Genomic DNA, 72,089 nt, shown 5'->3' on the forward strand with positions numbered 1-72,089 from the left:
GCATGAGGAGACTTTTTAAAAGCTTGATTTGTCAATGTAGCTTGAAAACAATATTCTTTAACCCTCTGTTGACAAGAGACACTGTTCTGGTAGGAAAGCAAGTCTTGGCTTTTCTTTAAATGAAGAAAATAATAAGGAATTTGCAACGTCGTTTTCATACTTTAAACTGAGTCCAAGTGAATGCAGTAGAAAAACATTGTAAAAGATGTTTTTCAGGTACTAGAAATTGATAGCAAAAGCTCATTCTGGATGAATTTCCATTGATATAGTAAAGTCTAAGTACTTCTAAACCCAGAAAATCATGGAATTGAGAAAGACCTGTGTACAGCACTTGGGTAAGTACAGTGTTTTAGTTTAAGTGAGAAAGTCAAGATATTACTGACTAGTCTCAATTTTGTTTTATTAAAGGCTACACTGGTTTGCCCACTATACACTTTGCTTTCTATGCTTTCATGCAGAGAAGGACGGTATCTAAATATTTACTACTTTTTCTATTTACATAAAGCAATGAATAAATTAAAAAATGTCATAATGTACCATCAGTAGATACCCAGGTTAACTGTTACGTACTCAGTAGGTGCTTTTTTGTTTGGCGAGACTGTGACATCCATCACAATATCCAGGTGCCTTACAGCTGCTCAGAGAAACATTTGGTAAAAACTGGTGAGTTCAAACAAATTGTTTCAGAGTAGAGAACATTCCTGGCAATGCCATAATCCTCCCTTGAAAATTAGCCCATGTGGACATACTCGTGAATTAAACATAAGCAAAAAGGAATATATATGAGGAGATAAAAATATTAAAACTAAAATTGATCTAGTTGGATGCTATTACACAACAAAAACTAGCAAACCCCAGACAAAAAGGCCTCTCTTAAGAAGAGCACATTCCTTGCTGGAATCCAGCTTTTCTGACCAGCAGTGAAGCTGCAGTGAAAGAAGGAATGAAGCAGTGCTGGAGAACACCAGGAACTGAGCCAGCCATGTCTTTTAACTTACAGCCAATACCTTGATTTTCATCCAAGGTACACTGAGAGCCAGTACAGAGATGTGTGTTCAAAGAGTCGTGTGTTCATATTGGCTTAGCCCACCTAAGCTCCTCTTTCTGCCAGTATTCCACGCTTATCTTTTCTTCACTGGCTTGACTAAAAGGGACCATCCACATCTCCCTCTTCAGCTGCTCCAGCAAGAGCTTTTTTTTTTCATCTCTTCTATCTTCTGGTCCTGACCACCTGGGAATTGGAGTCAGGCCATAATCTAGCTTTATTTTTATTTTTTTTTTTCAAAACAGCTTTAACTGCAAAGTTATTTCCAAAGGCAGAATTTAAATGATGCTGAAGTGTGTCATCTCATTCTGCAGTTTTCTCCACCTAGCCCAAAATAGATGACCCTTGACAGAGCCACACGACCACATTGCTTCTGACATAAGAATGAACTCAGCTACATTTTTTTGGCATTCACTTATGATTGCTCCCACCTGTCTCTATTATTTATACAATGGTGTTTTGGAGACCAGGTCAACATGAGGAAAAGTTTACCAATATAACTGTCCTGGCAAGCCCTCCTTGTGTGGGTGCAGAAGGAGAGGAGAGGAGAGGAGAGGAGAGGAGAGGAGAGGAGAGGGGAGGAGAGGGGAGGGGAGGGGAGGGGAGGGGAGGGGAGGGGAGGGGAGGGGAGGGGAGGGGAGGGGAGGGGAGGGGAGGGGAGGGGAGGGGAGGGGAGGGGAGGAGAGGAGAGGAGAGGGGAGGGGAGGGGAGGGGAGGGGAGGGGAGGGGAGGGGAGGGGAGGGGAGGGATACAATAGAAATAACTTTACTTGGTATTGTTGTGCTGGAAAATGTGCCAGCTGTAAACCTGAACAAATTCTATAAAATAAAAGCCATTTATATGGACAAACGAAATACTATCTTCTCTAGAGAGAAGAGGGTGGAGAGGGAAGGGACCAACAATGAATTTGTAAATATGAAACATTCATTATTTTTGACAGTATTGTTTGCTGTGAAAAAATTATAAATAGGGTAGAGCAATGAATCTAATTATCTCAGTCTTTTATTGGGCAGTTAGAGCAGTAGAAGGGAAAGCACAGTAAAAAAATATTTCAGTTTTACCATGGGAAACGGGTTAGAAGTGGGACTTTCCAAGGAGGGTTCTATTTTGTAAAAGTGCATTCTGAGTTATCCAAATAGAATCATTTAGGCTAAGGGGAAACTGGAAAGTAGATGGAAAGTAGATGCTTCTCCACCTTCTCCTGTTTCCTTCTTTCTTAGGATTAAAACCTGTCTTTAATGGGGGGGGGGGGGGGGAACGGAAAAAAAAAAAAAAAGAAAAAAAAAGAAAAAGAAAACATAATTGATAACTGTGGAACTTACAGGTTGTTTTGTTTGTTTGTTTGTTTGTTTATTTGTTTTGTTTTCTTTCCCTCCAGAGTCTTCCAAAGAAGAGCTGTTTTAGTTTTTCTTGCTGACTCAAAGGGTTCTGGCATTGCAGAAAATGCTTAAGATTTTTTAATTGTTATTATTGCACAAAGCAATTTCTGTGTTGTTATTCCCATTATAACTACTATTAGCACTGTTGAGCAATCTGTTTTCAAAGGAGGTCTGGCAGGATGAACATTGCCATTTCTGACTTGCTGCTGCTGAGAGCAGTGGGTGACGGTAACATCTTTTGTTGTTCTGGCTTCCAAAAGGTAGGACTCATGCTTTCAAAGCATGAGAAAAAACTCATTTTGTCTTTGTTTTATTGTACAAGTGTCATGATGTCAATGGGAGTTGTTCATCTGCAGTACTTCACAGCTCTAATTGCAAAACTACTCTGTCCCCTGGCAAGGAAAGACCATGTATATGACTGGCAGGCACAAAAACTTTCTAAAAGCATGAAGGTAGCGGCTAAACTGAACTTTTTACATCACTAGGAATACCCCTGGCTTCACATGAAGTGATTTGTACTGAGCACAGGCCACCGAGGAAAGTGTTTTTTATACACTAAAGCTTAAGAGGTGATATTATGGGTGTGAATATGGTCTTGCTGCAAGCGGACACCCAAGGAGGAGGCCATGTAGACTGGGGATTGCTTTCGTACAAGGCTGAAAACAATAAGAAACACAGAACAATAAAGGAATGCTAGATTTGAGTTTCAGGCTTGTTCTGGGGTGGTTGTAGAAGGATTTGTTTTAATTTAATTTCATTGGAAATACAAGGAACTTCTCTAACACTGGGTAAAGACACCTAAAACATTTTATTTCTGAAAATAAAAAGTTGATTTACTAGACCTGAGTTCCATGCCACACTATGCCAATGACTCACTGGGCACATCGCTATGATTTGCAGCAGGACAGTTAATGTCTGTACAGGGTCTTCCAGCTTTATGACGGAAAGGGTATTCAATTACACAGGAGTAGTCCCATTCAGGTCAATGAATCTCCTCAAGGGAGCCAAGTTTCATCAGTGTCTGCATGTTTGTAGGAAAATGGATTTAGGATTTAAAGATAATATTTAAAGAACTTAAGGTACAGAGTAGTCATTGCTTTGACTACGTTACAGGGAGGAAGAACTTGCCAATAGCTCGTTACAAAACCTTGCTTCATCTCCCGATCGTAAAGCTTCATTTTCACATTTCAGGGCTGGTTGCTGCTGCATCACTGCCATTACTTGCACACACTCCTAATTATACTCAAGTCAGACTTTGACTAATTTTATGCCATGGTATTTTATAACAGTGAATGTAAGACTAGCAGGCAGAAGACTGCTAATCAATCATGGAACCACAGAAATTAGACAAGGGAAAAGACATGTTATTAAGTCATTTACTCCATCCCAGTGCCAAATGATTATTTTCTAGAGTACATAGCTGAGCTCTTTGTCCAGTTACTTTACAAATGGCATTAGCCACACAACGACTTGCAAAATACAGCTGTTTCATATTCTCATGGACCTCACTACAACTTTTTCCAAAAGTCCATTCTAAAATTATTTTGTCTTGTATCAGCCATTCTGACTCTTCTCTTCAAATCTAATGAAAATAATTCCCTTTCTCCACTTCCAGAACTTCCAGTCTTCTGACATTTCTACTGTATAATGATTATCAGAATAGGCCACTCCTGCTGTAGCTTTTCTCTTGTGTAAAACTATAGCTCCGGAGGGACAGAACACACATGCAGAGAGGTATTTGTTTCCTTCCTGCCTATCAGCTACCAGTAATGGCCAGTTGTGACAGGAGGAAGGCAGACACCAAGTTACAAAAGAAAAAAAAAATGTTCCAGTGTTAGCACTTCAATCTCTAAAACATTTGATCAGCGCTAGCGTGCCACAATTTTTATGATAGTAGCTACAGTAATGCATATTTCCTTTTCTTTACAAGACCAGACAGGAGAGTAGTTATTCACAAAAGATGTCTAAAAGAACATCTATATGCACATATATATGTAAATACTTATACAAAATAACATCACTGAAGACAAGTGAGTTTAGGATGGCTAAATGCTGAGCGATGGAGTACTACATAGTGAAGATCTAACTGTGAAACTTTCGGGGAAAGAAGCATTTATTCCTTCAGAGCTGAAACTTGCTGCTCCAAAACAAAGAATGGCCTGGGGATATCTGTCCTTTGCAATATTCTGGAAGTTCTGGTCTTTTTCAATTTTTCTATGTCTGTCACTAGCAGTTGACAACTTTTCTTCCGACTGTGCAGATCCGCACCATGCTAAGCAGTCACCTGTCAGACACTGCTTTAAAAAGTGTAACTCCATACAGCAGAAGACTTTAAAGCAGCATGTGTGACCAGTTTCATACATTAAGATGTGTGATAAATTCTCTGTGAGGAAAGAAGAGGAACAACAAAAGAAAGGAGAGAAGATCACTAAAAATGTGGTGGACAAAGAGCAGAGGGCTCCTGGAGAATAAAGCACTAAATCTTAAACCATTTTCTCCTTTTCTTTGTATAGTAGCCAAGGGATGGCTGGTATTTTACTGCAACAGCAGCTGATGCCTAAACTAAGTGTTGGAAAGGGCACTTAGACCTCCTCTTGAAAAATAATTTCAGATATCATTATGTGGACACATTTGTTCCTGATGTTCACAAGGAAATAAGGGTGGCAGCCAATGAGTCCCCAGACCTTCTCTCAAAATATCAGACCTGCCTTTTCTCTTTGTTAATTCCCAATAGGTTTTTTTATAAAAACAGACAAGCATCTTTCTATGAGTTTGTGCTTTCCCCATCCACTGACTCATACTCTGTCTTTCCTCACCTCGCCTGCACAGAAGCCTTGTGCTCCTGTCAACATCACAGCAATTCCCATCCTGCTCACTCCCAGGAAACTCCTTCAAACTTATTTCTCAAAATCTTTTTTTTTTTTTTTTTTTTTTTTGTCCCAGTTCCTGTAAGTAATGTCCCAACACCCATGGGAGGAAAAGCAGTGTGTCAATTGTGTGATGTGAAAATTGTGTCTGGATTGGATCATAAATGGAAGATTTCCTGTCTGCATGGTACCAAGAGCAGCCTGTGGGTGGATTTCATGGGGTGCACGGCAGAGCTAGCACACAGAAGCCACTGGAGAGCCAAAACACACTGTAGCACCTCTGAGAGAAAACAGTTTCCAGATCCTTCATCCCACAGCACCTGAGCATGGGTGCTGAACCTCACATAGAGGTGGGATCCTGGAAGGATCATCGGCATCCTTTCACCTCCTGGTTTTGAGATTCCTGGGACCTGAAACTCTCACTGCCTCCCACAGTGGCAGCCTTTCCTGGCTTACACTATGGCTCTGACAACACCATTTTTCTTTTGTTTAAGAAAGAAAAATGCAGTCTGGCTAACCACAGTAGAAAAATTGCTAACCTCAGGGTTCAGTGCAAGCTCACATATTCTGTCCACCTTCTCCACTGAAGGCAGCTATGGCTGCACTCTCTACTTCTGATTTCTTTCTTTTTTTAATATTACCAATCAGTTGGATTCTGATCCCGCAGTCTGTGCTTACTCATAGCTAGTCCACTGGCTAGAAAGTATTGACTTCCTGGAGAATTCTGAGTGCATGGAGAATACAGCATCACCCGTGCCATCTTTCATGCTAAAAGCGAACAAAATACATATAGGACGAAACATTTTGTGAAGGTATCTAAATAACAAAATAGGTGAGATAATAAGAAAAATAGCAACTACATCATTGCTTTTAGTCAAAATAAATATTTTACATTGAAAGAGCAGAGGCTGTCAGACTGTAAAGTATGAAAATTGCCTGCGAGCTGTGGTACAGGATACAGACTTTTTTTTCCAGAACACATAAACTGACTAAAAGTATTGATGTAAATTCTTTTCATCTCCACATTTTGTCCATGATGTAATTATCTTGGCAGTTTATAAGACTTTCAGGGTCATACCTCCATTTTTCTTAGCTTGATACAGCTAACAGATAACACAATCTACCCCAACAACTCAAGCCCTAGCTATGAGTCACTGTCTCTGATGAAGATGTGTCACTCTATGTTATCTTGAGCACAAGAAGTTTTTTTGTTTTGAAACTTTTGCACTGGGAATTAGGATTTCCTGGTGTGTTAATTCAACTTGCTTATATTAAGCACTAAACCAAAGAGTTGCTGACCTGTCTGTTCTCAGGCACTAAACTCTTTGGAGACACAATTTCATGGCAGATAAATGGGAAGAGATTGGATTAGTGGAGTTAAGGAGGAATCAAAGACAAAACAATAAGACTATTTGTCTTTCTCTCTCAGACACCTACTTACAAACACTTAATTCCTTTCCCTTATTTTCACAGCAGTCTGAAGAATTTCTCTAAAGAAGGGCAGAAGATGCCTTCAAAATCCTAACTCTTCCCATGGCAATAAACCCATTTCCTTAAGTTCAAGGCGTATTGACTAAAACTCTGTAAATTAAATTTTCATGTAAATATTTTGCAGTGGTTTGTTATATTATTTTTCATTTATTTCATGTACAAGTATTATGTTCCCCGAATGACTACAAAAAGAACCAGTTTTATGGACTTAACAAGTTGATTCCCAGGCAACAGCAAGACACAAGGATCAGAGAGACCTATATCTGTAATACTGTCTCTGACTTCTTCTAGCTAAGAAACGAATGACGAATGGTTATTTAATGTAATGTTGATGTGCAATCAGACAGGGTGGAGGAAAAAGTTGTCTGGGGATCTTCCCAAACTGTTTTTGTTAGTTACTAAGAGCATATCTCATGTTGTCTCAAGAATGGGAACTAGCAGCTTAAAAACATTCTAAAAAAGGGACTTAAAAAATAGAAGGAGATTATTTGGAAGCATAGTTAATTAATACAAGTCAGAATGTCTCATTATTGGTCTCTTCTATTATCTCTTTCTACTAGAAAGTTGAAATACCTTTTCTGCTTTCTGGAGGGGACATTTTAATACAAGACTCTCAGGAACTCCATTTCTAGCCTTTTGTAAATGACACCAAATATCTGCCCCCCCCATACCATAAAAGTACTGTAAGCCTCAGAGATTTCCTCAATGATCACAGAGGGTATGTTTGAATTAACAATGTCAGGAAATCATCCTGAGCAAGAAAACTCAAATGTTTATATACTATTAATTGCTAAAATTGCTACTGCTGTCTTTTTATCCCCAATAACCAATGCCTATTGAACAAAACATTTTACTCTGGGCACCTCACCCACTCTGCAAACCCTCAAAATAACTACCTATGGTTCTGTTTAACCTGGTTTAAACTAATTCATTTCCACAGTGCACAGTCTTGCTACTCATTGAACCCCCATACCTAAAGTGCCTTGCCTTCTGTCATGTAGCCTCACAGGTTGCAGACCCTTCAGGCCTTAGTCTTGTAACTGCCACTTGCAGGGCTCAGGAAGAGAGAAATAAGTACCTAGATTCTGTATTCAGAACCACACAGGGAAAGAAACACTTTCAGCAGTGATTCACTGCAGGGCATATGGTTCTTCTGAACAGTTGGGATGTCCTGATTAGTGCTTGAAATGTAGATCCAAACTGCTGAAAATTGTTCAAGTCACCATCGTGGTTCTGAACAGTATCTGCAAGGACAATGTTATTACCTTGCACATGTAAGCTATAGGGGGTCCTTACATCAAGCCTTCACAGCCTTGGGTGAAGAGTCAATATTCGTTCTGAAGAAGTAGTGCAGCTGTATCCAGGACTTCAGTTAAGCAAGAAACTACCATGCTCTCAAAGATGCCACGACAGATTCCTTTTGATTTGTATCTGTGCTGCTTAACACTGATGAGTTCAATTCAGCCCATGATCATGGAGGTTTCTGAGGTTAACTGCTATGTTCAGTTGGCAGCAGGGAGAAAACCATGAGACCATTTCACAGTTACTGTATGGAGAAAGCATGAGATGAGCTTGTTCCTCCTAGTTGCAGTGATCCATGTTGTCTGTCTGAGTGAAGGATACAGCAGGCTGCTGGGCTAGACGTATTTGCCTATGTATTCTAATCTATGTGCATATGTTGTAAATTCTATGAACTGAAGGATATATCCTTAAAGTTGGAGACTGGAAGTTGCTCCTCTTTTCCTTGACTATAGCTCAAAGTTGTCAACCTCAGCCATGAAGAATCATATTTTTTCCTCGTGGTAATGATGTTTCTTATTTAGTTAGTTATTTTCCTTTTTCTATTTTGTCCTCTTTTTATTTAACATGTACTTAGTAGTCATCATACTGGTGCCACATCAAAACTGAGATGCCATGTATGCTCTAATGATATGGCCAGAAGTGGTTGGGTCTCCTCCTGGAAAGAGGCTGTGCAGCTCTGAGGACTCATACCAACTATGGGCAACTTTGGTTGTGTGTGCAGCCTATGTGATTATATCCAAAAGGCTATGTACATGATAGAGCCATGGGGGCCCACATGCCATTTTTGAATCTGTATTGGAAAACACAGGCTTCTTTAGGCCGGAGCAATCATAAATGTAGGGTTAATACAACCACAAATGGAAGTGACTTAGACCATCCTGTAAGGCTGGGACAGTGTGGATGGTCATGGTTTCTGAGGACTGCAAAGGCCATTGTGAATACAGCAGGGGAGCAGTTGTTACGAATTCTGTGAGCCAGGCATATCTTCACTCTCGTGTTCTGGGATGCAGAAACCTGCAGGTCCTTTGAAGATTGCTGCAAATTCTACATAACTCCATGCACATCTGTTGCTGGCTATACCTGTGGAACAAGAGGAGCAGGAATGCTACTCACTTCATGCCATCTGTATGTCTTGAATAATGGTGTGTTTGAAATGCATAGTATCTCCAGGCACCACCCAAGTTATATACCCTTAACCTCCTTCCTTTCTCCTTGAACACTGAGTGCTCTTAAAGGCTTTCATCTTGCAAACAGTGATTTTTAGGATGACTATCCTGACACAGGTAGCAAGTAGACTTTTGAATTAATCAGATCCCGTAAAAACAATACTCTGACTTTGTCTTACAGTAGCATTGGTTTAAAGGGCCTTTAGTGGCATCACTGAAACTACCATAAAAGTACAAAATGGCACAGAAAGAGTGAAGAGAAAAGTGCAGTCTCTATTTCTCACCATACCAGAAGGGGCACCCAGTGAAATGATCGGGCAGCTGGCTGAACACAAGAGCTTTTTCACTTAAGATGTATTGAAGTTATAGAGTTCACTGCACTGGGACGTAGTGGGGCCCAAAAACACGCATAGATTTAAGAAGGGATTAGATCATGGAGCAGAGGTCTATTTGTGGCTATTAAACTCTATCATCAACTACAGTCTCTGGCTCTGTTAAATCAGCCTTCAGTTCAGAGGCTACAGCAGAAGAAAATCCCTTTATCTGCCTTATTCTTGTCCTAGATTTCTGCTTCTGTACACTGTTAAAGCCAGGACTGAGCTAAAAGGACTTTCACGTTCACCCAGGACGGCAGGTTTTATGTTCTTATTCTGGATTTACAACTCTGTCACTGAGGCTGGAACCTGGCCCATTATATGCGGTCATTTTTCACTCTGTTCATTTAGCTCTTGTACTACACTTAAGGCTGTGGGGGCAGGAAAAGACAAACAGCACAACGAACTCTGTCTGCTTGTTTGTCTGTTGAACTCATTTACACTAATTGCTTCAATGTACTGACTGATTTCTTTTTAATTTATAAAATATGCTTGTCCCTGGCTCCAAATGCTTGCACAACAGTGGGTGGGGGGGAAATGAACCTCACTGAAATTTGTACCATGCTGAGATAGGTACACCATGAAAACCTCCGCAGAGAACAGAAACAGCTCCATGGAGGCTTTAAAATTTTGCCCTTTCTCTGCAGCATGAAAAAAAAATAATAAAATAATAAAATAAAGACACACACACACACACACAAACCACCACCACCAACAACAAAAACACTAGATTATGTTAGTGCCAAGGAGAAGGCAAGTTACAGATACAAGAAATTCAAAAATAAGGTGCTGTGCTTGTGGGCTAAGGCGTTAAAAGTATATTCTAAAATTACATATGTTAATATATATGTGAATATAGAGAGAGACAAAAGGAACAAACATGAAACAAAGAGGAACTGTTACTGTTAGGTGGGTCAAGCAACTGGTGAAAAGGAATGGCAGCTCAGGCACCAGAGTAAAGTTTGGGGGAGGCAGCTCTGGGACAGCTGAAGCTTAGGCTATAATTGGACAGAACAGATAGACACAGAGCCAAACCAAAAGCTGGCAGTCTGAGGAGTAAAGATATAACCGGCAAAGCTTGAGGGAAGCCGAGCCAACAGACAGGTGCCTTCTTAATGTAATGTAATCCCATTGCTCAGAGCAGCAATACTATCTATGTGCACATTAATAAAGATGCTCTACATCTCTCCTCAAGATACAATCCACTCTCTGGATTCCCATTCTTTAAAGAATTATTAAATATAAATCTTTACGATATCATTGCTTTTGTTGAAGATTAAAACTAAAAATTTAAAAATTTCACAAGTATGAGCCACTCTTAGATATTAGTAATCCAGCAAGTACACCTTTACTACTTCTAAGTACTTTCAATTAATTTCCTAAAATGTTGTGGAAAGAAAGATAAATCCAGCAAATAAAAACTTTCTCTTTTCCATAACGCAGACAATAGAAACTACAGTATCTGGTAATAAATAAATAAATAAATAAATAAAAGAACTCCTCCAAATTTGTGCTTGTGATTTGTCCTTTATGCAATAAAGTCTTATGGAAAAAGAACAAAACAAAACAAACAGAAATAGCAAGAAACAAACAAACAAAAAAATACAGACTGGGAGTCAAGAAACCTAGTTCTCTTAGTAGTTGTCTTTGTTCTACAGAATATAATTCATACAGTCTTGATTTCTGACTCTGGATTTCCCCGGAGTATAGTGGTGATAATAGCACTTGTTATTTGTAAAAACAGCATGTTACTCAAGTAAAACAAAATAAAACAAAACAAACAAAAGCAAAAAACACTCTATGTAAGTCATATATAAATACAGTGCTCCGCCCTAGCTATGATACTAATTCTTTTGATTCCAAATCCTAGCCCTTAATGAAACATAATTTAATGCATTATCAGTCTTTCTGATATTTCTGAGTTATTTAAAGACTCTTTCTTCCCAAATCTTTTCTCTACTTAAACTAACCTTGCATTAGCCTATGTAATTCATATACATTGAAATTTTCAAAAGATCCTTCCTGTTTTGTTCCATTTTCACTATTTTTCTGTAACTCTACTGAGACTTAAAGCTATCTCCAGGAATTCTGAAATTCATCATCGGAACAGGTGAATCTCACAAGAGCAGGTGGAACAGAATCATCACCTCCACAGCTTTCCATGGGAGGTGGCATGTTGAAAGTTTCAAAGGCAGTGATTATGTTATTTTACATTTGCCACATGCCTTCTTTAAAAAAATCTTTCTCACTTATCAGTAACACAGTGATAGATCAATAGTGCAGTGTTTTAAACCCTTTAGTCTAGCGCAGACTGGTGAGAATGAGTCATAGTTCATAGAAGTCAGAGTTATGGAAACAGAGCAGGTTTGGTACGCAAAGCTCTGCAAACCCTTGAGGTGTGCCCGCATACAGCAGTCTCTTGATATGCCACCTTCTACCTCTATGCTTAAAGGTCACTGTTATCTTCTCTTTTAAGAAAATGAGAGAACCCTAAAGATATAGGGAGTGGATCCAGTGCTGGTCTGAATGCGTGATCTGTCAGCTGTACATGCAGCTCAGCGATTAGCTTCCACAGACAATGCTAAAAGGAGGTGGAAGCTATCTCAGTCCCCTGCACCCTTGCCCCCTATACCACTTCCAATTGGGGTTAATGCTTTGTTAAGAGCTGACAGAATCCAGGAGTGAAATCAATGACAGTAACTAGGCTACATAAACCAGGTTACAGAGGAACCTCAGTTGTCATAACAGCCAACAACTGAAGGCTAAACTAAAGCCATACAGTACAAATTAGAAATAAAACACACATTTTTAACTGTGGAGACTACAATGATTGTTCAAGTAGACTATTAAGGGAAAAGCTGTACCCTTTACTTTGAGAAAAGACTTTCTCAAATCGTGACTGGGTGACCTGCTGGAAATACAATAAGCAATGTACCTTTCTCAGTTCAGGAGGAATCAGAAGCAGTTTGATGGCTGTGTAACACAGGAAGTCTGATGCACTCCTGTTGAATGAGTTCTTAGACTAAGTGCACAAGCAGTGAATACTTGATTGAATTTGGTCATTTAGAAACAGCCTAAAGGTTGCAAACAAATTGCCCAGGTTATTCCTAGAACATAGTTAAGACCAACATATAAATGAAAGCAAAGGAAAAGTAAAAGGGTAGATTTTGATAAATATGACAAGGCAGAGTATTCCTAAAGTATTCTTCAATATTGATTCTAGTGGAAGAAACTGGGGGATAGATTTCCTAAGTTTCCATCTTCTTACTGTCAGTTACATTTCTTAAAGCAGCATAACAGCAACTTGACACCCAGTGAGACATTTGTTAAAGAAATCCAGGATATGTAAAAAGATTGTGCCAGACCATTTCAGAGTATATATGATGACTGTGACTGCAGCTGACTGGCTATCTTTAGCAACAATGCTGTATCAATAATAAAACCTTTCTATGGACTAAATATTTTGGCAGCCACTCGAGACACAGCTACTTTAGATTTTATATAAAGATGACTTTCAGTTTTAGGAACTTAAGCTATTAATAATTTTCATTTCACACTGTTCTGCTGAAAACAAAGATGGACAAGGAAAAGTAACATCAAAAAACTCCATGATGAAGTTTATGGGATAATTGTAGTCAATCTGACTTTACAGGAATAACCTCACATCTCTTAATGCAATATTGATAACAACTAAAGCAGTTGTATTTGTGGTTTTAAAGCTTTTTTTTAAGCACGTAGATATCACAGGCGCGTATGAGATATTAATGTCATAGTGTAATTTACAAATAATCAACTGAAAATATTTAAGAAACATACAAAGTGAGAAAGATATATAAGGCTGTGAATTTTTTGTGCAACTTTGATATAACAGACTTTTGGAAACAATAGCTGGAGCTGTGACCTATACTGAAATACTGCAATGATTTGTGCCGTGGAAAACAGTCTGAAGACTCAAACAGGGGTCCAATCTGCTGATTTCTAGTGCTTTAGGATTTTATTTTCCTGAAGACACTCTCTACTTAGCCTGAAAAATTCACAAGTGGTTAACTTAGTCTACCGCACTTGCTCAGAAGGGGAGATGGGGGCTAGTCTCTCCTGCAAGAATCCCACTAACATGCAGGTAAGGCACGCAACCAGCTAGCCCTGCCATTCACTGGAAGAGAATATGTGATGATGAAGAATCACTGAAGGGATGGACACCCCAGGAACACCCACTGTCTTCCTTGCTCCTTGTTTGATTGACATCTGACAAATCACCTTGGGGGCTTGCAACAGTCAGTGGAGAGAAGGAGGTAACTGTTATCCATGTCTTCAGCAAATGAGATCACTCCACTGAGTTCACTGAAAACTTAGTTAGGCATTTACTTGAGAAGAACTGGTTCATCTGCAGCCAAATTTAGATACAATTTAGGAAGAATAGATTCAGAGCTTAATAAAAGTATTATATGTCAAAAAGAAAGCTAACGTTCTTTGCCTTCCCCCCAGAAACTTGTTTTCTTAGATGTATTTTTTTTGTCTTCCTACATGCAGACATTTCTGTCTGCTGTGAGACGTGTTAGCAAAGACTGCTGCTTCTCTGACAAAGTCATAAAGACAAAAGCACACAGAGAATGAATTCAGGGGAAGCAAATGTACTCCTTTAATTGCCTGTTTGTTCCTTCCCGACCAGCTGTACCACCTTTGCATAGGTTTTTAGCTATGATAAAAATGTTAACATTGCATTGTCAGTCACTGCCTGAATCAGATAATGTCAATTGTAACTTAGCAGTGGGTGATCCAGAATGCATGACATAAGATTTACCTACAAGGATAGTTTCTAATCTAGTTATCTGGATTCCTTTTAGAGTCAGTTGGAAAAGCAAAACAAAACAAAACAACAACAAAAAAGCAAAACAAACAAACAAAATAAAAACAAACAAACAAAATAAAAACAACCAACCCAATCCAACCAACCACCACCAAAAACAACCACAACTACAAAAACAGGCACTTCCAGGCCTTCATTTTTCTCTTCCTAATGTAGTTATCTAAAATAGGTCAGATGAATCACTCTTTAAAAACATCCATTTCTCTCTATTCAGACTTAAGTCACTAGTTCCAGTATAGACACCGAGACTGTATATTGTGAGAATCAGGATAGATGGATTGCATGAACTGTATGCTATTTAGCCACGGGCAGCAGATTTTTGGAGGTATTTGTCTTCCAAAATTGGATATGAACCTAATCTCAGCAATACTTGATTCCTAACGAGTGCAGTACAGCATCTCTGGATGCTTAACTCTTTACAAAACTCTGTCCTCTCTGAGCCCAGAAAAGTGTGAGTCACTGTGACTTGAGGAGCTTGCAGTCAACAGCTACACTTATTCTGGAAAACAGACATGACCTTGGGTATGAGCATGAGATGGGAGTTGCCAGCCCTTACCATTCCTTGCCTTTCTTGCCTTTCAGGAGACTGGGCAGGGGAAGCCTAGGCTTCCTTTCTCTGTAGTGTCTGCTCCAGGATATACTGAGCTCTGTGCCTGACACAGAAGATTTCATTGTCCCATCTGCTCCTTAAAAACAAGAGGGCAGACACTTTAGAGTCTTTCCCAGCATTGTCTACTGTGAAAGGGTAGGAGCTGCTTGCAGTCTGAATAGAGGCTAAGCCAAGGCAGTCTACAGGGAGAAGATCAGCAACTTTACCTCCTCAGACCAGCCAGTGAAGTGTACTGATCCTTTGACTAACTGGTTTTGGTTGCCCAAAGCAGAGGAAGACTCAGGTTGTGCTACTCAGTGAGGGACACAAGGAATCACAGATTGATTAAGGTTGGAAGGGATCTCTGGATGTCACCTGGTCCAACCACCCTGCTCAAGCAGGGACACCTCCAGCAGGTTGCCAAGGACAACGTCCAGATGGCTATCAAATATCTCCAAGGAGGAAACTCCATAAGCTCTCTGGACATCCCGTGTCAGTGCACAGTCACCCATACAGTAAAGAAGTGCTTCCTGATGTTTAATCAGAACCTCCTGTGCTCCAGTTTGTGACTTTGCCTCTTGTCCTGTCATAAGGAATCATTGCATCTTCCATACAAACTCTGTGTAAGAGTAAGAAGTGCCTTCTTACTCTTCTGCTCCTGTGTAAGTAATCTCCTTAAACAGTCTCCTCGACACAAGCCATAGCATGACTACAAATAGATGACAGGTAGTTGATGCTCTGATCTGTTTTCTATATGCATTGTATGTCAGACATATAATCTCTTCCTGTTGGACTCATTCTAAGACTTGAGAGATGTTAATAAGCCATTTTCTTGTGGATTTCTTTGAACATCATCACTGCGTGGGCAATTCTTAATCTAATCCTCCCAGGTTTATGTACCATAGGTACATATGTACTGTTTTTAGGATGTGTCTGAGAAGCATATTGAAGCATATTAAGTAGCATTTACTACATTTCACTCTATCATTTTACTTTAGTTTATTTTAAAACTAACCATTAATTAACTGTATCTGCTTAGTGCTAAAGACAAGGTCAAGAGTATCATGTATCTGTACAGCTGTTTTGGCAGCCACTCTATAGGATGCAAGAAGAGAAATTTTCTTGTTCTGGTTTCCAGACCTCCCTAGAGCACCTACTGAGGTCTAAAAGTGAAAGGTAACACAAAACAATGTGACTTTGAGGTAATATATTAGTCCTCTGTTCATTACGAAATATAAGCAAAGTTTTTTATTTCTTTCCTCCTGACTGTTTGGTGTCTTGCTAAATCGCTGTCCAAGGGCAAATTCTTTTTGTCATCTGGACCTGTAAGGTTGCTAAGCACCCATAAGGATAAAGATACATTCTGATTACTCAATACTTGTTTTACAAAGTCTGCTGCTGAAAACAGTATTGCATCATATAGACTGCTTTTGCAATACAGGGTGGATACTTAAAATCCCAAATTAAACAAGTTTCAGCCTTAGGTGTGTGTTTTGGAATCATTAAGTTGTAGAGAAATGGAAAACTCCAAAGTGTACAGCATGTAAAAGAGAGAGGTTAATTAAGGCTGTCTATCTAAAGGCTAGCAAAATGCTAAATCATTTAAAGAGTGGGATAATGACTGCTTTAAATGCATCAAGTTTCCTGAAAAGTTTGGATAAGGTAATGTCTTCCATTTTAGAGCATATTCATGACACTGAAGACGTCAGAGGAATTCAAGAGCTAACATTCATTTAAGTCAAAGGACATTTTCAGACGTTGCTAATGGATTTTAGACCAATATGTTGACCATGTTGCCATGAACAAAATTTGGCCACAAGGTTATCAAAGATGTTAAAAAAAATATTTATTTATTTATTTACATATATATATGTGTATATATATATATTAGGAATTGCTTCAGCTCATGTGGTTCAATGACATACATGCAAGCCTGGTGTTTGACTGGAGATGTAACTCTAAGCAACTGAAAACTCGGTGAATACGCAGCTTGGGAAAGTGAATATTCTGAACACAACAAAGTGGTGCAGTATCAATAAAGAGGTTTGGTTTGATTAATGAAAAAGCAAGACATAAAGATGACAACTCAGGTGTATAAATTATGTTAGGAGGAGACTAACTTCTATGTAATTGGCATTTGGATTCCCAAACATTCATTAATCTTGGCAGCCATCCGTGCAATAGGTTCTCTTTTCACAATGTTCCCCAGAACATCAAACTGAATAAACACTTTGAAATGATTTGTGTATATAGGCAGGTAGATAAGCAGTCTTTAAACTTTAAATTTGAGATGAAACAGCATTCTTGTTTCCTGGCCAGTGGTGCCATGAATTCAGGTGGATAGGAAATAGTCTGCGAATCAAAGTCTACATCCCTGAAAATCTGACAGTTATAAAGCTTGAGTATGATTCACAGAAAAACTATTACAGCCCTGAAAACACATTCTTGTAACAACTGTAATTTCAAAAGGAGAGAATAAGGAAACAATCTTGTCTGCGAAACTAAGCAGGAAACTAAAGTCTTTGGCCTTTGAGAAGCAATCTGCACCAGATAAATTATTATTTGAAAACAAAGCCAAAAGCTTTAGACTCCAATGCAAAGTTATAGGTTATTTGTAGTGGATCTCTAACTTGTGAATAAGGATCCTTACTCCAAAGACGGTCATCAAATATTTGTTGAACCAAGTAACTGAGTTTGCTGCAGCCATGCTTGCTTTTGCTTCCAATGACTTTTCCTGTGACTGAGTTTTAGTACCATACTCCCCAAAACAACTATAAAAATCACACGATTGAAACTTCTTATGGAAGAGTTATTAAATTACTTTCAGTGGAATCCTAACGGTAAAAGCTGCAATAGTATAATCATGAAAAAGAAAAAATACTACTTGACTTTTTTTTGTTTTTACAAGTCTACTTTTAAATTTTTTGTTATCTGGTCAAGGGGGAAGGAAAGATTGTTAAAAAAAAAAAAAAAAAAAAGCTACATACAGTAACATTTTTGTGTGAAAGGCTGAAGAAAGCTATCAAACATCAGAAAAAGTAAAAGCACCCCAAACCCAGACTCCAATAAAGCATTATTAAAATGACTCCCACAACATGTAAGAGAACAGCAGTCTGAATTATTGGTAATGTATCTAGTAAAACATCCCACACAAAGTTTGTGAAATGCTTAGAGAACAAAACATGTACCACTGCATAGTGATCAGCCACAATCTGTGGTAAAAAGAACAGAAGTCATTGTAATTTAATAGATAATTTAGCACTGGTGCAGACCTTAAGTCTTAGCTTCTGGAAATGTGTTAGGAAGAAAGTAGAAAATGTTGGCGCCACCTATTGGTGAGAATTGAGATCTGGAAATTATTCATTCTAATTTGCATAAATCAAAAGAAAGGAGAAATTAAACTGGTCATGTTTTACTTCATGCTTAAGGAGTTTTGAATGTGATGTGAAGACTGAACTCATTTCTTTGGTTTCTATTCTGAGGGGGCTTACATGTGTGTTTAACAATGAATCACAAAGGATCTGAACTTGCCATTAAGAAGATAGAGAATGTAGGCTGTATTTTTCTTCAATTTGCTTGCAGTGACAGTTAATTGAAACACCCAGCTCACTAGGAAATGTTGAACAGTATGATGGGTCAGCAGACTCAAAATATACAGCTTTGCCAACCCTGTATCTTTGGGTAGTACATTCCTTACAGAAATCCAGGAGGTGATATGTCTGGCACAGAGCATTGACACTGTTGCTATTCAGGGGTCTGAAAAGAGGATTATTTTTGACACGGCACACCCCATTTACCAGGTATCCTGGTGAGATACACTGAGTTGGAGCAAAAGCAATTCTTCTTACTATATGGAAGTGACCTTTATCACATTATGGCAGTGTACCAAGTTCTGCTTTAGTTAACCACAGTTCCTGCCTCAGTCTGTTATTTAATAGCACTGGAGTTGCAGGGGACGCTCTCAAGGCACATACGCTGTTCCTCAATGTCTTCTGTTGGAATTTGGTTCTGCAGATACGTAAGACAATTTGGTATATTGCAATCTTGACTGTAGCTGTGGTTGAAAACACTTTTTATACACAGGGAGTCAAGTATCTGCCATCACTATTGGAAGAAGGCTGACTTGTAGCATCTTGCAATGTCTGAGCAGTGGTGCTGGGATTCATCAAGGAAAACTGGGCACATTTACAAGATGTCAGTGCAGCAGATCGAAATTTTTAACATGTCCAGTCATCTCATAACATCTGGTTCTTTCATCAGCATTATCTGCAGTCCAAAAATTAGAAGATGTGAATAAAAGTTTATTTGCCAAATATCAGTCAAAATGGAAGACAAAAGGGGGCTTTAGGTAGTCATTTGCAGATTTAATTTCAGGGTTATTTTACAGATAGAGCCCATTACAATAAGATATTAAGAATTCTTCTCGCAGGTCACCCTTGTTACTGTCAGCTACATATCTTATGTAGGTATAAACCCTGCTTGAACATAGCTGAATGAAAAACTAGAATGAAATTGGACCAGAAGAAAGACTTGTAAGAGCGCTGAGATAAGACTTAACTGTTTCCCATGTTAAATATGCTGTTACTGCCTGCATTGTTAGTTACCTTTGCACTGGCAAACATTTCTGATATTCTTTGTCCTGCCTACCTAGACTGAGACAAAGACTGTCTCTGATATCATGTGGATACAACGTGTAATGCAATGTCACCTCTTTGCTCATGAGATTTCTGAGCATTAAAATCTTATGGAACATAGAAAAAAGATTACATAATATAGCCAGCTGTGGGTCACTTCATATCTTGCTAGTTCCCAGTTACAGTTGATAATCTTAGAGAAATTTTGCACTGGAAAAACAAATTCAAACTTAGCCCTAGCACTCATTATTGGAAGCAGAAAAGGTCTGTGCAATTTCCAGGGCACAAAGCACGTCATGTTACAGAGGCACAGTTACTGATACTGATGCTCCCAAAATAGGCTGCCTGCAATTGCAGCACAGACCTGTTGAAGCAGTTTATTTTGTACAGGTAGTGGCTGATGGGAATATAATCAAAGAACCTTAGAATAGTTTGGGTTGGAAGGGACCTTAAAGATCATCTGCCCTCCTGTCATGGGCACCTCCCACTAAATCAGGTTGCTCAAAGTCCCATCCAACCTGACCTTGAACACTTCCAGGGATGGGAAAATGCCATGTGCGCAAGAGAGTGTGTTAGAGAAAATTCTTTGGAAAGGAAAAATAAAATTGTGTGTTTAAAGATGCCATGGCCTACCAGGAGGTTGGAGGGTTAGTGAAATTCTAAGAATGATTGTTTTTATTAATTTGTTCCTCATCCCCACACCTGCTTCATCCTGGACCCTTTGAAAAAAGACAACTTGGTCAGCACACAGAGCAGTGAACATGGAGCCTGAGTAGCCTAGAACAGCCTATGGAGAAAAAAGCAGCCAGGGCCAGCTCACACATACCAGTCAAACCATGGTTGCCTAAGGCAGCAAAATATTTAGTGGCTGTTTGTTGTGCAAGTAACTGCAGGCTGTGAGCAGCACTCATTTCACAGATTGCCCATCAGGCAGCAAAAACTCAGCAACTGTGACAGCGCAAGTAAGGGAAATGTGTTGGATCTTCATTTACCAAAGAAGCAGACCACAGCGTGGGTTTCCTATATGACAAGTATACATTTTTTCCACAAAGGAGCTTTGGGAAAGATCCAGTGCTGCAGTTGTCCTTATCCTGGCAGCTGCTGTGGATACAGAGTTCCCAGAGGTGCAAAGTCAAAAGGGAGCAAAGCTGCAAAGCTAAATGCTTCTGCTCACTCTTCTCCTTCAGCAGCGAACAAAATCCCAACCATTTTCTGCTGTGAAATCATGAGTAGTCCTCCCAGAGGTGGTTGTTCTGGGTCAGCCCACTATATAAAACAAGCAGAGGAACTGTAACAGAACTAGAAGAGGCTAGGCTGAACATCTAACTCTGAAGATACATGATTTTATTAGTGCTTTACCCTGATTGCCATAGCGGAAACACTGTAAGCACAAATTGCACCTGCTGGAAGGATGCCTCAGTGCTCTGGCTCCAGATCTTTGCCAAGTGAACAGCCAGGGAGCTGAACAGTACCAAGGGAATGGGAGGTCATTGCTGTCCTTATTCCCACAGAATTTCACTGCAGTGCAATATGCCAAAGTTCATCCTGGTTAAGGACTTTTTTTTTTCTCTCTGAACCTTGACATTCTGCATAGTAGTGAAATTCATTTCCCAGTCAGCTTTAAATGAGAACTTTAGTGATTTAATCAGATTCTCACAGAAAATCTGCAGCAACTCTGGGAATCAAACCTGTATCTCCCCCTCACAATTTATATATATATATATATTGTTTTGTTTTGTTTTGTCTTCTTGTCCTAACTCTCAGATATCCCTCAGCTGCATAACAAAGGAAGCAAACAGTGGGTAAACCCACTCATCCATTTCTAGTGAAAGATTTCTCTCTGTACTGAAAGCTTTTCCATTCTGTAGCAAAGTGATTCAGCTGATACAGTTTCCACCGAATTCCCCAGAAGAGTATTTCTAGTTTAATATAGCTCACTAGTAGCAAGAGTTCCTAGTTTTTTAATGTTTTATTTTTCTTAGTTTTGTCCCATTTTGTCCCACTGAGCCATACTGGATCATGTTTTTATCTCTTTACTATTTGACTACTCTCTAATCATTTCTACTTAGACCAGTATTCAGTCAACTTACTTTTTGCTGTTTTCTCTTATTTCTGCCTCTCACAAGCATATCTACTCTACAGTGACTGAAGGTCATGAATTTCAGGAGACTGGAAACACTCTTCCTTTCCCCTTTTCCCTATTCCTCCAAAGATCGGATGAGTAGTGTCTTTTGGTGATATTAGCCATCTTGCAACAATCAGCTTAAACTGTAAAACTACAGGCCAATGAGGATGTCTGCACACAGACATCCTGGAAATGATGAGTACACATGGCACTGTATACAAAAGGTGAATCATAACACAAGATATTGCCATCAGCATTTAGAAAAACTCCACTTACTTCTGAATGTGAAAACAAATCAGTTCAATTAATTAAATAAAAAAATAATAAAAAATAATAATAATTAAAAAAAGCCTATGTGGGAAACTTTGGCTTTCATACTGAATAAAATGACATACTTGCAGATAGGTCTGGGTTAATCTACACAAGAGCACTGAGACTATTAGAGTGACCTAATCCTCTTATTTTGCTTCTTGGAGAAATGCTTGGACTTCTGTCAAGCTTACTTAAGCTATTGCATTTATATCCAATCTACGCTGGTTTTGCCTAGACCAGCAAAGTACAGGGCATTTCATTCTGCTAGATCCTTCCCATGCTTTCAAATTATGTGTTTTAAATTCTTGATTGCCACTGCTTGCACCTATGCCGAAATCCTCTGTCTTGTTCATTGGTCATAAAAGCTGTGTAAAAAAGCTGCTGACTGTTGTTCCTGAACTTTGTTGGATTCAGTTCACTGATGCATTCTTAATTATCACTTTAGGTGTCAGCACCAAGATAATCTTAGAAGAGTATTATTTCTATTTAAAAAAAAATGAAAAGACACTGATTATATAAGGGCCAGATTCACAAAGGTGGTTAGGCACCTATCAGTACAAAACAGGTGAGGCCGGCTTAATCACATTGTCTTTTGCGCATGTAACAAGCATTGAAGCTACAAATTTAGACCACCACTGGCATTCCATCTCAAGAGTGTATACAGATACTGGGTAGGAAGGTTGGAGGTTCCTAGATATCTCCATTGGTATTAGGGAAAGCCTAGAAAACAAAATTCTTCAACTAAGCAAGTAAAAGGGAAGAACGATGAGATTTAAGTGTTCAAAGCCATGAAGGAAACATATGGATCAAGGAAGAAACTCTGCCCCAATAACCTAACCATGGTATCATCCTTCTTCTGCTGAATTTACTGAAACTGTGTTGATTTATACTTAGCAAATCCATATTTGTTAATGGATATTCTGTCATTCCTTATTTACATGCAGAAATTTAACAAGATTTCTGTTCCCAAGTGTTTAGAATGAAATGTAAAAGAAAACCCAAATCCCCAAAATGCCTGCAGTGTAGGGAGAGGCCATGTTGTAGAAGACAAAGTCTGGAAGTACAATTTGCAAAAGTGAAAAAGACTTGTGAAATAATTTCCAGATTGTTCTTGCTACTGCTTATAAACAGGAAAGGTATACAATGTTAAAATAATGACTCACTTGAATTGTTTATTAGAGCCTGGAAACAAATCAGCCTCTTTTAAAGTAGGCAAATCCATGTGGAATGATTCACTGTGATTGTTCTTTGATGTAAACTACTTTCCGTTGGGTGGCCAATGTGATCTGTATACGTTTCATGGCATTCATAATGCTACTTACTAACTGAAAAGCTCATTTACTCAGATATTCCAAAAATAGTCAAAAAGAATTAATTACTATCTTGAAAGAGAGGAACTAAAAGGTTAAAGGATTTACTCATGATCCCATAGATTGTCCCCAGGAAAGAGGATTCCCCTATATCAGACCAATGTCAAGTCTTCTGATTGTGTTGCCGTTTTCCACATAGTTATTGTGAATTAATATTTTGAATATTAAATTCAAAATGCATTACTTTGGCATAGTGGAATCTCATTAGAGATAGTGAATACAAACACAAAACTGGGTAGGGAAAATATTCTTCCCTATGTCTCAGTAATCAGTCTGTGAAAAATATTCTGAGAAACACAGAGGAAGCTGACAATAATATCTTTGCTACAGATCCAGCTGTCCTTCTACATTTATTACTCTGGCACTGAAGTCAATGGGAGAAGTGCCAGAATAGGAAAGGAGCTAGGACTGCAGGATCTGGTCCTTATGTGTAAGTTTAATCATTTTCTTCCATCTGCTACTGATCAGAAATGTGGACTCTCTGAGCAAAGGCTGAAGGGGAGGGGGGGAATTCAAAGGTAATAGGCAACAGACACATTTTTGACAGTAAGGGAAGGAGGTATGCCTTCATTTAAATTACCTGGATGTGATTACAAAGTTATAATATTCTACCCATACAACATCCTTAATGATTCTTCGGGGAAATTCACGAGAAAGGCAGAAGTGAATCATAGAGCTCTTGTGACGGTCAACAGAGTTCAGGAGACTGCTGGATTCCTGAGACTGCTCTGCAAGGATTTATGTCATGAAGAAATACCAGGGCGTGTTTCAAGGATAGTGGGCATTTTAGTGCACTGCAGCACTAAAAACAAAAGCCAACCAACAAAACAAACAAAAAAATAAGTGTTTGATGCTGTACTAGGTTTTTGCAACACCAAACAGGCAACGGGAAATCAAAAAGACATTTATAAAGGGTAGGGGAATCTGGAAACCACAATTAAAAAAAAGAATAAAAATCACACCCCAAGTGGTATGAAAGTATGTAGGGTCCATTCAGAAAAAAAAAAAAGCTGCTGAAGTAACATTAATACAGGCTCCATAATTACAAGCTGAGATGAATCAGAGCATTTTTGGCCTGAAGTCAGTGCTGTTATTAAGAATTATTGCTCAGTGTAAGGAGCCAAAATGCGTGCTCAGCTCTGTAAGAGCTGCAAATAGACAGTCCCTGCTGGAGGATTTTTCAGTCTATGATCCTGGTCCTACAAACTGCTCTTCACAGCTCAATATGTCTATGTGAAGGCTGGTTAACTCTCATAGGGCATGGAAGTCCATCCATGGGAAGACCATCAATACAAGAACATCAGTAGCAGATATAGTAAAAACAGGTCCTGGTGGGACACTTGATGGCCCAAGGAATTGCTGTGTTAAAGAGCTAGTGAAAGGCACTAACAGAAGGTCTCTGAGGTCTTAAATTGACTGGATTACTTCCTTGGAGATCTCCTCTCTTCATACTGACTACAGAGGTGCCTGAGCATGAACAGACGCTCAACATCAGCACCGCTGTGCCTAATAGTAGAAGAGATGGATTTTCTTTTCATTACCTCATGGTGAGGTTGATAAAGTGGTTTTGACTGGAAATCTTGCATAAACATAACATACCATGCACCCTCCTATGACAAAAAGGATCATCCTGTGATGAAAGTGAAAATATGTTCATTAAAAACTTTGTGGGACCTCCTTGTACTGCACAGTTCCCAAGCAGAGCAGAGAGAATTTGGCCTTCAGGGAAAACTTGTAAGAGTAACAGAGTAATAATAAAATGCAGGGCTTTGTCTGCATGGGGCCTCAGTAGGAAAGTTGAAAACCTGCTGAAAGAGCATCTCATGAAGTATTATTAATAAGTTATGCATTGAGTCACTGATTACAGCAGCTTCTGAGAAGAATTCCTAAAATAAAAATGCATTCATTGTTATGGCCCTACTCATGTTTCATATGTTCTAGTCCTTTGATTTTTTTTGTTGTTAACATAGTTGAGTTATGTTATTTAAATGCAGTCAGACATTAGTTCTTTGTTTTATAAATGTGCTAAAATATTTCACACAAATATATATATACACATATATATGGAGTTTGCTTGAGAGAGAATTCATTGACACAGAAAGAATTTGTTTTCTGTACCTCCCACAGTCAGCTTATTTATAACCAGTATTTGTGTACCTAGGTTACGTGAACATGGTGCTTTGCCAAAAAATTAGTATTCAGCCTTTTTGGTCCCTCATATGTAAGCTGCTCTTGAGAGTGAAAATTCCTAGTTTTAGGGGAAAAAAAAAAAAAAAAAAAGAAAGAAAAAAAAAAAAGCATAAATCCAGTGGCTTGCATTACCATCTGCTCAATCATCTTTTCTGGATTGTATAGTGGAAAATGTCGGATTTATAGAAACCACATGCAAAGATTCATATTTAATTCTGCCAAGATTTGCTGTCACAGCAGCCTTAAAGCAGATATGCAAGCTACACAAAACTCAGTCACTCTCCTGATATTTCTGACAAGGATGTATAATCAGGAAAGTGCATCTTTTATTATAAAGTCTCCTGATAACTTAAAGTGATTAAAGTGATCTTTTATTTCCCAGTGGGTCAGTCCTGTTGAGATGGATTGTTTCACCTTCATAGAGATCTGGTATAAGTAATGTTTGAAATACAAGTGACACAAGCAAATTTAGAATACACACTAAGGTCAAATTTCTTCAGTAATTTGGAAATTTGGTCCAAAGGCTGCTCCAGATGTTCCTATTCACTATTCTATTTACTATTTCTGCACCAAAGTAATTGAAACAACGAATATTTTCTTGGATCATTGTAAATATTGTGTTGCTTTTGTATTGCAATGAGTTCAGGATGCACTATAAGGATCCAGAGTGAAGAACAAAGGAAAAATATTTTAGAGAAACAAAGCAAGAAAACTCACCAAGACATGTCACATAATGCAGAATTGTTTCATTTTACTATTTCACTGCAATGCCTCAGCTTAGAAAAGATCCATTCTGTACTACATTATTAAGATAATTCCTAATCAGAAGAGCTCAAAATACATAGTCAAAAAGGCACATAAAGAAGTTGCTCACAGTCACTAAACAAGTGGTGGATATAAGATCACGACTGTTTTCTTCTGAGTGACAGATCCTATCTACTACTGGCAAAGACTTTTCTAGAACAACCCTTGAATATCGCCTGGTTATTAAAAGTTCCCTGTCTGCAACCCTTGTCTACCTTTGTAGTCCGTCCCTGTGAATATTCATGTTATCCTTGGGAATGCTTTCACTGACGGAGAGAAGAGAGAAAATTCTTGCAGTAAGTCCTCTGCTGCACTTGATTTCCAAGGGAGGTTTCCAGTCCAGCTCCAAAATGATTATTATTCTACTTGGATGTTGTCAGAAATCACACTACACTTCTTCATCAGCTATGTTGGTGACAGCAGACATGGTGACGTATGCTTGAGTTTAAAGCTACATGCATTTAAAAAAACAGAGGAAAAACAGATCACTAAATTGGATAGATTTCCAGTAGTCAGAACAGAGATTGTTTCACTTTTTCTGCTATAATAACGTAAACTTTAAATCTCTGCACTTCACTCTTGCTTTGCATTCAGACAATCTACTAAAATCACAAAAATACTTGTTTCAGATCAGATCAATGGTCATTGTTATTCAGTGTCGTGAAATAACAGGAGTCTGTGCTAGATGTTCCAGGGGAAGATGTCAGATTTTCTGAACATTGGATTAGTGGTGCATGCTTTATGTCACAAAACCTGTGGGCAAAAATCTTTTATAAATATTTATCCTACTTTGTGTAAATAAAAGTGATATTCTTCTTTTTCACAGTCATTCAAAGACTGAGCAAGAACTGTCTTCAGAGAACCAACCTGTAACCTTGCTGTCATGGCTTGATTCTGTTGACATCTGATTGTTTTTCTGCATTATGGAAGGGTGACCAGTTCCCTTAACTTCTGTAGACATCCACATTCATCAAGCTATTTGAGCTTGATGGTGTACATCCTCATTTCCAGTATCTGTCTTACCTTCAAATTTCTATCACCTATCATCAATCCAACTAAGGGCTCAAACAAGTACTTAAGTTCAAGGTCTACTGCTAAAATTGTTCCTTTCTATTTTACTTACCAATGTGACAGGAAAACACTAGGAAGATCATACTGTTGGACCTGACTAAAGACGGGTATCCATGTAAAATGTTCTTATTGTTAATGACATATGGTATCTAAGGATCTGGTAAGAATAAGACTTTACTGTGCCAGTTGTAAACCTGAGAGCAGTGTTTGATGTACAACTTCTAGGCTGACAAAAGCAAACAAAAGGAAGGGGTTATAGCAGTGATTTGCCCTTTTCATGGCTATGTAGTTCTTCTCTTGTTGGTGTCATAACATTTTTGTAATCTATGACTTTTCTGTTTTGTTCTGTTATCTTTTTGTTTATCTGTAGGATGCAATTATATTGCTTATGGAATATTTTAACCAATAGGTAGATTCTGCTTTTTCCAGCTATTAAGTGCCAAATTTACTTTTATCTCTCTCACAGTTATGTTTTAGTCATAGTACTGTGGAACTTTTTGCCTTTCCAGAGGATGTTTTTACACATATGATCTAAGAGTTTTAGATAAAAGTGCTATGAGAACTGGCAGGACTTTAAAGTGGTAAGTCAGGAATGGTAGGATGTTCACTTCTAACAGATGGATCCTGTCCCATAGTGACACTGGGAGGTTTTACCACTCACCAAGATTAAATGCAGATTTTTAGCAAAGTTGATGATGGGTCGAACAGAGCTTTTTTTTAAAAACAAAACAAAACAAAAAAAACTTAGCTTAGCTTTGGTAGCACCCCTGAAATGCTCCAGAATATTGCCAGATATTTTTAAGAATATTCAGTGGCATATCACATTGCATGCTCAGATGCTGGATTATTCACCTTTTTTTTTAAAAAAAAAAAAATATATATATATATATATGTATATATATTATATTATTTTATTTTATTTTATTTTATTTTATTTTATTAATTTAATTTAATTTAATTTATTTCTTTTCATTTATTTCATTTTATTTTATTTCATTTTTTAATGTTTGAAAGATTTCAAGAGCTCCAAGGAGGTTACATGCTGCAATCACAAAAATAGAATTCTTCCCTTTTTAACAAAGTGAAACAAAGCCTAAACAAGAATGAAAGGAAGGATTCTTATACTGCCAGAGTGTCTAGATCTGCCATTTCTGGTATCAGTCCATCATTATCATTAAATATAAATAAGGTTAAAATAAACATGAAGTCCTCAAGGATTTACCAACTAAATTAGATATACACAGAGACAGGAAAACAAATACAGACAAAGAAAAAGCAGACGACCTCTAAAATTACCTCTAACAATTAAAAGTAGAAAAATAAATACTTCTGGTAGGAAACATTAAGATCAGTATAGCTCATGTTGCACTAAAAATGAGGAAGAGAAATGTGAACTGGAGACTAAGCCTAAGTATAACCAGGCAGCATGCAAAAATGATAGCACCATAAAGACAGAGTGATTAAATTCATGAAACAGCTTGCTAGCATTTAGAATTTAAGAAAGATGAAACCTAAAAGGAATATCATTCTGACTCTGAGTCTACAGATACGATTGAAATAACATGAAATGGGGTTTTGCTTCAGGGTATCAGAAAGAACATATTTATAGTAGAGTAGTTGGACAGCAGCTTATCGTAGGGTTCTATTCTCTGTTGTAACCTCTTCTTCAACTGTTTGCAAAGCTTGGTCCCTTGGTTTCCCTATGTATAAAAATAGAATACATTTTTTATATGTATTTTGACATTTTTATGGGCTGTGCATGGAAAATTTAGGTTTTTTGTTTGTTTGGTTGGTTGGTTGGTTTTTTTGACACTCTTAAAAGACAAGCACACAACAAAACATCTGACCACACTACTGAAAACAAAACTTCTATAGACACTTTATATAGGTGCATTTTTCTGGATGTAGTGATGCAAAGCTGTTGCACCTCTTCAGAAAATAACACCTCTGTGGTGTAATTAGAGACAGCGCTAGAGCATTAATCAGTCAGCAACATGTCACTTAACAGTATCAGTTCTGGTAAGGAATTTGCTGTTGTGCTGCAGCTCAAAACAGAGACAAGTGTCAAAGGCTGAGAGCTGGGACTTAGCATTCAAGTCTGTGCATTCAGAACGATGTTATTTTTTCTGCCCAAGCAAGTCTGAACTTGCCAGGGATTTAGTCTGTTGACATGATACTATTAAGAACTGAAACTTATTCAAGTTAAGTTGACCAACTCTTTCCAAAACAGGGAGCCATGTGTTGGTTTCTGAAATTTAATAGAAAGGGATAATTACCCTCTTGCTTAGATTGTCTATTTAAAATTGCCTACTCTTTCTTAACACAGATCTTTATTACTGGTATCACATTATAGGGTTTGACTGTTCTTTTACCAGTCAGATTTTCTGAATATGTGAAACATTTTGGATCAGATCCAAAATGACCAAATTACTTGTTGAGTTCCAAATCTTGTCTTGATATAGAAGGCTGAAGCAGATGAAAACCACTAAGCTCTCTTCTGCTGCAAATGATTTAACTTTCTTTTTTTTTTTTTTCAACTAGTTCTAAATTATTAAGATCTGTGTATGGAATGTGATTATTCTGTTTCTGATCGGGTACATAGAATTTGTGCCAGTTGTTTTTGTAATTAGATAGTTCTTATTAGATTGAACTAATTCAATCATTTGCCATACTTGCACACAAAAATCCATGTGACCTTGAATAACCTCAAAACACATCCACCAGCATAAACACATTACTGTATGTAGGAGATACAAGGCTGCTATACCAAGCTTTGCAAAAAGAGTAGATAAAGAATACTAAGTTTTAAAAACACTGTCTTTGTTACTTACCCCTGAGCATAGAAACAAACCTTCTCTTCTTGAAGTAGCTTAAAGCAATTTTATGGCTATTCTAAACAGCATTGGTTAGTAGTTCCCTGAATGTGTTTAAAATAGGGCTATCTCCAATACAGAAATATGCTAGATAAATTCTGTGTGTCTCTTTTGAGGGTTAAGAAAGAGGAAGAGCATACAGGAGTTAACTCTTACAATTCCTGGCTTCTAAGGACTTCTTAATAGAGAGTGAGAGATGGTGTACTTGCTAAATCTATCAAAAGTAAGGTTGGTTTACATCAGTTTAAAAACCAACAAGCTGCTTTCTAGTGGATCTGAAAATCAGGTCATAGTAATTTGAGCAAAGCTTATGGCTAAAATTAATGATAAGAAAATGATAACTTTATACCTAACCATGCTGTGCAAAAATCAGGGGCAAGTCTGTCACGTGAACTGAAATAGTTCAACAGGTAATACACTATTTAGTTCTTCCTCCCCTTGTACTTTTTTAGATGTGTTTTGTGGGCTTGGAGTTCAGAAAAAAAAATCTGGTTTTTTTTTCAGTCCACATCTAAAGCTCATACAAATTAGTGGGATTGGTTTGAATTAGATATGCTCTATCTCGATTCACACATTGATGCATTGAGTAGCTTTAAATCCTCTTGTTGATCATGCTGACCACAACATTCTGAATATTTCCAGAAATTTTATTCTAGAGTAGGCTTATACTAGGAATACTGGACTGAGAACTTAAGATAGTGCAATATATAAAAGACATCTGTGTGATATATTTGTTTTATCTGATTCCAGATTCAGAAAGTGTAAAGAATAGACAAATTCAATGTAGGCATAACTTCTTTTAATTGAAAGGAACAAACATAAACTAGAAAAAAAAAAAAGTGGAAAAATACACTTGTACAGCAAACCACAGCAACATCTCCAGCTAAAGCAGAGATCATCATCACAGATAATCACCTCAGCATGAGCTCTCAAGTACTGTGTTGAAGCTAAAAAATCTAATGCAATTTTTGGATGCATAAATTAGGGAAATAACCTTTCCTCTGCACAGAGATAGTGAGATCTTTATCAGAATATTGTAGCCAGTAATAGTGTCTGAAAAATTCTGGGAATCTTCATGAAAGTTTCAAAGAGAGTCACAAATTTTTTTTTTCAGAGACTTATGAGGAGCTCATTTAACTCAGTCAACCATAAATAAATAAATAAATAAAGACAGAGAGAAGAAAAAGCTGATCATCTGTATGTAAAGTACCTAGCTGTGGAAGAATGATCTGTAAGCAAGGGATTATTTTGTAGACAAATGAATAACAGGAACTCCTGAAATCCCACTGTTCACAGGGGTGAGAGAGGCCCTGCCAGAAGCAATGGTGTTTCCCCAGATGGGTGTGAAGCTTTGGCTGTAGCTGCATCCCAGAAGGTGTTTCCAACATACAGGTAGGATGGAAGCCTGAGTCCCAGATCTAACTTAGGATTTAATTCTGATTTTCCGCCTCTTATAGGCCAAGATCTAACCATTAGACTAGTGAGTATCATGGGATTAGTCTTGTCTCTCCCTTCAGCAATAAAGTTTAGGTGTCAAAAATTAATAGGAAATTCACAAATTATTCATAGCACTGAGCAGCAGGATCCTGCTTTATTTGGTCTTGTCAGCCAAATATATCCATATTTGCCTTCTGGTCAGCTCAGACGGATTCTGAGGACACATTTCATGGGCACTTAACTTTCCCCAGTGTTTCTAGGATGACCCAAGTAGGTGTGCAGACTCTTAAAGAAGAAGTTAAAATAAACTCTACAGCTGTGAAAATCTAGTCCATGTTTCCTAGTTACCATCCAGGTATGTGGATAAGATCACTTAGCACAAAGGTCAGAGAAAGAAAATAAGTCTTGTGTCTCTACACTACCAGTACTTCAGAGCAACAGTTCTATTTTACATCCCAACTGTATACAGCACCTAACATGGTGAGGCGATAGTCTCAGATAGAAACTACCCAACAGCTTTCTTTATATATATATATAATGCATCTTATAAATATGATGCAAATGTATCTTGAAAATATGGTTTTATCAACTGAATATGAAAGTTGTGGGTATTTAAAGCTATATTGCAATATTTAGCATGTGTATCGATTTTGATAATCATGATATATAGTAACACTGTTTCACCATAGATATGACAAAGTGATTTTCCTATTACTTTTGTTAAATGTGGTACACATATATACTAACTTTTATTCAAATGTGAATTTATGTAGATTTCCATAACAAACTGGAGATAGTCTTTGTGTTCACAAATGGCCATGAGAAGCTTACTTTTATACTCCTCCACTTATCAGAAAGCTTATTTTCATATACACATTAATCACATTAGGTATGTGATAATTCATTCTCCAGTGCTAGAATGACTTTCTGGGAAACCTGCGAGTAGACAATATGCCAAACCAAAATTAAACCAATGGGAAGACCTAAAGGAAAAAAAAAATAATAATAATAATAAAAAGAACAAAAACACTACAAATCAACATCTTACGTTCTTGACAGAACCACAGGGAGATTTGTGTCCATGGCTATTCAGAGATGAACTATTGTTGGCTGCCAGTCAATCTCATAGTGATCTTGTTTACTCTACAGAAGATGTTTGGTAGCATGGTTGTGCTCTATCGTAAATCCTGCACTGTGTGATGCCTGGTAGCTTATAGCATGGCATGAAGCAAAGGTATCTCCCCATCTCCCTCTCACTCTGTCATTCAGTAATGCAAGCTGGTGTAGTATGTTACCTAATACAAAAGGGTGCAACCACATGACTGAACAGCACCGCTACCCATTTCCTTCTCAACATCGTTATTCAATATATCCCCAAAGTTTACTAGCCTAATTATATCCCTTGTATGAGATCTCCTGCACCCTTCCCTAGGCAACTTGAACAAGTAAATAGATATAACATGCAGCATATAGAAATAAAAGGAGTAAATATATTACAGGAATGAATCTGTATCCCTGTTAGTGACGTTGCAGCCCTATAAATATCCTGGCAAGATTATCAGAATATAATCTCCATATAAAGAAATTGTATTTGTTTACAAATATAATGAAACAACTTGAATTCATCAGATCAGCTAGCCTTTTTCCTGGTTTTGTTTCTCACATATACCTCTTCTTTCTCCCTGTTAATTTACTGTATTTCTTTCATGCTTTCATTTGGGTATAGCTAAGCAGAGTTAAAAGGAAACCACAATAAACAATGCATGGTGGTACAGGGAAAAATGATATTACAAAAGAATTCAACCACAGTTCTCATGAGTGAAAGATAAACTGCTTAGATAATGACAAATCAATGTTAGAAAGATAAGAATATACCACTTGAATCTTCTAATTTCCTCCTAGAACATTATGATCTATTATATTAGCACTGGAACAGGCTGCCCAGGGAAGTGGTGGAGTCACCATCCCTGGAAGTCTTCAAAAGACGTTTAGATGTAGAGCTTAGGGATATGGTTTAGTGGGGACTGTTAGCGTTAGGTTGGAGGTTGGACTCGATGACCTTGAGGTCTCTTCCAACCTAGAAAATTCTGTGATTCTGTGATTCTGTGATTTTTGCCACTGTAAGGAGGTGTGAGGTAAAATGTTGCAAAAGTGCATGATATACACTGTACAATAATTAAGATGACACATTGCAGCTAAGGAAAGCTTAAAAGGCACATTTTAGTTACAGCTGGTCTGATGTTGTCCTAAAAGAGGCTAAAATCGGCTTTTTGCTTGTTGCTAGTTCTTTTGTAATAGAGAATGCAATTTTCCATCAATATTCACTGATGCATTTGCCATTAGCTTGTGAAGATATGAGTAAATCCCAACTCTCAGAGCAACGGTGTTCATATAAAGCACAATAACTCAGTCTGGAAATCTTGTTAGAGAGGAATATGTGTCAGCCATTTACTGATCTGAAAGGGCAGAAACAGAATTAACAGTGAGATAAGGGGAAAAAAAAAAGAAAAAAAAAAAAAAAGAAAAAAAAAAAAAGCTTCCTACAATGGGGCAATACCATATGATCAGTGATCATAAACAGAGAATAAAAATGTTTGTGAATAACTTCATTATATTGTTTTACTGTTATTTCTTCCAGGACTTTTGAGTCAATCTGTATACAGGTATGTCTAGCACTTACTGGTAAAGGTTTATCTCTTCATTCCTTCTCAATACAAACATTTAATAACATAAAGTAGAAGCCTAATCACCCCAGGTTCCTCCACAGTCAAAAAAGGTCATTTCCAGAACCTAATTCAGACTATAAATGGGGATCATCACCCATCACTGTAAGTGATTATTCCTCTTCACTGATTATGGGACTGAACAGTCAAATAAAAATTAAGGCACATGATTCAAGTCCTGAGCTCTATAAGCCATGGTTTGTCAGGCTTTCCTGTGTCATTGCAGTAGTAATAAATGGAAACCCTGGTCAAGGAAAAACCCTGAAGTGAAACCATTTTACTACTAATATCTGATATTGAAAGTATTAATATCTGATGCTACTGAGGAATGCCATTAGCTTGAGGAAGTAGGAAAAAAGTAAGACAAGAAGAAAGATAACAATGAAACACTGTGAATGCCCTTTTGTAGCAACTAAATAATACTAATATGTGGTGGCCCTGGCACATTTTGTTTTAAAGAAGTTCAAAGTACGTTACAGATTTTAGTTAATTTTTCATCTCACCCCTATAAATTAAGCAACTTTTCTATTAAAGCCTGTGATAAATCTATATGAAAAGACAGGGAATTTCCATCACTTCTGTCTTTTTCCATCCATTCAGCCTTCCTATATCAGAACACATTTGGGTTTCCTTTTTCTTATTGATCTATTAAGAGTTCTCTAGGACTCTTAAGTTGGCAGTGGGTACTGGAGTTGCCATAGCATCTCTCTGTCTGCCTTGCTGTATGATGGGAAAATATGACAAGATAAAATTCCCTTCTTACTTTAAGTGCCACATCACACAATCCACTAGCAAAATGTTCCAAACTTCATTTTAGGAGACATTAGAAAGCTAGGGAATGCTACATTTAGAAGTGTCTTTGAGGATTGTTTTACTACAGTAAAAAATGATTATGGAACTGATGAAAGCAAATATATATCATTCAGTATGGAATTACCATTCCATCTCCATTGGCCTGGATGACTTTTTTATGCCATAATGACAGAATTAATAAATAGCTGTTTATATAGCTTATGTTGTCTTGCCTCATTCCCCACAGACCTATCATAAAGCATTGTGTCAACAATCTAAGACATTGGGGAAACAATCTTAAGAAATCAATGAGTCAGAATTAAGAAGCAATGGGGAAGACAGTTAAAAATATATTTTTTTTTGTCTATAATGCATGCTCCACCCTTGAGAAGTAATTTAATCAGAGCTGTGGACCAAACTTGTTCTCTGCCTCCACAGCTGGCAAAGGTACTGAGTGTTGTTTCTCTCCAAAAGCACAGAGATCTCTTTTTAGGCAGAGATTAATTTATTTAGCCCCTCCATCCTGACAGGTATAGTAGGTTTTGCGGTCCAGATGTAAAAGCAATGCAAGCACTGCAACTCCAAGTGCTAAGTATTAGCTAACTTTTAGGCAGCTGTCTGGTTGTCTGGTGGGATCTATTATTCCATCTTGGGACCTGTGTGCATACACAATCTTTAGGGAAAATTAGATAGTGCAAAATGCAACCCATCCAAACTTAGAGCCCTGTTTTGGGTATGGACCTCCAAGTCCAGGAGTCTTCTTGATAGAAATGACAATGTTAAGTCTTGAGTTCCAAACTCATCACCTTTACAGCTGTGCTTGCCTTATTCTGACTCAGACCTTTATATACTAGTACTTAAAACAACCCATATCCTATTCCATATTATCTTCCAGTGCCACATAACAGCTATGCTCATTTCATCCTGTGCAGAATCTCCTAACAGATCCTCAGCTAGATAGCAAGAACCTCTATAGTCTCTAGCCTTCCCCCAGGTTAGACAGTCATGGCATTTTTAATTGTTCTTGTTGTGTACAAATTGTTTTAAACAGTTAAATAATTTAAAACCAAACTACAGCCTAAAATGCTGAAAAGCCACTAACACATGTAAATTCTGGTTGTTTCTACCCACATGAGCAAGCACAACAGTATTTGGACTGTATCAGCAGAGGTATGTACACTGGCAAGGCAGAAATGAGGCAGGGATTGCCCTGTTGTAAAAATGAGTCAGGGATTGCCCTGTTGTACCAAGCAGATTTTAAGCAGACCACAAAGATGCTGTAACATGCAAGCTAAAACAATTCTATCGCCTGTGGAGATCAAGGCCTTCACTTACATGCAAGTCAACGTGCCTAATTGAACCAAGCTCTCACGTCCTGTGTACCCTGTTCAGAGGAAACAGGCAGTTAACTGAAGGTCAGCACTCTCATATAACTGTCTCAGTTAAAAAAAAAAAAAAAAAAAAAAAAAAAGAGAGAGAGAGAGAGAGAGAAGATAAAATCACAATCAAGCTGTTAGTTATTTAAGATAGGAAACTATGAAGACTATTGTAGGCCACGTTTAGGTCATCAGAGGAAGTATTCAAGGAGCACATTCAGTACCTGAAAGATCAAATGTTAACCCTACACATTACTGATTCAAATCATAGCAGAGAAACTTCTTTTCATTTCTATTTTTGCTTACAGTTTTTGCTTCCTTTTTAGACAGATGATACCCTTCATCCTTAAAGCAGTCTGATACTATACTTTGCCATTTTGCTCTGGGTGCAGTTGAGTGTTTAATGTTACACAATGTTTTCTTTAGTATGTCCAAAATAATCTAAAACAGCATTATTAGCAAAGATAAGTATATAGGGTTCTACTCATTAATTTATTGTGTATGAGATTGTATAGATTTAGAAGTGTTAAAGAAGTGTTAGTTTTATTTTGTTTTCCTAGCCTTCATAAGGTAGTACAGAAACGGAAACGAGCACAGGTGAATAAAGTAGAAACTCAGTACCTGGAGCAGCAATAAAAATAAATAGGTGTGGTTAGAAAAAGGGTCTTACCTGAATCTTCCACATAGCCTATTGCTCTGGGCAGTGGGACTCATCTCTGGTTGAGATCCAGCTTTCGCTTCTTTTCAATCTGACATTGCTTTCCTACTCAGAGACATGCTTTCCATGCTTTGATTTCAGATGAAGGAGGGAGAACTGTTTTTTTATCCCAAGCACTTACAAAACGTGAGTTTATGGATTCTGAGTGTGTTGTAGAGGGGAATTTTTTGCAGTTGTTTCAGGCAGGGTAGGTCAAGTTTTAAATAGATACATCATGAAAATTGAAATTTTCATTTATTTATTTATTAATTGTAAACATCCAGTTGTAGAAAACTTTAGAAAAACAGCAAAGAGACTAAGCCATAAATTACTTCACAGTGTAATCTCTGAAACAATTGGTACTGTGATGAAAGTTTTCATGAAGGTTCTGAATTTCAACCACTTGTTCTTGGGAACATTTTCACCATGTGAACAATCAAATGCTGGAACAGGTTTTAGGGTCTCCATCCATAGCAATGTTGCAAACTTGATTGAATATGATCCTTGGGAAAATTTGAACTTAACTTTGAAGTTGGCCCACTTTTACACAGGGTGTTAGATCACATGATCTCTGGGGGTCTCTTTTAGCTTAAATTACTCTGCAAGTCTATGTGACTGAATGAGATTTGTTACATGAGCTAGGGACCAGGGAAACTAAAAGAATAGTAATGTTTCCTGAGCCTGGAATCTCTCTGTATTTATAAACTGAAGTTCACAGAGTCTAGCTTACCTGGAGGAGTATTTGCTGCACCAGATAAGAATGACTGTATATTATTTTAGAAAATTCAAGAGTACATCCTGTGTTTGCCATTTCATTCTGAAATTTCATGGGATTCTGACATTTAGGAGCAGACAAGTGAAGAAATCTGAAGGATATGTTTTGATAAAACTGAGAAAGCAATACGAGCTTCTGCCATCCTTCACACTGAAATTTAAGAGATTTATGAGTCATAAGTAGTTTTCCATAACTTAAACATTCCTTTAAACAACAAAAGAATCTCCTTAGGAAGTTGTGCAATGAGAATATAATTCATGGTTTCAAAATAATAGTGGGCTAATTAGTACAAAAAGTGTTCCTACTTTCAATTAACATCATTCTAAACCACATCCATGCTAGAAATAGCACAAAAAACATACAACAGATTTATCTCAGTGGAATTACATCAGACATAATAAGTTTACCTGGATTAAATGAATGATAAATGTCAAGATGATGTATGGTATTATTGATGTAATAAAAAGAACTCTAGCCACTATAAATAAGACATTTTGAACAAAGATTTGATAGACTGATAATTTTGGGGATTATCAAAAGAAGGACCTTCCTTCTGGTATGAACACCACACCAAAAGATTTGTTTATAATTTTTATATTTTCCACGAACCTTGTTGCTGTTATTTACAATGAGTATTATTTTAGAAATTTCAAAAAAAAAAAAAAACAAAAAAACAAAAACATAAGGATAACAGGTTTGATAGAGTTCAAGATTCAATTCACGATTGATAGAGTTATAATTAAATTAACATACTCAGCTTAACTGCTGGTCCAGTAAACGCTGCTCTAAAGAGGAAAGTAAGAACATTATGACAAAGTTTGTAAGCCATCAGTGATCTCAGAGGAAGGGCGTTTCTTCCATTTGTTAACTTAAACAAAAACAACTGAAGACTATATACTGATCTTGGAGTAGAACAAAACAGACTGTTTCACAAAGTACCCTCCAAATATATTAGCCCAGAATATCTTCTCTGTGAACCTGATACCCCCAATGTTGGTATACTCTAGAGAAGTTGGCTTTCTCCAAAAAATGAAAGACCTGTAGCTCAAATAGATCTGAAAGTTTATCAAATGCAAAACCAATTCAGGCATTTTGTTTCTGGACAGACTCTATCCCCTCACAGCTCCATCCTGTCAATTGACCCACTTACTTGCTTCCAAGGAGCCCCACAGAAAATAAATAAATAAATTAAAAGTTAAAAAAACATTGGTTGAACTAGAAACCAGAAGGCACAAGTTCAAATTATGTTTGGCTACAGACTTTCTATGTGATTACAGACTAGTCAATCTCACAGTGCTTTAGCAAGGATAAAATACAGATTCTTCACAACCTTTACTATATTTTATTGAGATGGAAAGCAAATTAGTATCTTGAGGCCTTTTTACTGTCATGTTTCATGATGGCAACAGGAGATGAAGAGGATGTGATCTCCCCTTCCCTGTGAGCATGTGTAGCTTATTGTATTAGGTTTAAGTGGCAAGGTTCTGGTAGCGGGGGTCTGCGGGTTAGACCTCCGTGAGAGGAATCCAGCAGATCCCCATGTTAGATAAGGGCAAGTTTCAGCCAGCTCCAGTGGGACCCACCACTGGCCAGAGCCGAGACAATATACAGTGCTGTTTGCGTCTCTGTGAGAGCAGGTATACAAATCAGAGATAAACAAACAGACAAATGTACTGGGTCTGGCTGGAATGTTAACTTTCCCGGCAGCAGCCCATACAGTGCCATACTCTGTACTTGTAGCTGGAACAGCAGTGTTATCACACCAGTGTTGTGTCTACTGCTGAGCAGCAGTGGCACAGCACTGGGCCTTTCTCTAACCCTCCTAGGGGGTGGGCAAAAAGTGAGGAGAGAAACATCACTAGGGCAGCTGACCTAAACCAATCAAAGGGATATTCCATACCATGTGGTGTCACACTCAGCAATAAAAGGTGGAAACAGGAAGAAGAGGGGAGGGGTGGGCTCTCGTTGAGAAGACGTCGGTCCTCCTCTCGAACACCGGCTGCGTGCGTTGAGGCCTTGCTTCAAGGACGTGGTCAATCATCGCTCATTTGTGGGAAGTAGAGAGTAATTTCTTTCCTCTGCACTTCCATATAGCTTTCATTTATTTTGTTTGTTTGTTTTCCTCTCTTTTTCCCCTTTCCCTTTTATTTCCCCTTAGTTAAATTGTTTAGTTCATGGTAGTCTTTATTTAATTATTAATTATTTTAATAACTTTTTATAATTTTTTTAATATTTTTTTAATTTTAATAATTATTTTAATAATTAATTTAATTATTTCCCTTTAATTAAATTATCCTTATCTCAACCCGTGAGTTGTTCTTTGCTTTACTTCTCCCCCTCCTCATCTAAAGGAGGGGGAGTGAGAGAGCGGTTGTGGGGTTTAGCTGCCCAGCACGGTAAAACCACCACAGTCCTTTTTGGCGCCCAACGTGGGGCTCGAAGGGTTGAGATAACAATAGAATTGATTAAACGCATACAACTAACACACTTGCTTGCTAGTAACCATGTACATTGTCCTGTTAATAATAGCTTTGTTTATATGTCATGCAATCCGTGTCATATTCTCCTTTCTCCTAAATATCTGATCCGACAAAGTGCTACAATCTGTGTTCAGTTTTTTTAATTCGCTGTGCTGCCAAGCACTGACCTTGGGTTTAATCTGGAATTCAGGCTCTGCGCTGTTATCGTTTGGGTCCCATGGAAACTATCTTTCAGAGAATATTCAGAACTACACTGCCTTCCTTTTCTCATCTGGACACCAGTTTATTAATAATATCAGGAATGGTACCTTTCCCTTCTTTCACAGTGGGCTAATTACAACAGTTTGGGAGTATTTTGAAGGTCCATCTGTAACCCATGTATTGCTATTTCTAATTCTGAATAACAGGTTTCATTTTCTCTCTAAGATTAGTCGATTGTTTAGAAAACTTATTTGGGAATCTGTCCCGAAACAGTCTTGTGGTGAGTGGCACAGTGTGTGGGATGATGTTAGCAGATACCTGTCACGAGTGTCTCCTCCAATAGTTTTGAACTTCACCCCTGAGCAAGTGCTAAATCCTAAAAACTTGGTAGAATGTTTGAGAGTTGTATGTCCTGACCCTGATAATGCCGGAGAACAACAGCTTGCAGCATTGTGCTGGGTCCTGGCTTATTCGTATCAAACACTGTTTAACATCATCCAGCAATTTGAAGAGCGGGAGGAAGTCTCTGAATCTGATGACCAAGTAACACACGCTGTGGCTGACCCAGAGGACCAACCAACTATGGTATCAGTCGCCCCCATAGTCAAGTCAAAACAATGGAAACGGAGGTCAGCTCGTTTAGTAAGGGAAGAAGGCTCTCCTAAGAAGGAGGGAGAAGGGGAATTGGCAGGCACCTCTAAAGCAGAGCCATCACAAAAACAGCAGGAAGACGAGACGGAAATCATAAAGGAATCAGAAATCACTCAATCCTTATCCCTGAGTGAGATGCGAGAAATACGAAAGGATTATGGTCGACGCCCAGGTGAACACATCCTCACTTGGCTGCTCCGATGCTGGGATGCTGGGGCCAGTAGCCTACAATTAGAAGGCAATGAAGCCAAGCAGCTGGGATCCCTCTCTAGTGAAAGGGTAATCAACAAAGTAATCGGGAGAGGAGCACAGGCCCTCAGCCTCTGGAGACAACTCCTGGCAGCTATCAAAGAAAGATATCCCCATAAGGAAGATATTGTATATCACATAGGCAAGTGGACCACTGTGGATAAAGGTCTCCAGCATCTGCGGGAATTAGCTGTGCGGGAGATGATTTATAGTGATTTGGACAATGCCCAGACACCTCAAGACCCCGATGAAGTCCAGTGCACAACATCCATGTGGCGTAAATTTGTGCGGAGTGCACCATCAGCACATGCCAGTACCCTGGCAGCAATTCGCTGGGACGAGGGGATGGGACCAACAATGTATGATGTCTCCTGCCAGCTTCAACAATATGAAGACAATCTCTCTGCTCCGCTACAGTCCTGTGTCTCAGCTGTGGAGAAACTGTCTAAAGGACTTGACAAGCTCGTGGAACAAGTATATTCCCCCTCAGCTAGACAGAGTGATACTTCAGCCACTAAGAATCAGCATTTGCCTGCTCAAGAGAGAGAGTACCCCAGACGTACACCACGTGGCACCTTGTGGTTTTATCTGCGTGACCATGGGGAAGATATGAGGAAATGAGATGGTGTACCTACTTCAACCCTAGCTGCTCGGGTACGTGAACTGAAAGGAAATACAGCAGCAAGAAGAGGGGCTCCTAAGAGAAATGCTGCTCCAGTTTCTATTGGGCAGTACCCCAGAGGCAGTAGAAGAGCTGATGTTATTCTTGACCATGATGAAGGGACCTCTACCTCTCATTTGCCAGAATTTGTGCATTTGCAAGAATTAAGTGGCAGATGCTCCAGCCAGGACTAGAGGGGCCCTGCCTCTGGCCAGGTAGAGGAGAGGGATAACCGGATTTATTGGACTGTGTGGATCCGATGGCCTGGCACATCAGAACCACAAGAATACAAAGCTTTAGTGGACACTGACGCACAATGTACCTTAATGCCATCAGGCTACCAAGGGACAGAACTCACCTGTATCTCTGGAGTGACAGGGGGATCCCAACAACTATCTGTACTGGAAGCTGAAGTGAGTCTAACTGGGAATGAGTGGCAAAAGCATCCCATTGTGACTGGCCCAGAGGCTCCGTGTATCCTTGGCATAGACTATCTCAAGAGAGGGTACTTCAAGGATCCAAAAGGATACCGGTGGGCTTTTGGCACAGCCACTTTGAGCACAGAGAAGATTAGGCAGCTGTCTACCCTGCCTGGCCTTTCAGAAGACCATTCTGTTGTAGGATTGCTGAAGGTTGAAGAACAACAGGTACCAATTGCTACTACAATGGTGCACCGATGGCAATATCGCACCAACCGAGACTCCCTGATTCCCATCCATGAGTTGGTTCACCGACTGGAGAGTTAGGGAGTAATCAGCAAGACTCGCTCACCCTTTAATAGTCCTATATGGCCAGTACGAAAGTCTAATGGCAAGTGGAGGCTAACAGTGGACTATCGAGGCCTGAATGAAGTCACGCCACCACTGAGTGCTGCAGTGCCGGACATGCTAGAACTTCAGTACGAACTAGAGTCAAAGGCAGCCAAGTGGTACGCCACAACTGATATTGCTAATGCATTTTTCTCCATCCCTTTGGCAGCAGCATGCAGGCCGCAGTTTGCCTTCACTTGGAGGGGCATCCAATACACCTGGAATCGGCTGCCCCAGGGGTGGAAACACAGCCCTACCATTTGCCATGGACTGATCCAGTCTGCACTGGAGCAAGGGGGAGCTCCTGAGCACCTTCAGTACATTGACGACATCCTCGTGTGGGGCAACACAGCAGAAGAAGTTTTTGAGAAAGGGAAGAAAATAATCCAAATTCTCCTGAAAGCTGGTTTTGCCATTAAAAAGAGCAAGGTCAAGGGGCCTACACAGGAAATCCAGTTCTTGGGGGTAAAATGGCAGGATGGACGTCGCCATATTCCAATGGATGTGATCAATAAAATAACAGCAATGTCTCCGCCAACTAGCAAAAAGGAAACGCAAGCTTTCCTAGGCCTCGTGGGATTCTGGAGAATGCATGTGCCAGGCTATAGTCAGCTTGTGAGTCCTCTATATCGAGTGACTCGAAAGAGAAACTATTTTGAGTGGGGCCCTGAGGAACAACAGGCATTTGAACAAATCAAACAAGAAATAGCTCGTGCAGTAGCCCTTGGGCCTGTCCGTACTGGACCAGCTGTGCAAAATATACTGTACACTGCAGCTGGGGAGCATGGGCTCACCTGGAGCCTTTGGCAGAAAACCCCAGAAGAAACTCGAGGTCGACCTCTGGGCTTCTGGAGTCGGGGCTATCGAGGATCAGAAGCCAATTACACCCCAACTGAAAAAGAAATACTCACAGCATATGAGGGTGTTTGAGCTGCTTCACAAGTTGTGGGTACAGAGGCACAGCTCTTCTTGGCACCACGGCTACCTGTGTTACATTGGATGTTCAAAGAGAAAATTCCCACTACACACCATGCAACTGATGCTACATGGAGTAAGTGGATAGCATTAATTACACAGCGGGCTCGAATGGGAAAACCCAACCGCCCAGGAATCCTGGAAGAGATTATGGACTGGCCGGAAGGCAGAGATTTCGGAGTGCCAACAGAAGAGGTAACCCGTGCTGAAGAGGCACCACCATACAATGAGTTGCCAGAAGACAGAAAGCAGTATGCGTTGTTTACTGACGGATCCTGCCGTGTGATAGGGAGCCATCGGAAATGGAAAGCTGCTGTGTGGAATCCCATACGACGAGTTGTGGAAGCCATGGAAGGGGAAGGTGAGTCGAGTCAGTATGCAGAAGTAAAAGCCATACAACTAGCCCTAGATATCGCCGAAAGAGAAAATTGGCCAGTATTGTATCTTTATACTGACTCATGGATGGTGGCAAATGCTCTGTGGGGGTGGCTGCAGCAATGGAAAGAGAGCAACTGGCAGCGCAGAGGTAAACCTATCTGGGCTGCTACCCTGTGGCAAGATATTGCTGCCCGGGTAGAAAACCTGGATGTTAAAGTACGTCATGTAGATGCCCACATGCCCAAGAGCCACACTAATGAAGAACATCAGAACAACAAAGAAGTGGATCGAGCTTCGAAAGTTGAAGTGGCTCAGGTGGACCTAGACTGGGAACGTAAGGGTGAGCTGTTTGTAGCTCGATGGGCCCATGAAACATCAGGACATCTGGGGAGGGATGCCACTTACAGATGGGCTCGTGATCGAGGGGTGGACTTGACCATTGAGGCCATCACACAGGTTACCCATGAGTGTGAGACCTGTGCTGCAATCAAGAAAGCCATGAAGGTAAAATCTCCCTGGAACAGGGGGAGATGGCTAGGGTTTCAATATGGTGAGGCCTGGCAAATTGACTATATCGGACCACTCCCAAAAACTCGCCAAGGCAAACGGTACATACTCACCATGGTAGAAGCAACTACTGGGTGGCTGGAAACATACCCTGTAAACCATGCCACAGCCCGAAACACTATCTTGGGCCTGGAAAGACAAGTATTGTGGCGTCATGGTACACCAGAGAGAATCTGACAATGGGAGTCATTTCCGAAACAATCTTGTTACCTCCTGGGCAAAGAGGCATGGTATTGAGTGGGTGTACCACATCCCTTATCACCCACAAGCCTCTGGGAAGGTTGAAAGGTACAATGGACTGTTAAAGACTATGTTACGAGCATTAGGTGCTGGGACCTGGAAACAATGGGACACATGGGACACAGATCTACCAGAAGCCACTTGGCTAGTTAACAATAGGGGGTCTGACAGCCGTGCTGGTCCTGCCGAAACAAAACCCCTACGCACTGTGAAAGGAGCTAAGGTTCCCGTAGTGCATATAGGAAGGTGGATGGGGAAGGCAGTGTGGGTTGCTCCTGCCTTGGGAAAAGGCAAACCCACTCGTGGGATTGTCTTCGCCCAAGGACCAGGGTATACCTGGTGGGTCATGCAAAAGAATGGGGATATCAAGTGTGTGCCTCAAGGAGATTTGACATTGAGAGAAAACTAATCTATAATCTAAGTTATATGTTGTAGGAAGATGCTGTAGGATCAACGACAGGTCAACTTTGCAAGGAGCCGGGCAGTGCAACAAGGACTTGAGCTAAGCTGGTGCTGGTGTCCAGACATCCAACTCCGCCTGCCTTGAGTGGCCACTTTGGCAGATGAAGACCTAATCATCAACAGTTCTTATGAACATTTTCCAAGAAAGACCTATGGAATGAAAAGATACACCTGCCTATTAATCCTGTCCTGTTAAATCCTTGTCCTGTTAAAGGACAAGGGATAATGATGAGAATGCTTGTATGCTAAAGTATGGGGATCTGAGTGTGACACAAATGTTATGGAATAAGGGGTGGAGGTTGTACTGGGTCTGGCTGGAATGTTAACTTTCCCGGCAGCAGCCCATACAGTGCCGTACTCTGTACTTGTAGCTGGAACAGCGGTGTTATCACACCAGTGTTGTGTCTACTGCTGAGCAGCAGTGGCACAGCATTGGGCCTTTCTCTAACCCTCCTAGTGAGGAGAGAAACATCACTAGGGCAGCTGACCTAAACCAATCAAAGGGATATTCCATACCATGTGGTGTCACACTCAGCAATAAAAGGTGGAAACAGGAAGAAGAGGGGAGGGGTGGGCTCTCGTTGAGAAGACGTCGGTCCTCCTCTCGAACACCGGCTGCGTGCGTTGAGGCCTTGCTTCAAGGACGTGGTCAATCATCGCTCATTTGTGGGAAGTAGAGAGTAATTTCTTTCCTCTGCACTTCCATATAGCTTTCATTTATTTTGTTTGTTTGTTTTCCTCCCTTTTTCCCCTTTCCCTTTTATTTCCCCTTAGTTAAATTGTTTAGTTCATGGTAGTCTTTATTTAATTATTATAATTATTTCCCTTTAATTAAATTATCCTTATCTCAACCCGTGAGTTGTTCTTTGCTTTACTTCTCCCCCTCCTCATCTAAAGGAGGGGGAGTGAGAGAGCGGTTGTGGGGTTTAGCTGCCCAGCACGGTAAAACCACCACAACAAACAAAAATCCTGCTGGGCAACTACAGCTGGGAGAGTGAGGAGTGAGAAGCAGCCCTGCAGCCCCCAAGGTCAGTGCAGAAGAAGGGCAGGAGGTGCTCCAGGCAGGCAGCACCAGTTCCCCTGTGGCCTGTGGAGAGGCCCCTGGTGGAGCAGGCTGTCCCCCTGCAGCCCATGGGTCCCACATGGAGCAGATCTCCACGCTGCAGCCCCGCCATGGGTGGAGGAGCCCCCGGTGGAGCAGGTGGATGTGGCCAGGAGGAGGCTGTGGCCCATGGAGAATCCCTGCAGGAGCAGGCCCCGGGCAGGAGCTGCAGCCCGTGGAAAGGAGGCCATGGTGGAAGAGGTCTTCTGGTAGGAGCTGCTGCCTGTGGGGTCCTGTGTTGGAGCAGTTTGCTCCTGAAGGGCTGCACCCTAGGGTATAGACCCATATTTGGAGCAGTTATTGAGGAGCTGCTGCCTATGGGCAGCCCCTGCAGGCTCAGTTTGGGAAGGACGGCATCCCATGGGAGGGAGCCTGCGTGGAGCAGGGTCAGAGAGTGACTGTGAATGAGCAGTGGAGACAAAGTGTTAGGGACTGACCACAGCACCCATTCCCTGTTCCCCTGTGCTGTTTAGAGGGAGGAGGTGGAAGAGGGTGGATGGGGGGAAGGTGTTTTTAGTTTGTTTCCTTTGTTTCTCAGTCCTCTAATTTGTTAGTAATAGCTAATACATTTCTTTAATCTCCTGACACTGAGTCTGTTTTACCCATCATGATAATTGTTGAGTGATCTTCCTGTCCTCATCTCAGGCCCTTCCATCGTATTTTCTTCCCCTTTCCCTATGAGGAGGGGGAATGAGAGAGCGGTTGTGATAGACCTGAGCTGCCCAGCTGAATAAAACCATCAAACTTATTTATCTCTCCAGCCTTCTCCATCTATCTTCCCTACTCTGCACTAAATTCTGGATACCCACTGCAGTTTTCTGACAATCCTGAGAGCAGAAGTGCATGTTGCTATTATCTACAAACCATACGCATAGCTTTCCTGCCCCCCTCTCCCCTCCCCCAGTTCCTTTCAGAAAAAAAGTCTTACACTGAAGGTTTTCTTCATTTGCAAATTCAGGCAGGACAATCTGAGCCAGTGGCTCTTGCTACATGTAATTATCAAGGGCAAAAAATTATGTTCAGCTAGGCAGCTCTTTCTCATGTCTCTTTCATAACCATGTCTTACAGGATTTTAACTGTCCTGGAAAAGAACAATTTTAAAAGTGATTAAAGTGAATAGAAAATGTACCACATTCTGCCCCAAAAATGGCAGGACAACTCCTGAAGTTTACTAACTAGCATTTTGACATTTCTGTTTTTATGATCTAACAACAAAGGAAAGAAGAACTGTCTGCTAGTAGTTATGGATGTCCAGTTCAAAAAGATCTTTGCTCTCAAAGGACATACTTTTTGGAAATCAGTTCTCTATAAGGAATCTTAAAATGAACACCCACTGTTGAAACAATCAAAAAGGATATAATCCAAAAATCCACCCCTGTCCTCTGGAACCACTGAGGTCCACATGTTCATCAGCTGTGTAGCAATGTTCTCATTATGAATAAAAGTGTTCAGTGGGCTTTTCCTGCCTCCTACACAGATTTCTATGTCTGCAAAGACAGACAGAACAGAAGGGCTGAAGAGCAGGAGAGTGCCAAGATCATAAACAAATTATGTAAGAATAGAAGAGACAGAATTCCCTTCCCTTCCCTTCCCTTCCCTTCCCTTCCCTTCCCTTCCCTTCCCTTCCCTTCCCTTCCCTTCCCTTCCCTTCCCTTCCCTTCCCTTCCCTTCCCTTCCCTTCCCTTCCCTTCCCTTCCCTTCCCTTCCCTTCCCTTCCCTGCCCTTCCCTGCCCTTCCCTGCCCTTCCCTTCCCTTCCCTTCCCTTCCCTTCCCTGCCCTGCCCTGCCCTTCCCTGCCCTGCCCTTCCCTGCCCTTCCCTGCCCTTCCCTGCCCTTTTCCCTGCCCTGCCCTGCCCTCCCCTCCCCTCCCCTCCCCTTTCTCCTCTTTGTAATCTTAGCATGGTCTGAAATGTATGTTTACTTATTTGGTCCTTTGAAATAGACATGCTCCTTCAAGACAACAGAAGCGATCAAAATGATAACAGCAGGGAGAAACAGATAACACTGCAGCTGGTTTATGCATGCATATACTTATGGCTGGGCTAGAATATTTTCCCCAGTGACTGTTATTCCCAAAGTTGCTTCCTGCACAACTGAAAGAACAGGCTGGATTATTCTAGAAAAAAAGATAATTGGCAGACTACAGCAGAGCAATGTATTCTGAATACTTTATCCCATGATTTCTTTAATCAATTGATAGAATTTCGTTCATCCCTCCATTTTTACATGCCAGAAAAAGGACGAATTTAAATCAGAAAATGATATTTATTTTCCTTTGATGTAGTTGAAGAGATTACAGTTTTGAAAAGTGTTCTGGAGTGGCTAATAACACAGTCTTTAAATATAACATAATAAAACAGCAATGAGTATTTTTTGATTAGAATATCCTGACTTAAGTATTTACATTGGTCACTGGCCCTTTTACTTTGTGATTTTGAGGTACTAAAGAGTTTAAGTTTTAATTTCTATTAAAGGAACAGTTCCTGTGGTAGTAGTTTCCATTATGAGTACACGTAGCTAATACTTTTGAAGACTATCATCAGTTTCAAGTCTTAGAAGTTTTATTTTTATTTCACAGTTTTATTATTTTGTTAGCGATCTAATGGGACCTGCTGTGAGAAGTGAGTTGTGAGAAGTGGCTTCAAAGGTACTCAAAGCAGTGGAAATTTAGTATAGGACCAATGACAGTGACCTTACACAGTGATTTTGGTGCATATCTGAACAGAAGCTGCCCATAAAAGAAAAGTATGCATACTTTCTTTCATTTACAACTTACATGTATTTTAGGTTCTAGAAGTGGGTAGTAATAGTTAAAGTGTTTTTTGTGTTGTGTGCTTTTAACTGTAAAATGTACATTAAAATGTAAATATACATAAATACACATGCAATGTGTGCCTATATAGACAGATATAAACACTACACATTTTAGGCTAAAAATTGCATTGGTGCCAATAAGGCATTTAAGTTGGAAAATGATACACTCTGGGTTGAGTTAAAACTTAAACATGCACAGATTTAAAAGCACAGAGGTCACTTTTGACAATGAGAAAATAGCATCATGGGTTAGCTGGAAGTCCTCATCCCTTCAGTCAGAACTGGACACAGTAAACCCACAGAATTAATATAATCTTTCTTCTATGGATGCACAACCACATCCAGTGATGATTATGAAATCTTATTAAGGACTCATAATGAATTGTTTTGTGTTTTTAAAAAATGTCAAACCAAATCAATATCTCAGCTAGAATAAAGCTATTTCTAGTCCTTAGCTAGTCCACACAAGCTCCTTCCTTGTCCCCCCAAAAGAGAAAGCTGACTCATATCTTTGTGCAGAGTTATAGCTCCTTAAGTGCCCTATTGTCCAAGCTAGATGCTGTTGACCTTCTTCAGTTTCTTTGTCTTCTGTCAAGCTTCTTTAAAGGTTTTCAAATAAAAACCAGAAGAGGCATCTCCTGAGCAGGGATTTTTTCCAACTGATAAACCAGTTCAGTTGAGTTGACAGCAAATTCAGCATGTTAGAAGCAAAGATGCAGCACTGAATAGAGGAAAATTAGTAGATATGTGCATCAGGTAGAACAGATAGCTATTATCCTTATCATAAGTTTTGATAAAGTATTTCTACCTCAGTTTAACTGCTGCTCATTGCTAGAAACAAATAATACTCTATCCAGCACACCCCACAAACTCTCACAAGCAGTGTGCATTTATGTTTGCTTAATGCTAGTTAAAAAGCAGCACATAGCACACCTGTTTTGCTTGATATCAAATCACAGAAAGCATAATGAGAACATAATGAGTAACAGCCAAAAAGAACTAGGAGTTCTTCAGATTGTCCTAGACATATGCCTCAAACAGTAAAATACATTGCCATGCCATGCCAAAAGACTTGTACAATTTACATCTGAATTAAAAAGCTTCACAGACTTTTTATTCTTTTAATGAAAGTCTGTGTGTTTATGTGGAGACAAAAGATGAGAGAAGCTGGAGGAGCAGAACTATAATATACCACCAGATTAAGAACTGGGAGCATAACCATAAGAAAAAAACAGGATACAGATATGGATATGCTTTTCTCCAGTTCTGTTAAAGGCATTCGAAGCTGTGAGCAAATAAACTGTCTGCTGTTGGATTCTTGCTATAAGGCAAGTGGAATTTTGTATATCTTCTGTAAATAAACTGAAGCACATCTATCACCAGTTTCTTGTCCTAGCTACAATTGTCTGCCAAATTTTGGATGATCGCTTGGGTGAGCAAAAAAATTTACATGAAAAAAAAAAAAAAAAAAAAAAACACAAAAGCCTGATGTTGTGCCCTCTCAGAAGGGTTAGAACATTGTTTGTGTAGGTTGTACTTTGTTTCTGGCCATCTGTATGCATTTTTTTTTTATTTTTTATTTTTTTTGGCACTTATCATAATACACCCAAAAATACAAAAAGCACTTTTGACAACAGGCTTCGACAGAAGAACTTCAATGAAGTTTTATGAAATTACTACAGTAACATCCACGGTTATTAACTAGGGTACAGTATTAGAGTATTTGACCTTTAAATACTGAATATAAAGAGACATATATTCACAACAGCTTAGAATGAATAGCAGTTATTTGCTGGAACTGTTAAACTAGCACTATTTTTTTTCTCCATTAAACTTTTATTTTATTGAGTTATCTTAACACTTGTATATAAGGCTTTGCATTCCACTTGCTATAAATTCTTGCTAAGTGACTGTGTCAGGGACAATCAGACCCAAGATCATCCATGCAAATGGGGAAAAATAGGGTTCTGGTGTTCACATCAAACCCATCTGTATATTATTTGATATTGGCAGAATTTGCTTTTACCAGTGTAACTCCTGCTACGTGAAATATTAAATCAGGATAAGTAGTCACTAAGGACACTTGTCTTCTAAAGTATGTTGAAATACATGAAATAGGAACCATTGTGCAAGCTGATATTTTGTTTTGTTTTGTTTTTGTTTTTGTTTTTATTTTTATTTTTATTTTTATTTTTATTTATTATTTTTTTTAATAAGACCACACAAAACAACATTCATTAGATAAGTTCAATTTTTGAGGAGGTAGGTACGTTAAGAAGATTTTGAGGTAATTCTTTGCTAAAAGAGCCTTCACCACAGTGGTAGGTATCATTGACAAGAATTACCGACGAAGACAGAATTGTTTTTCAAGTATGTCATTTACAATTTTCCTGTAACCCTTTGGAACTAAGGAGGGCATTTCTGGGTTTTGATTAACGGAATTTTTTAAAAACTTGTCTCGATCTGGAGTGCTGACAATACATCAGAGATCTCCAGGACTGGTTGAAGGAAATAGTGTTCAAGACTGCATTACTGCATTACAGTTGTTGGGTTCTTATGGATGAGACTTTCTAGTCAGTCAAAAGTTTGCTCACTTTAGTTGACATTATAGGCAAGAATCTGTGCTACTTATTACTGTATAAGATAGAAGAGAATTGCTTGCAATCTGATGATCTTCATATATGGATAATATATTGATCTTCATTTTTGAATCATGCAGCAGTAGAGGACCTCAGATGTTATGACATGTCCTGCACCTTGAGAGATAAGAATATTAAAAGATCTTCCTTACTCAAAAGTCTTTGTCAGGTTGAAACCTGACAAAGGTTGTTCAGGAAGCACTATTTATTTTTAGCAAAATATTAAACTAACTGTGATATCTTAATTACAAAAATTGCAACTGAGAATTAAAGCCAAACAAATATGTTTTTGTTTTAGTTTGTAAAGTTCAGGATTTTGTCCTTTTTTCTCTTTTTCTTTTTAAAACATTCACCCTATGGACACAAAAATATTAAAGTCTGTTTCTCCCTTTCCTAACTTTTCCAATTTATAGAACTTATTTATTTTTTCCTTGTGGGACGATGGATGGGAAATTGTAAAGATTGCACTCTGTTCCTTAAATTTTAGAAACTTGATGAAATTAAAACCTTGTCTTTTAGTGCTCAGGCTGTTTATTTTCTTTTATTAAATTTCTGTAAAATATTCTTGATAAAAAGAATTTTGTATAATTTATGAATGCTGAATTTGCCTTTAATGAGAAGCAATAAAGAAGAGAGTCTGAAAGAGTCTGAAAGCGTTTCACATTAAAAAAAATATTTAGATTAAATTTTGGTATTGGATTTGATGGTAAAATGAAGTCATATGTGAATTATATTACTATGTATATATATATGTATTTATGGAAATGAAAATCCATATTTGAGTCATTTAGGGAATGTGCATAGCAAACAGCAAAGCTTTTCTGTGTTTTATTTATACAGAACAGAAAGTGAGATAACAAAAGTGAAGATTCTTTTACTAAAGGAGTGTTAAGCTGCTGATCACCAAATCTTCACTGCACTCTTTTCTCAGTTGCTCTCAGTGATTTCTGAGTGTAGCAACATCAAAAAACAGTTGTTCTGTCAGCAGATGATTATAATAAATGTTTTTACAGACATGGATATTTATTTTGACCTCCAATGAAAAGATTTGATTTTCCTTCAGCATTGTTGAATGATTTGATTTGTTTCTTGAAATTCTGAAGAAAGAAAAATGTGTAATTTCATGTAGAAAAATTTAGGCATTGACAATTTTGAGAGTTTTTTTAATTAACTGACCTTTCATCAGCCATCCAATTTGTGTTGTGAGGCGGGGTGTATATCTTATATGTCTATATTTATATATATATAAATAACAAAAAAAAACATTCTTAATTCCTCTAACTGCATGAAAATACAGAGACAATAATGAAAAACTATAGGTTCCTGTTCCCTCTCTGTTCCCTCTCTAATACACTTTAGATGGCCAATGATTTTCCCAAATTGTGAATATTTGAGTTAGCTTTCTATAATATTTAGAAGGTGGCAATTGAAAATAAGAGGCATCATTCCCAGCTGAAGTACCATAATATAGTGCTGCATCCACTGCCATTTTGTTTAACTATTGTTATATGAAAACACTATCCAATTTTGCCTAGTTTGCAGTAGGATTCTTTTTGCAAGAGATGGGGGTGCCTATTATCTTTCAAGCAGAATTCCAGACCATACTAATGAGATTTTGTTTTAGTTGAATACACATCCTTCTTTGTAAACATCTTTCTTTGTAAAATGCAAATTAAAATTAGTTATAACTTGGGAGATGGCAGCAGGACTTCCCAAGCCTTATGCACAGGGACAAAACGTGCAAAAGAAGGCTTGCAGAATACTTGGGAGGAATTTAAATATAACAGGCTTTTTGTCCCCCAACAAGTGATTAGTATAAAGAATATTTCAAAATATTAAATATATAAATATAATAAATAAATAAACAAAAATAAATTAACAATAAAAATAAATACATGAATAAATACACACATAATATAGTAAAGAAATGAATATAAATAAATATAGCATTAAATATATAAATATAAAAGGGGGTCTCCCTTTAATGTTATTTAAACACCTCAGTCAGGGAGAAAGGACAGACAAATTTTTTAGTAATTAATTTTTTTTAACACCCTACCCATTTAGCCAGAGAAAAATATTTTAACCCTTGTAAAGACAGCTATCTAAAATGGCTGTGTATCTTCTGCCATGCAGGGCAAAAGAAAAGATAGTGGGAAATGCAACAGCAGAAAGATTCTCAGGAGTCAAGAGGATGTCCAAGCCACAAATACATTCCAGTAGATCACTAATGAGTGAACATGTCTCATGTCTTACCGCCTGCTATAATCACTCATTTGATTTAAACAACATTTGGTTCCAATGTGTGTTTCATTTCCAGAGGGCGGGCAAAAATCTAGCTGAAAACCATATTTAGTGTTGTCTTTGCTGTTTTGATTAATTTCTAGGCAGGATGACTGTGGTTTGGGTTGCTTTGAGCCCTGGCATGAACAGTTTCCACAGTTTGGCTCACAGTTTACTATGACCAAGCCTTGTGGCAGCTAGATTCTTTGTTCAAACCTGGTTGAAACTCAAAATTTGATCTCCACAGGAAATGCTGACATTTGGGGAGGGGGAAAAAAGGACAAGCTCCAATTAAAATGGAAAACTAATCGTTTTCTGAACTCAGTAGAGGAGATTCCAGGGGGTAAAAATTACTTCAGAAAGAATGAACTGTTGGAGATTTATTCTGAGCAACAACCTGGGTGGCCCCTGGAAAATGGGGACCATGAGATCATCTAATTTCAGAAAATCAAAGATAGTCTGAAACTTCCAAAGCATTGAGAAGAAAGCCAAGAATCCCTTGACACAATCAGGGCCTTCTAGCATTTGTAATTGCATGGCAAGAAGACTAAGGAAGTCAAAAGTGAAACTATAATATCTTCTAAGATTCTAATTTAGTAGTGGCAGTGCTGCCCAAAGTTTCCTGACTTATAGCACAATATGGACCTGAAGCTGCAGATTCTGTATGTTTAGATTGCTAAATGTTCTTCTAGACACATACAGGAATGCAACCCATTTCAGTCACCATGGAAGTTGAGCGTGTTAAGATATTTGGTTGCAAAGAAAATACTTGTGAAGACCTTATTTTCAGCCCTGAAATATCAGCCAAAACAGGCTCACTCCATTGTTGATGTAAATTGGCTGCTTTCAAGCATATTAAACACCCTATTCAGTAGGATTTGCATTACTCTGCATGACATGTCATATGAAACTCTTTTGTATTGTAGGAATCAGTCCAGGGAACACACGACATAAATGTACAATTCTTGCCCATGGCTTTAGAAAGAATGAAATTTTTAAAAACAAAGTTTATCTAAAAGTTTAGTTTCTCCAGTCCAACAGAAGAAAACCACCACTCTTTTCTCCCTCCCAGAAGCACACCCCACACCTCAATTTTTCAAACTTTAATTGAAAATTGCCATTACATTCTACTTGGGTTGCTGACATCATTTCCAGAGAAGTGACCAAGAAAAATAGGGGAGTTAAGTCAAGGAAAAACTCTTATCCTAAAGCTGTGCAACAACTGAGTTGACTAAGTCTAAAACTGAATTTGTTTACATGCTAGGCTGTGAACAATAGATGAAATGTATAAAAGTTAGAAAAAAATAAATTCTAATCCCAAGGTAGCACACAGTGGATACCAATTACTTTGATTTTAAGATTAATATGGAAATAGATCCACTGAAGAGGAAAAGGTCACTTCTCAAACAAATAGTAATTCCACTGGCTCTATGCCTACAGCAGAAAACTGTCTCCACTTCCATTCAGTTTTCTTTGGTACTTAATCCTCTTTTAGCTATAAAATAACTCCTTGCTCAGAAAATAATGAATTGGCATAGCTTCCAAAGCTACTGTTTTTTGCATTTGCTGGTGATGTAGTGCGTACTGATGAACTTCCTCACCATAGATTGACTTACAATATTTTCACAGCAACTGAAATTATTTGAGGATATTGTCCTGTTCTTAGCATCGGTACAAAGGTAGCCACATGCTATGAATGCATACCTCCACCTCCAGCTGTCTTCTCTTCCTGAGAAGAAACAAGGCAGAGACTCATTCTCTGGACATTCTGCCCAGAGAAGAGGAGATTCAGGGGGATTTTATCAACAAATACAAATACCTGAGGAGAGCCAGGCTCTTTTCAGAGGAAAAGAGCGTTGGGACAAGAAGTTTGTTGGGCACAAACTGGAACACAAGAGGTTCTGAAAAACACCGGGGTAACAGGTCGCTGGCACAGGTTTCCCAGAAAGGTCATGGAGTCCTCCTTCTTGGAGATCTTCAGAAGCCACCTGGACATGCTCCTTGGCAACCTGCTCTTGGTGGTCCTGCTTGAGCAGGGGGTGACCAGATGACCTCCAGAGGTCCCCACCAACCTCAGCCATTCTCTGATTCTGTGATATAACTCCAAAAGCCATCTTCCTGTTGAGAACAAAGGGACTCTTTCTTCTCTTTATTTTATACAGACCTTTGCTGGGCTTACTCTGTTGCAAGACTGCTACTCTGCTACAAACCCAAACTAATACATAGAAGCAGTCCTGGAAAATCCTGGAAATAATATTGAGAGGAGTCTTTGTAAGAAAATCAATGTCATTCTTTTTAGGATTCTGTTCTTATCATATTTCATCTTGTCTGAACTGTAGAGACATGGAAAAACAGTTACAGGTCTTGACTTTCTTTCCCTAGAATAAATTCAGCAAAGTGGATTCATGTTTCAAGTTTTGAAGCCACATTCAATCTTGAAATATCCCTTACACTTTCACAATAGTGCTGTATCCAATCCACCTCTAAATACAATAATGATATGTCCTTGATTATCCCCTCATGAAACATAGAAATTTATAATTCTACCCATACTGCATAGCTCAGATTAAGTATCTAACTTTGGTATTTTCTAGACTAGAAATAGAAACTGTAATGGTGTTTAGCAGCAATAGCTCTTATATTTTGAAGCATTGAACTCTGTGAGGAAGAATCTCTAAACAACTAAAAAATATATGCGTATCTACAGACATATGCATTCACACACATATATGCATACTCATATATATATATATATATATATACAGTATTTATATTGTGTTCCAACATGGAATGAGAAGAGTCTGTAGTGCTTGGCTTAAAAATCCTTCAAACACATGGATCTTATTAAAGTGTACCTCAGTCTAACTGTGGCTAAGCAAACAAAAGTGGTTCCACATGGCTGATAAAAAGCCCGATCAAGAATAGGAAAGAAAAATGTTTCTACTTGTCTAGCTGCCTCCGGAAATCTGCAGATTGAAGACTGAATTATTTTGCCTCTACTGCAGTGTATGTAATCACTGAAGTCTGACCATATCTCCATTCAAATGAGAGGGAAAATGTCTGATGCATTCAGCTAAACAAAGCCCAGTGATTCCACGCTGAAATCTAATGCGAGCCATAGCTATACATGCAGCCCTGAAAGCTTTCCTCCTCTTACATCTTGCAATCTATATTCTTCCCACAATGCTGTGAAAGTAAAGAATTTGGAAGACAAATTGAGAACTATGCTCAGATATCTTTGTTGAGAGGAGTGACTTTTAAGTACCGTAACATTTACGTGTTATTTTATGCTAATTAAAATAAATATAATAAATGTTTTCTATGATCATTCTTATACTTACACAGTACTTCTTATACAGAACAGAACTTGTAAAATAATTTAAACATTCTGCTGGAACATAAAGGGACACCTGTTTGTCAGCAAAAAGTGCACTGTATGACTGCCTAAAACAGCACTCTCATCTCTTGGATGCAGTCCCAGTTGCACACCCAGTGTATCTCCTTTTCTTTCTGATAAAGTATTGCAACACTGCAGCTTACTGCACCATGTATGAGAGAAAATAGCTGATGCCTAATCTGCTGATACAGAAATGCAAACAGCTTCTCACGTCATACCTCTGCTAATATGTGAACAAATATTTCTAAACTTAGGTTGTTATAAATAGGGATTCACAAGGAGAGTTCGATAGAGCCACGTAGTGCAAGTAAGCTTTTAACAGGTAGGGCAAGCAGTCCTGTGAAATGAGTCCCATGAAATAATGCAAGAAAGGTGGAAATAATACAAGTACTTATCTAAAATTGCACTTCCTGAAAAATGTGACCGATATCAATAGGAATATTTCTGATATTAGACACCCCTCAGCGAGAGTAAAGTAACATGTATGTACTGCTTCGAAAATAATAGAATTGTGATTAACAGTCAAGACAATCTTACAAATCAAACAATTGTGGTTTTTTGTTGGTTTGTTTTGCTTTCTTTGTTTTAACTACTGCTAAAGAGGTAGAGGAGAAGGAAGCAAGCAGGGAGATGCACAAAAACTAGGAAGATTGTCTAATAGATCTCTTTAAATTCTCAGTCTTCTACTTTTCTTGGTTTTCTCCCATCTCCAACTGTTCCCGAGTTCATTTTTCCCCTCTCCATCACCGGAGAGTACCTTTTCATATCCATCCTACCAGGCATTGCTTCACTCCTTTTCCTTGGGAGTTTCCGTTCTCCAATATTCAGTACACTTATCCTTGATTTAGCAATTACCTCATCTTGATACAAAAAATCTATAGAAGAAACATAATACAAAGATAATGATGTGAAAAACAGTGTAGAGGCAGATTATTTTTTGTTGGCTTTGTTGCTTGTTTTGTTTTTCTGTTGTTTTACAGAAACAGTTCTACATTGTTCTTTCAGTTGAGACAGAATCAGGATGGAAAGAGCCAAGGATGGATTATGTATGGATCCTTCCGCATATGAGGCTTCAGGTACTTGCCCTGCGGAGAAAGCAGAGAGGCAGAACAGGGAAACTGTAAACATGTCCTGGTTTCAGTTGAAATAACTCTCTTCCAAGTGGCTGGTATGTGCCATATTTTGGATTTAGGAGAAAATGATGGTAACGCCAATGTTTTAGTTATTGCAGAGCAGTACTCACACACAGCCAAAGACTTTTCTGCTTCTTGTGCTGCCCTGCCAATGAGGAGGCTTGGGGTGCACAAGGAGCTGGGAGGGGACACAGCCAGGATGGATGGATGTCCCATTCCATATGATGTCACACTCAGCAACAGAACTGGAAGGCTGGCCAGGTGAAGACCATTGCTTGGGGGAATGCTCCTGAGGGACTGGCTGGGCATCAGTCACTGGGTGGTGAGCAATTGCATTGTGCATCACTTGCTTTGTAATATATATATATATAATCATTATTATTATTTTCCCTTCCTTTTCCTATTAAAGTCCCTTTATTTCAACTCACAAGTTTTTACTTTTTTTTTTTTTTTTTTTTTTTAAATTCTGATTCTCTCCCCCATCGTAGTCGGAGGGTGAAGAGTGAGCAAATGGCTGTGTCGTGCTTAGCTTCCTGTAACACAAGATACAGCTCTCTCCTGAAAGTTCTGTAATCCTGCTCAACTAAAACTTATTTTGTTGCCATGCAAAGTATTAGCTTCCTCAGGGCAGCTTAATCAGATATGAAACAACAAATATAAATATCTCTCCCCATAATCCATTCTATAGAGAGTGTATATTATCCTCAAAACATTGCAGGATGAGCTAAATGAAGAAGAGATATCTCCACCCCAATGAATCTCATAAGAACTGGTGGTACTCGAGGGATCACAATATTTGTTATACATTGATTATCAAATACTTCATTTCCATTAAAGCATCTTTCATACCTATATGTATAATGAATGTACATTATGCCATTATAATAATATTGCAGTTTGGTATTTTAATTGAATTTCAAATTTAATAACTAACAACTCTAGAGATTGTTTTATATATATATATATATATATATATATAACAGGTTTGATAAAGAGGGAAAGCTTAAAAAAAAACACACACACACAGAAAAAGCTACAAGCTGTCTAGGGGAGAAGATCCTTTAAAGTATAAATATTTTTTAAGAAAAGTGTAAATTCAAAATTGTTTTTCTGATTGGCCAGAAACAATTACAGAAATTTCCTATCATATTAGATTTTCTGCCATGGAAAAAGAAAATTTTACTGCTGTTTGTGCTGAAGAAAGTAGACAGAACATCATGTTTTTGATTTCCTGTTCAGGTTACAAGGCAGGAGGAAAATCAAAGGATGCTGGGCTTCCTCCAAAAGAACTCCATCTTTTAGCATCATTGTCCTCAGTGTTAACATATACTATTTTAAGGGCAAAAGAGAGACAGAACTGAGCATACCCTAGCTTTCTCTCTTAAAGTGAGAATGGAACCAAAGAAATCCAGACACAGCTAAACATAACCAATATTCATTACTACTGAGTCCTTAAAGTGCATTCATCTATGAAAAGGCCCTAACTATTAGGTGTCTTTCTTATACTCACCCCTAATTGTTATATGGTTTACCCTTCAGCAAGTCAGAAAGAGTGGGAATTATTAAAGCCTAAAATATTCTAGGATCTTTTGTTTGACAAATCCATTCTGATCACTTCAAAAACAGACAAGCAATGAAATAATGCTGTAAGCTGTAGGAACCAGTGATGCATTCAAGGGCAACATGAATTTTTGAAGACGAGGAGAAGACTAAAATTTATAATGCCTCTTTAGAACACACACACACAAAATACTACAGGTAGGCAATGTACAGAGTGTCATATAACATACAAAACAAATACTCTGCAGCTTATCTTCATCACACAAAGAAAAGGAATGCCAACATCAGTAACGAAAACCACTTATAGAATACTAAGTTGCCTAGAAACAGCCAAATGCATTTAAACTTTCATACTTCGATGAATCTACAGATAATAATGGAAGAGGAGAAATGCAGCTTTCCTATATGTTCATGTACTGAGTTTATGTGGCAAGGATTTGGTAACAGGGGTCTGCTCTATGAGCAGAGTCCAGCAGCAGCTGCCCCGTGTCAGATCAGAGCCAGCTCCAGCCAGCCCCAGAAGAACCTGCTGTTGGCCAGAGCTGAGCCACGGAGAGATGCTGGGTGGGCCTCTGGGACTGCAGACTGAAGTAAGGGGAAAAAAAGTGCTGTGCAACTGCAGCTGGGAGAGAGGAGTGAGAACATGTGAAAGAAGCAGCCCTGCAGCCCCCAAGGTCAGTGCAGAAGGAGGGCAGGAGGTGCTCCAGGCACACAGCAGCAGTTCCCCCGCAGCCTGTGGAGAGGTCCCTGGTGGAGCAGGCTGTCCCCCTGCAGCCCATGGGTCCCACATGGAGCAGATCTCCACGCTGCAGCCCGTGGAGGAGCCCCCGGTGGAGCAGGTGGATGTGGCCTGGAGGAGGCTGCGGCCCATGGAGAGCCCCCACAGGAGCAGGCCCCAGGCTGGAGCTGCAGCCCGTGGAGAGGAGCCCATGCAGGAGCAGGGGGCCTGGGGGGATCTGCTGCCTGTGGGGGACCCGTGCTGGAGCAGTTTGCTGCTGGGGGATGGACCCCGTGGTAGAGAGCCATGTGGGAGCAGTTCTTCAAGAGCTGCTGCCTGTGGACAGTCCCCACAGGATCAGTTTGGGAAGGACAGCATCCCGTGGGAGGGACCCCACGTGGAGTATGGGAAGAGAGTAACCTTGAAGGAGCAGCAGAGACAGAAGTATTAGGGACTGATTGAAATTCCTGTTTTCCATACATTTTCACAGCTCAGGGGGAGGAGATGGAAGAATTGGGGAGATGGAAGAATTGGCAGCTAAACACCACGCAGCCGTTCGCTCACCCTCCCCCCTCCCTCTCTGGGACGGGGGAGAGAAATGGAAAGTGAAGCCCGTGAGTTGAGATAAAGACAGTTTAATAAGACAGGAAAATAATAATAACAAAATAATAATAACAATAATAATAATAATAATAATACAATGGTGATAATAGGAAAGTAATAATAATATGTACAAACAAGTGATGCACAATGCAATTGCTCACCACCCGCTGACCGATGCCCAGCTTAACCCCGAGCAGTCCGGCCCCCTCCCCCCGGCTAGCCACCCCTATATATTGTTTAGCATGACGTCAGATGGTATGGAATACCCCTTTGGCTAGTTCGGGTCACCTGTCCTGGGTCTGTCCCCTCCCAGCTCTTACTGCACCCCCAGTCTGCCTGTTGGCAGGACAGAGCAAAAGTCTGAGGTGTCCTTGGCTTGGTATAAGCACTGCTCTGCAACAATTAAAACATCGGGGTGTTATCAGCACTCTTCTCATCCTAAGCCAAAACACAGCATTCCACCAGCTACTAGGAAGAAAATTAATTCTGTTCTAACTGAAACCAGGACACAGTTGAGCCTTGGAAAAAAAGGGGCAGTGACGGAAAGGTGTTTTTTGTTTAAGTTCTCACATGCTGCTCCAGTATTAATTGGTAATAAATTAAATCAGTCTTCTCCAAGCTGAGTCTGCTTTGTCTGTGACAGTAATTGGTGAGCAATCTCCCTGTCCTTATCTTGATCTGTGAGCTTTTTTTCATCTTATTTTCTCTCCTATCCTGCTGAGGAGAGTTAATAAAGAGTGTGGCTTGGTGGGCAACTGGCAGCCAGCCAAAGTTTAATTTTGGAGAGATACTGAGCAATTAAAGTAACAGAACAAAAATTAGTATTTGGCTATATTTATGGCAAAAATACTTTGTACTCTCCGCCTGATAGAAAAGTTTGTTTATAATAATATCATCAAATACTATCAAATGTTGCCATTATACGTCTTTGATACGAATAATCAATTTAAAAAATGACACAAGCACAGTACTTTTATTTAAAGCATTCGGTCCATGCGTGAGCAACTGCAAAACCTGTAAATCACAGTATTTACTTATGACCATTGCAGCTGTACAATAATTTTCAGATCCACTATAAAATCTACGTAATTTGTAGATCCAATCATATAGGACAATAATTACCAAGCATCTCAACCAATATTGATGTTATTTACAAAATTCTTGTTCATTAATTTAAATATGAAGAAACAACTACTGGACCTCTGATCTTAGAGCTCTAGTGTTACATTAACAAACTTACCAATCAGAAGCGACACTCCATATTTTACAACTGGTGTCTTTGACCACCTTTAATTAGTGTGTTCACTTTCTTTCATAAAATAAGGTTATATACGGTTACATATATATATATATATATATATATATATATATATATATATATATATATATATGTCAGCTTGATCCTTAAAGCATCCACTGAATGCTCCAAGCTTCACCAAAACATAAAGAAATGGGACTAGAAGGGACTTGAGCAATTCACCTGACAAGATCATCTGCTCCCACGTGATCCCTCAGAGATGCTTCTTTCTCATCAGTGATGGAGTTGTCCCAGCTGCTCAGATATTCTTTCACAGATTCAAGGTATGGAGGAAGGGGAAAAGACACAAACAGCCAAGTGATGGAAGGGAATGGAATAGCAGAGGCTTGCCTATGGTTAGTGGACATGTAAAGTGTTGTGTAGGAGGGAGACGGAACATAACTTCAGAAAGAGGTAATAGGCAAAAGTGAGGCTTCAAAACTAACACAGTAGGATCTGTTTATGTGTTAGCAACACTTAGAGTCACAGCAATGTCAAAAAGAGGGTGGAAATGAAAAGATGATGGACAAAATAATTTCTGATGGCAACATGAATTATTTTTTATGCTCTTGTTATTAGAGTTTTCACTAAGATGATTCAAAGGGAAATACAAACATAAGACCAACACAAGACCTTGTATTGTATTATAGTTAAGTTCAATTTTTCTGGTGTTCATGGAAAATTTCTATGGACTTCAAATAAGACTCATATAAAATCCTTCAGGACAATGTCTGCTTGAGAGTAACCTGGGGTTTTACACTGGTACTTGAAAGCTGTAATGAGCACTCTAAACTCAAGATGTGCTAATCTGGAAGGTAAAGTGCAGTTGCCTTCTTCCCCTTCTGTAAGTCTGCATGTGCACCCTTCTCTTACACAGCATTTGGTCACTTTCTGATCTTGCTATGGGATCTGTATATGTGGGGGGAGTACAATACTGAAATTAATTTCATTATGCAGATGTGAAGTCAATTCTTCTGAGTAATTTTCTAATTATATGTTTAATTACAAGAATTTAAGTTTCATTCATAATTCAAGAGTATAAATATGATAGACCACCTGATGGTGAATCAACTGTGTGCATCAGCTAATAGTGGTTCTGCACTTCAGCAGAATGTACAGGATTGAAGGACACAAAATTAGGACCTATTTATAGACACTATTTTGGATGGTAGGATATAGGCCTAAAGGCCATGTGATCAGATGCTGTATTACTCGATGATAATTGGAAGGAGATTAGGTAGCTGCACATACTCCATGGATCTAGATAAAAGATCATGCAAATGATGCTCAGGCAGGTCTGAGAGGGCTCAGTGCTCCTGGCATTCCCTTGAGTCTGTGATGAAAAAGCACTGGCAGATGTTTGAGAAGAGCTCCAAATCTGGCTTGCATAATGCTGACAATGAAGAAACTGTGTCTAATTTCTACCCTTCATCATCTCTCACCAAGTTTTATTATATACTTATCAGAGGCTGTGAATTTTCAGGAATAGTTTAACATGACAAGGGAGGAGGTGAGGGGGGGGAGTCAAAGAATCTTAACATACAAAAATATTTTAACTTCCAGGGCTTGATGATCCATAGACTTTGTAGGGTACTACTGAAGTCAAAGATTAATTTATGCCTATTGGAAGTATATAAAGCGTTAGGAGCATACTTGCCTCAGGGCAACAAATAGACTTCACAAACCAAACTAATAGGAAAATAGAGAAGCTTTGGAAACCTTGGGGAGATTTTAGCATACCAATGATCCTGAAAGCTAACAGGTATTTCCCTTTGAGTTTTCAACTTGTCCCCAGGATATTTAGGCATGGATCACCAGTTCAAGGATTAGTGCATATATTTCCTCCTCCCAATGCAAGTCTCATTTGTACAGCTGCTGCTTTGGGAAACATTCAATAATCTTTCATTCTGAAAAGTCATAAGCACTAATGGAAGCCAAGAAGTCCTTTCTGGACATGCACTACCTCTTTGCTTCTTTGCTTTGGCTTCCACACATTTGATATGCACATGCAAGACAGAAAAACCTTTGTAGTGAGTTTGTCATGTTCTGAGAGTGAGAAATCACAGAAATAACTGGATGCAATGTTAATGCCTCTTAATTCCCAAGACAAAACACTAACAGGACAGATGCATTCAAAACAATGAAAGCAGACAAATCTGGAACTGAAGCAGAGCCTAACATATGGGATTCAATAAACCTGTCTATAGAAAAGAAGGATGTGGAATTTTGCCAGTAGTCAGCTGAAACTGGCTCTGTTCACAGCCTTGAGATGTATATCCCTTCTCCTCTCCAAGCTTTTCTTTCCATTTGATTACTTCTGCTTCCAGTCCAGAAGGCCAATCAAATTCCAAAGGCTCTTCTTTTTTCGGGGGAGGAGTTGCCCACCTAGTAACAGGATGATCTGGAAACCTTGTGAGAACTGTACTTTAACTTGGCAGACACTCATAATCCAAACACAGTCTAAACTAAAACCTTGAAGTCAGTAGAAAAGCTCCTCATGACTGAAGCCCAGGCCCATAATGCATTTAGAAGTCCCATGCTTGCATACAGCTCCAATGGTATATTTGATCTAGGAAACAATGTGACTTCAGTCAGGCTCCAGCTAGGATGAAGCATACTGTAGGGATCATGAAGAAATTAAAAGCCAAATTTCTGAGTGTTTTTCCAAGCCAAACAAAGCTGCTGAACTTTCTGGGGTTTTCTTGGCACTTCTGGTGCTACTGGGAATTTGAATGGTGCCTGTCCGAGGATAATCGACTCCCTCTGTATGCTATTGTGATTCTCCAAAAAGGCAGCATTTTTCTCAAACTTTCCAGGCATAGTCACGTTATTACCAGAGGCTGGACAGAGCAGGAAATGGAATGGGAAGTTGTATGAGATCTGAGTTAATGGCCATGAAAAAAACATGCCCCTGGATCGCCTCAACAGGTGATGACCCAGTTACATTAATAATCCAGTATAGGATTTTATTCTCCTTATTTACACATGGTACTCCCATTTAGATTCATCTGAGTGATTTAGCTTCAGCAGGAAAGAGGAGATTTAAATCTCTGGTTTCTTCTATGCCTGTTTCAAGAAAGAAATTAACTGTACTGCACAAAAGCAAAAGAACTCCAGTCTTTGGAATCTGACTACACTGAAAATAAAAGCAGCAGTGGCATCATAGCAGTGAGTTACAAACGGAAGTCACTCTTCACTTTTAAACTTTATACTTCAGTAAGGAAGGTCATGATTCAAGTTCTTGAAGTGGAAAGTTTTGCTTGGTTTAGTTTTGACATTTCAGTAAGTTCACCACCACTGGTACACTCCTGAAAAAAAAAAACAAACATGGATTATCTCAGGTATTTTTCCAACTATTATTCCAGTCAGTATATGTCATTATTTTGAGTTTGAACACTGTGCTGATTGATGCTCAAATGAATCAACCTTTTTTTCCTTTTTTTTTTTTTTTTTCTCAGTATCAAGCAATTCATTAAAAATCGTATTAATTTTAGGAGTCTTGGATTCCCCTTTTCTCTGCTGTGACCTGAATCAGCCAATTCATAGCAGCTAGTCTGACCATTTTGACTCTGTCCAGATCATATTGTTTGGATGTCTTGGGAAATCTACTTTGGAGAAGAAGAGAAAGACAATTTCCTTACCAGTAAGTGATGCTAATTAAATTTTGCTAATAAAATTCTGCAAAGAATTCTTATTAAGTCAACAAAGGAAAAGTTTCATTGCTGCTTTTGAGTAACAAATGTTCTGAATATTTTTCAGTCTACAGAATTTCAAACAGTACTTTACCACAGACACATACATTTATTATTAGGCTGCAAGAATTCTCCAAGCTTTGTTAGCTTTCTGGATTTCCTTTTCATGCAAAAGTAAAGAGAGTGAAAACAGTAAAATTAAAACTTCAATAACTGCACAAGATAAGGTATTTCTTATGTGCCAAACCAAACACCATTATTATTATTACAGCAATGCAACAGATTGAGTGCTAAATAATTGCTTCTCCTCTAACTGATTTTTATTTTGTATTTATTTTTTAGCAGAGGGCAGGGGGTGTAGATGGGAAGATGCTGATTTAAAATTTGTAACATCCCTATGATAAAAGAATTCCCCAAAGGCAACAGCTGTTTAGAGAAGTGAAAACATTGCATCTTCGGAGGCCATCCAAGCAAAGTATGTTTTTTTCTTCCGGAGTCTGTCACCTAGACCAACGAGTCTAAAAAAATCACATGCAGTTGCCAAAAAATGCCAAGAACACACTAAAGGCTGCAGCAGTGTAAATTACTAATCACAACCCTTAGTCCTGTCAATGTTGTAAAAGTTGGTGTTATATCATATAAAAACTATGAAGGTTATTTAACCTATGAGGGAAAAAAATAAAAATAAAAATAATTAAAAAAAAAAAGGAAAAAAAATAGGAATTCATCATTTATAAATGAGAGATCCTACAAACTCTATATGCATTTGTGGCCAAAAGGTAGGGTGCAGGATGCTGGACATGAGACTCCTCCAAGCTGCATAGATACTGAGTGAGAAGCAGGGAGTCAGCTTACAGGTAAAGGCAGGTAAATGAGTGAATGAAAGGTAGAAGCTGCCCAAAGCCTTTGCAAGGGGAAAGAAAGCCCAGAAGCAGGTGGCTGAAGTCAATAACTAACAGGAACAGCAAGGGCTGGGCTGCCAGCTCCCCAGGCCAGCATCGAAACCAGCCCTGAGGAATTTACCCAACTAAGCAGGGTCATTCTGGGAGCACTGTATCCATTGCACAGCAAATAAATCCTAGCTGAGAACTACTCAGACACAAAATTATACTTTAAGTTTAGCTACTCTTTAAAAAATAAAAAATAAAAAAATCAGACTTTAGGTCTTGCTGAAGCAAGTTTCTTTCTCCCCCTTCATCTTCTCTAGAATTTCTTCTGGACAAACTTATTTAGTGTACTGTTTCAACTTATGTATGTCTCCAATAAAGAAAGAAGGTGATATCACAGAGAGTTTATGGGCCAAAATATGGCTTGGGGCACACCAGCTAATGTGAGTGTTAGTGGTTCCATTGCCATATTTTGGGAAATTCGGCTCATAAATACAGTCCTTTTAGGAAACAAGCAGAGGAACATATCAGGGATCTGGGGAAACACCAAAAATATTAACCCGATAAAATTGAAGCCTCATATTTAAGTTTATATTCACTTAACAGAGAAGTCTCTGGAGCAAGGACTTAATTCTATATAAATAAGATGTTCTCAATGCCTATCAAAAGTCTCAAAATGCCCATAACCTGACTTTTCATCCTGCTTGCATTTACACCAAGATCATCTTCACTGATGCACTAGCAAAGAGGGACATAGCTTATTTATCCTCTATGCCAGATCCCAGTTCAAACGAGCACTGTTTTTGAGTATTCAGGTAATACAGCAAAAATCATATTACTAAGCTCTCTGCCAGGGCCAAGCAAAGGCCATCCTGAGCTGAGAAATCGGAGTCTATAGCAAGCACAGGATGCTGGGGAACCACAGCAGTCTCTGTGACTCTGCCACAAAGGTACATCACCTGGACTCCAGCCTGTGTGGAGCCAGAACTGAAGCCTGAGTGGGTTAAAAGAAAAAAAAAAAAAAAAAAGGTTTCTGCAGGGTGGTGGGGGATGTTCACATTACTGTGTCAGGGTGTCAGATGAAAGAATTTCTGTAAAGGCTGGTAAAGTCATGAAAAAAAAATAGGTTGGAAGAGGCCTCTGGAGGTCACCTAGTCCAACCTCCTGCTCAAAGCATGGTTGCCTTCAAAGTTAGATCGGGTTGTTTGCACACTAACATCAGAGAGGGAGTGGCTGTCCAGCCTTTGTACCCTGAAATAAAAAAAAATGTCAGGCAATAGTTACATATTCAGCTAAAATACATACTTGAAGTTAAGGTTCTTATTTATTTCCTTTTTAATTTCAAGATTGATTCACAAAGTATGAGAGAAGTCCACCCTGTGACAGACAGTATGTTGTCTATAGCTTCATCCTTGGTTTCTGCAACTTTTCTTCTGGCAGTGCAGCTAATCAATGAAGTGAGAGGAAAATTGGGAACTGGAACCCAGAGCTGATTTTACCGCAGTTCACTGAATGGTCCTAGCAGTCCACTGCAGTTAGAAGCAAGCCCTATCCAAAACACAAACCCCTCTATTCCCCAAGCATCAGCTTGAAGTTCTACCCACCACTCCTCACCTGTACTTTAAACATTTGCCTTGTCTATAATACAGTGATTTGCTAGCTTAACCTCCACACACAGCACAGGAAGACATGCATTGTAATAGGGAACTGCAGAAGTCTAGCAATGTACAAAAAAGGAAGCAGTTTTATTAAGAAAATATATATATTATTTTTCCCTCATTAAAAATGTTTAATCAATGTTTAATTCATGTTTAGTGCATGTATTTGCATGACAATTTACTTCTGCCTTCTTGAATACCATGGCAAGGTATTGGTAATTAAAACTTACATAATATATCTGCTCAAAATGAGTAATGAACATTGAATGATATTGCTAGTTAAAATTATAAAGGATTGGGTTGAAACTTCATGCCTGCAGCAAAGGTAGGGCACGAATCACACTACCCTGGGAGTGACGCTGTGACTCAGATATACAATTCTCTCCTCAATTCTTCCTTGCTCCTAGCACATAAGAGTTCACTCCTGAGCTACTCCAGTTGTAAAATTTGACCCACCCTATAATGGCTCATCTACTGTTTATATAACCCTATGCTTTTTTTGTGGTTTCCAGATATGTTGCGAAGACGGAGGACTGGAAAGTAAAACCAAGGGCTTCACACACTTTTATATCTGCCTTGAGCAATAGCCTGGGAGTTAACTAGATGAGAGCTGGGCATACATTTTTCAGATGAGGCAAGAAACTCAAACTAAGAGGAGGAAGAAATCTTGTTTAACTACATATTTAACAAGGCAGACAGAAAAAAAAAAAAAAAAAAAAAGACAAACTGAGCTTCAGAGCACAGGCAAATGAATACAGAAGAACCATGCAGTTGAAAAGTCGTAAAATATAAAGCTGTAGGAAACACTATGAAATTACTGAGTTAAATAAATAAATAAATAGCAAAAACCAGCATTGAGCAATTTAAGTGCTTTATAGAAAAAAAATAAAAATAAAAATGTCCTAGTACCTTACAGAAGGGAAATGTCACTTGAAGGTGATCTCAGGAACAATGCAAGATTTTCAAGCATGTCAGAAAAAAAGTCTATCTTAAATTATTTCACCTGACTTTCAAATTCATGATTCTATCTTTAAAAGGAGGAATAGGAAAGTCTATAAAGGCCATTTTCTGTGCCATATTCAATTGAACCTTTTCCTCACCCCAAATCCACTTCTCCCACTGCAAATTAATTTGACAGGTTCCTGGCAGGGCTTCAGCAATTTTGCGTTTCTCTGGAATTAGCAAAAATGCTAATTTTGGCAGTTTGCTGCAAGTGCAAGTTTTTTAGCCTGGCTGAAGTTCCAAGGCTATTTGAGATAATATCAAATCAAAGAACAAAGGGGCACCTGTCATGAGCCACGAGTGAAGGAAAGACATAGTGCTTGAGGAATTAAAATGAGATTTCTTGACATCAAATGGCTAACGCCATAGGTGGAGTGCCGTAGGAACAACTGGGGCTGCGAGCTCTAAATCAGAGTGGAGGGGAGGAGGGAAGACGGAGGGAAACGTGGTACATTTCTTTCAAACTGCTTCCAATGAAAGGGTGGGGATGGCCTTAGATAAGCTTCCTGATCCACTTCCACCGAGACACTGGGAACAATAGGGCGGCAGAGCCATTTGCAGGCAAGGGGACGCGTACATCCGACTGCACCCCTTCCTCTTGGATGAGGTTATGGCTGCGCTCATCCGGACACGGGACCACGTGCTCGCAGGGCACCGTGTCCAGAGCTGACAGCAGCTAGGGCATGCACAAAGCATGGGCACAACGTAACACCCTCACCCTCAAATCGCAGCAGTGGGAAGACAATCAAGCAAAAATCAGCAGCATGATATGAACAGCTTTCCCCACCCTCTGCTGAGTCTTACAGTTTTTTAGCACCATTTTGCAGTCTTGCCTGGAATCTTTTCAGGTTATCCCAAACTACAGACTGCTCTAATTCATATAAACAGGTTTATACTGAAAGTAAGGCCAAATCAGGACTTTGTGCTTATATATTTTTTATACTATATATATTATATACTTCATATATATTTATATACTTCATATATGCATCTATGTGTGTGTGTGTATATATATATATATATATATTCCTGTCGCAAAAGTTAGATCTACAGATCTATAGGGTCCAAGACTATAAGGTGAAGCTGCTAACGTTTTGTCCTCTAAAGGGCCACCTAGGATTTACATAGGCACACATTGCACTTGTGGCCACCACCTCAGCACAGCACAGCAAGCACAGGTTATTTCAAGATAGCTTAGGTATTGTGACCCCAACACAAATTACAAAGAAGGAAGAAAACATCCCCACAAGCTAGACAGGTGTTTATTCTACTTCAAGCTCTGTTTTTGCAGCAAAATTGTCTTGGTGGGACATTTTTAACCCTTGCTGGTAAATAGAATGGATATGTTCAGATATAACTGCAATAATCAAATA

Source organism: Netta rufina, assembly GCF_964035555.1.
Source record: "Netta rufina genome assembly, chromosome: 3".
In the NCBI taxonomy this organism is placed as follows: Eukaryota; Metazoa; Chordata; class Aves; order Anseriformes; family Anatidae; genus Netta; species Netta rufina.